General features: G+C 41.5%; 1 protein-coding gene across 1 annotated transcript; it reads left to right on the top strand.

Moving 5' to 3' along the window:
• Positions 1-18,215: 18,215 nt before the first annotated feature.
• On the top strand, positions 18,216-58,210 carry ADARB1 (adenosine deaminase RNA specific B1). The gene is made up of 10 exons (XM_057389819.1): positions 18,216-18,276; positions 25,608-25,682; positions 31,372-32,303; positions 39,962-40,076; positions 41,885-42,053; positions 42,562-42,710; positions 43,309-43,477; positions 51,030-51,211; positions 56,475-56,653; positions 57,360-58,210. The coding sequence occupies exons 2-10, from the start codon at positions 25,655-25,657 to the stop codon at positions 57,534-57,536; spliced, it is 2,100 nt and encodes a 699-aa protein (XP_057245802.1). The 5' UTR covers positions 18,216-18,276; positions 25,608-25,654; the 3' UTR covers positions 57,537-58,210.
• Positions 58,211-71,771: the final 13,561 nt, after the last annotated feature.

The following is a 71,771-nucleotide window of genomic DNA, read 5'->3' as shown; positions in this document are numbered from 1 at the left end:
TTTTTTTTTTTGTTTTGTTTTTAATTCTTAGAACTTTTTTTTTGGTGGTATGTTAACAAGAAAACCAACTGCATGTATTTTTTAGCATAAACAAGACTAGGGTCTCATTTGTTATTTTGTTTTTTATTCTGTCCAAGTGGTGGTAAGCTTACTGGAGCTGTTGGGATCCACAGGCATCCTGCTTGCTCTGTGAGTTCTCCATCACCAKTGAGAGTGAAGACGTTCTCGGAGCTGTTTTATGCTGGAGAGTSGCAGCAGGCCAACCTTTCTGGACGTGCAAGATGTTTAGAATAATTAGTGATGGAATACCCTTTTAAAATAATTGTTTGGGTTTATCTAGCACTCAATTGTAGTGATATGCACCTCTAAAAATAGGCAGGCCTCTGTGTAATGAGTCTCGTAGTATAAACAAGTCAAGTCTTGAATGACTGTTGTTACTTTTGGGATGTCCAAGATAGATGCCTTTGGGGGTTTTGCCAAATCTTCTWACGTTTTTTTTTCCTTCTGCAGTGGACTATGTTTCTTGGCCCTTACGCCGTGTAGTTGTGTGCACCGACCAGAGGCAAAGCACAGTAACCCTCGCTGTTCAGCTGCACAGAAAAGCTTCCCACTGCTCTTCTGGCAGCCCACGGTCGAGCAGTCCTGGTATTCCCATGAAATCCGTGCTCACATGGAGAGGGACAGCAATGGGCCCCTGTTCTGATGCACTCCCCTCTGTGAATTCAGTGCAGAGCTCTGTTTATCTGTGCTCTGATTCCACAGCTTTCTGTGACACAGGGACAGAGCAGCTCAGGAGTGATCCTGKTGGTGCTGCTCCTTCCTGAGATGCCTTCCCCAAGTTTCCTGGGGTGCATCTGCATGAGCACACCGTTCTTGCTTTCAGGAGTTAGGAAGAAGGATGGCAYGAGGAGTTTTCTCACGTTTTGCTGYGTGGTTTATCAGARTGTGACGGATGAGCCCAGCCTCTCRGGCTTGTTGAAGTTTGTTTTCAGCAGCCAGCATGCTGGCCGAGGCATCTCTGTGTTGCTGATGTTCAAGAGCACTGGCTCTTCAGCTTGAGAGAGACAAAACAGCCAACTTTTTCAGCAGGAGGAATGTTGGCTCTATGAGCATTTGTTTTCTGAGAAGRTACCAGAGAGTGCACTGCGCTCAGTTTTTGAAACAGGAGGTGTCTCATATCTTTGCTCACACTGTGCTCGCAGACCTCAGCTCACTTTGATACTGCCCCTGTTACCCACATTTGTCTGCTCAGTTGGAAGTTTAGTGCCCTTTTGTGGGCTGTATGTGTTTTGGAAATGGAAATGCAGTTCCATAAGCCCTCAGTGGCAGGCCTCTGGCTTGCTATGAGCACAAAGGTCTTTTGGAATACTTTTATTATAGCTAAATGGAACTTTCTTCTCTTTTAAAAGCCATCMGTGTTTTGGTTTAAGTGAGTAAAACCTAAATGGCTGGGCTTATTAGCTCAGAGGCAGTATGGGACAGAGACCAGGTCAAGCTCTGCTACTCCCTGGCAAACTCATGCCTACGCTTGCCAAAAACCCCAGACTGCTGCCTCTGGTTGTTCCCAGTCGCCTGGTCAGAGATCCTGTGTGGGAACAAAAGGTTCCTGCTAAACAGGGTGATGGCAAACACTGCAGTGAGAGAGCCGTGGGACAGACCATGAGTGTAACGTGCCCTGTCAGCAACTCAGCATCAGTGTTGTTGAAGTGTCTCCTGTGGCTTGAGGAGCTTTTGGGGATGGCACTGCTGATTGTACCTCAAGTGGGGAATGTTTCAGGGCTGGGTTGAGTGTGTTGGTGCTTTGAGGTGCCAGGATGGTTTCGGGTGAGGCTGAAATGGGTTGTTTCCGAGTGCTTGCAGTGATTGTCTTGTTAGGCTGATGCTGCTTGTGTTTGAAATTGTGGAGATGCAGTACTCAGAGGGTCTTTTCTTGGATGCCTGAGGAGTAGGTCTGATGAAGAGAGACCAGAGCTCTCAGTGCTGTTTCTGCGACTTCTGAAACCAGTAGATACTTGGCAGCTTTGAAACTCGGGCCATCCAGCTGGTGCAGCGTGGATTTCAGCTTATATTTAAGTACCAAAGATTGAAACTGTGGGTTTTGGCTGTRTTTATCAGTGGAAGCTATTATTTATGTTTCTTGGTTTTAAAGGAAATACCCTTATGATAGAAATGCTGCCTGACAAAAAAAAAAAAAAAAGAGCTGGTGAAATGATTATGTAAGCAAGTGAAATGACGCTTTAAAGCAAGTTTCTTTCCTGTTTGGAGACAGTGTGGCTGTTTTTTTTTTKCTCTTTCCTGCTGTTCAACATTTWAAAATCCTTTTAATGAATGTTTTTTTTTATGGTAGATACGAGAATAGTTGTTTTTGCAATTTAAGTCCTTGAAGAGGCCATCAGCAGTCTCTGGGAGCTAGCAGGAGCTATTTGGGACTGTAGCTGACCAAAGCAGCAGCACATGTGTGCATTTAAGTCATAATTAAGGTTAAAAAACCCAAAGAAACCCATATAACTGCTATTACTGTGAGAGCCGAGCTCAGAGGATGCTCAGGACAGTCGTTCTCTCAAGAATGCCTGGCTGCAAAGGGATTTGGGATCTTTTTCTGTTCTCTGCCTCCGGGTCAGCTGCAGTGTGTGTCCGTCCCCGAGTCCCCGAGCCAAGGGAATCCATCACCTCCACAAAAGCTGCCGGGGTTACCTTGAGCCTGTGTTCCCGGCGGGAATGCAGGGCTGACTCAGTGCTGGCTGCCCAGGGCTGTGACTCAGTGCTGTCCCCTTGCATATGTAGGGCCAGCCYGCTGCCAGCACAGCCAGGGAATAGGAAATAACCTCATTCCAGAGCTGTCCTCTGTGAGTATCGCCTGGTTAGAGGGGTTTGGGAATATCGGGCTGTTTCCTTAATTGTGTGTGTTGGTGGAAGTTGGTTGTTACTGAGCTTTTTTTTCTGTGTGATACTGAGCATCTGTGRAAGTGCCAGGGAGCTCTGAGGCCAGAAGCTTCTTCTCCTGTGTACAGTGTTATGGTCTTACATCTTTGTGGATTGTCTTCTTTTTTTACATTTTATTTGAATTTTTTATTTTTTAATTATCTTTTAAAATTCACGATCTTGGATGGGAAGTGTGCTTTGTTTCTCCTGTAGAGAAATGTCTTCCCTGTTGCTCCAGGGTTGGGTCTCTTTGTGTTTCTGTCTCCTGAAATGAGGAGAGTTGTCTGTGCTTTTGAATCAGGATTGCTTCATAAAAAATGTCTTTTTTTGGAACTCTGGCAATCTTCCTCTGCTTCTAAGCTTGATTTCCCACTGCATGGCATCACACTGTTAGTGCTCCTGAATGAAATTGGTCAACACCTTGAAAAGTCTGTCAGATTTGACAGGAGGATGGGTATGTCACAGGTTAGTGCTGAGAAGTTKCATGAACACAGAAATCTGTGACAGGGAATTCTCACATGAGTGCTTTGCTGAAAGAAGAGCTGTTGTCAKAGTGCAAATATTATTGGACATCAGAGAATCTCTGTGCTAGTAAGGCAAACAGGAAATCAAGTTTCATGATTAGCTTCAGTAGGAGGTAGGTCCTTATTTTCTTGAGTATCCCTTGTTTTGCTTTGTGAAAGTGGAGAGGAGTGATCTAGTGAGCACTCTTGCATCCTCATGGATGATAGAGGAAAACAAAAGGTTTGGGTACAGTCCCTCACCCTGCCCTAGGGGGAGATGAGTGAAGATTTGAAATTTTCCTGTTAAAGCTCTTGCATTTGTTTAGGATAATGTCCTTTTATAGGTGCAAGAAAGCACCGGGGCCAGGATTTTTCCATGCAGTGTGCTTTTGGCAGAGATGCAAAAGGAGGGGCTGCTCAGTGGATTGCAGAGGAGCTTTTTGATTTAGTTTGTTTTAAAGAGATTTTAACAGAATGGAGTTCTTGGACCTAGGTAAGATGGTGAGTTTCCTGAGTATCCTCATTTGGAGAAAACATGTGAGGAATATACCATATTTTGAATTTAAAGTACAAATCTTCCTCATTTGGGGGTGAGCTTGGTGCTGCATAGCAGAAGGTAGTCTCTGATTACTTTGCTGCCTGGTTCTTTTGTTAATATGATACTTTCAARTAGCATAAACAATTTTGTAATGGGCCTTGGGTAAAATTATGTGTGAGGACTATACCGATGTCAATTTATCTTTGTTCCAAGCTCAGTTTACCAATGGCTCCTCCTTTCTGCTATTAATTTTGTTGTATCAACTCTGGAAAGAGATGAACTGTTTAAAATTTGATCATAAAGAGAACAAGCAGGTATGTAAAACACTAGTTTCTTTCATTTGTCACCTGTAATGTGAAAATGAAGTTTTTACCATGGGAATTGTGAGGCAGGCTCAACTAGGAGTATATTTTTTGCATTTAGTATGTGTAGGTTTTGAGATTTGCAGAGATAATTAGTACCTGCCTCTGCCATTCTGAAGGGCTTCTGCTGAAGTTGTTCAATGTGTCTAAAATGAGGTTGGTTTTTTTATTTAGGCTGATTTACTCAGCTCTTCAACTTTATTAGCAAATGAGCCTTTAAGTTTAAGCTTTCACTGCCTTTTTCCTTGTTGGGTTTGTGCTCTAAGATTTGTGCATGGTCTGCTGGAAAACTATTAGAGGGGAAAAATACCTTTGACTTCTTTCTTTAGATACAGATTTTAAAAAACTTTGTTTACAAAGGCCATTCTGTATCAAAATGAGCTTTAATTTTTCACCTCAAATACTGAGCACGGATACTGAGCACTTAATAAAACAACCCTAAAACTGTTTAAATGTCTCCCAGTAAGAGCATAGTCGGATCTTTAATTAAAAGGCATGATTAGGTCTAAGTTTTCATTAATAAAATTTGCAGATTAGGTAGAAAATAAGTGTGGCCAACTCTAGCAAAAGACTCCAGTTAGGGATAATATAAACACCAAAGTCCAGACCATAGATCAGGAAATTTATACAGCAGAAATTACTAGGAACTTGGGAGAGTACAGAAGGAAAATACCTATGTAGGCTTGGTCTGAGGGAAGAATAAAGCCCTCTAGATGGTGGAGTCTTGTGGTCCACAGGATAGGAAGAAAAAAATGCATTCTGATCAAAACCAGACTAAGATAACGCATTTCAGTGCTGCTTTTGGCCTTAGACTTGCCATGTTTTTCACAGCTAAAGATAAAATATCAGTGCTGGCATATTTAAATCTCTGAAAAATGAGAAGAATTAATATAAGCYGATGGCTGAACTGTGCTTTGTTTGGGAGAAACTTGTAATAAAGCTGGCTCTGTGGGGGAACCAGGGTTATATCCCTTCTCCACTGCCCAGGTTTTAAAGCTTGCTCTTAACAGGCATGAATAGCTCACACTGGGAGATCAAAGGAAGAGAAGATAATTTCTCTTTTGTTGGATGCTTACTCACTTTTATAACCCTGATARCCTTTGATAAAGTTTACACCTGGAAAGCACTTTGTAACAACTGTGTTTGCCACAGTGTGGAAATTACCAAGGGGTGGGAAGTAGGAGCTGTCTTCTTCGGGGTATCTTCTGAGTCTGGAAGACAAATAGCATTTTTCTCCCTTAAATTTTGGTAGTTTTAGTAGCTAAAACTTGTCAGCTGGCTGAACAGCCCCTTTTGGATGCTGATTCTGTGCAGGTTTGCACCTCCTTGGACTTGTTGCCTGTGGAGTCTGCAGAGTCTGGGTGTTGGTTCACAGATGTGGAGCCACAGGCAACTGCACAGTCATATTCTCTGTTAAACCAGAGTCATCTTTTCCAGCTAAACTAGAGCATATTCCTGGGTTTTTTTACCTGTAAACTTTTCAGAGCAGCTGTGTAGCATAATGCTTGTATTTTCTCAGCCSTGGTGGCTTTGATGTCTTCTCTGGATCTCTTGGTTAGAAGCACTCTTAGAGCCAGCGAAGCCAGCGAGCAGATAGGCTTTCTTGGGATTTAATGTGTATTATACAGACTTTCTTGTAGTGATATTTTTACAGATGCTTTTTATCTCCTGCTGCTCACCAGTGCCAAGTGGTGTTCTGAAGTTCAATGTCATGTGATACTGTGTTTTGATARCAAAGAGGAGCTGGAAATTAATGCTTAACTCAAACCAGTGATCTTGGCAGTTGTGGGTTGGGTGTGTACACTAGCATTTTAATTGGGGAGTTGGGAACATGCTTCTGAGTGTTCAAAAAATATGTAGATGTGGCAAATAAGGACATGGTTTGGTGATGGACCTGGTTAGACTCGATGGTCTTAGAGGTTTTTTTCCAAACTTAAGATTCCATGATTCGTGACAATCTCTTGCACGTCTCCGCCTCTGTTCTTGAGCTGGGATGGAGGTGGGAGAGTGTGCACGGGCTCCCTTTGGAGGAGGATGAGTGCAGAGATGTGCTTTAAGAGCATGTCCACTGCCTCTAAGTTTGTGATTGGATTGTGCTTCTGTCGCTAATGAGTGTTCAGACTCTGATTAATCAGAAGCTAAATTGGGACCCTTYGCTGAGTTAGCAGCTCTCAAGAATGTGAGACAGAAAAGCACAGCTGATGCAGGCAAAAACAGGGAGGTCTGGTAGGGAGTGTGGGCCTGTGCTTTTGGCAAAGTACAGGCAAAGGGGTGAAGTCTCCCAGAAAAAGCTTTTGTGAAAGTGGAGAAAAATCCTGTCTTCACTCCATAATCTACCGTACATACTCAAACTGGTGGGAACTCAAGCCCAGTAACCCAACCCCCTCCCCATTTCACAAGGACTGTCATGTCCTTCCATCAAATCTGCAAAATCTGTTTTTTCTCGTGTCTTTGAAACTCTTGCTAAAATCTGTTATGTTAAACACAACTGCTGTTTTCCACGAGAATGATAATGAGTTAGTAAAGCTTCCCAGTGAGTGGAAAGGGTGCATTAGTCTAAAAGCCTTTGGGTAGTTTGTCCCTGTTTGATGCTTTTATGTCAAAGTTGATTTCCACAGACCTCACTGCTGACGAAAGTGGATAATGAGGGATAGTGAGTACTACTGTAGCTCTGTCGTTTTTTTTCCCCTGTTGCAGCCTAGTTTATCTTCTCTTATCCCCTGAAAGCTATTCTTAGTAAGTGGTTGTTTTTCTTGAATTATGTGAGTGAATAATCACTATTTCATTCACTGTCCTTACATATGCTTAAATATAGTATTAACCTAATCTTCTTATATGCTTTTCCTTCTGCTTCTCCTGAGTTCCTAAAGGAATCAGGTTCACTATTAATAAGATCTGTGAATGAACTTGCCTGGAAATGAAATAGTTCTTTTGGGCTTTGGCTTGTGTTTATTGCCAAGATGGTAATTTATTTATATTTTTGGATGGCAGCATCGTTCTTTGTGCATGTAACTTCTGTGCTGTCAAGGGAACTTTTTCTGCGTACAAATTCATTAGATACAGTCTGTGAGGTGGTTTGGTTTTTTTTTTTTTTTTTTTTTTTTTTCCCCCTGCTTGGAAGAGAAAACGACTGGTTGGTGGCAAACTTTCGGTTTTCCATTTTAGGAAGGGGAGGAAGAGAGGGAGGGAGCTCTCCGTGGTACCGAGCGGGGCCGGGACCGCCCGGCTGCGGGTGCTCGCTGCCGGAGGCTCGTCCTGTCCTGCCGGTCCTGGCACATCCCAGTTATATAAGATGGTATATAAATTGTATTTTGTAGATTTWTAAACATTAATATATATAATAGATAGATATAATACAAGTTCAGTAAATACAGCTTAAATAAATACAGCTACTGTTCCTGTAACCATAGCTTTTGTTCAGCTTGTCCTTCCCTCACTGTGTATCAGATCATGATGGGTGGCTGGCTTTTTTTGCAGTCCAGATAATACCCAGCACTACCAGACAGTATTCCTAACCCCACTGCTTATTTTCCATCTCCTTTGGCCTCCTTGTGCACTTTTTGTCAGACAGAACCATGCTCTTCATGTGGGCTTCAGTCAGGTTTCAGTCAGCAACTCAGCTGAAGGTGAGCCATGACATTTCTGAGGCCAGTTTGCCCAAACTGGGTATGATCATCCACAGCTTCTCTCAGCATCTGTGATGCCCTTGCTGGCTTTCAGCAGAAGCCTTTTTTGAGTTCAGAGTTTATAGAATATCCATAGTTGGAAGTGACCCACAAGGAYTATTGAGTCCAACTTCTGGCCCTGCACAGGCTAACCCCAAGAAGAGTTGTGGCTTGTTCTCCTTTCAGTATGGATTTTCCTAAATTCCTTGTTCAGTAAATTTGCTTTCTTTTAAAGTTTGGTTTCCAGAGTTAAGCGAGGTTCCCTGATAGCTGTGAGAACATTTTCTAGGTAACTGCTGTTGATGGCTTTCAGTGAATATGGAAGGGACTAGAAGTACCACATTTGATTACTGTAATAAAAGCTCTGTTGAGGAATATGGCTATTGACTGTTGCTGYCTTGCCAGAGTATCACCTGATCTGTAGGACAGCTTGGCTGAAGCTGGCTGTTTTGAATGCTAAAGGAAAAAAAAGCCAATATTTTGAAGGTCATAGCTTTYAGAGTGCAGTGATAGAAAGTAGGGAAAGGAATTTTTCTCCTGGTAACTTTCAGTATWGCAGAGCCCCTCAGCATTACTTACRGCTTCGGTTTGGATATTTGTGCTTCTCSCTGGGTCACAGACCTTCCTTGCTGTCTTCTAGTGTTTTCTTGCCTAGGTTTGGTATGTTGCTGTAGTCCAAATTGGACATAAATTTTAAAAATAGAAAATAATACAAAAGTGGTATGAATTGCATTAATGAGTATTTTTGTATCCAGGAGTACTTMAAATGCATACAAACATGTCTTGCTCTAGCAGTTGTCCTGGAAGCGTTGCTAGTACTACTTTAATGTGTGCACAGTGGGGTACTTTTGAATAAATGACTTTTAGATCTATTTTAGGAGGCTGCTGGTGTTTTTATTGGAGGATTTAATCTAGAGCTAACTCTTGGTTTCTTGTATCCTGCATGTTCACAGTGCACAGGTTATCTTTGAAAGAAGATCCAACTCCCTGTATTTCTGAATCAGTAGCTGCTTATTTACTTCCCAGAAAATGCATGCAGTATGTGCATATATAAAAAATACATGCATATGTATAATACCTTGTGTTCAGTACTTTGTCCAGAATAAAAACTTCAGTCTAAAAATAACACAGTAAAAGGTCATGAAAGTAGGTTCATAATCCAAATTCCACTCAACATGGTTGTGGGTTTTTTTGCATATGAACTGTTATGCTCTTTGCTTCTGTGGCTGAGATCTCCTAAGTAGTCTTGATGGCATTTAATGGCTCTTTCTCTCTGTGGTTTTGTTGTACTGAACCTAAAGCAAATGTTATATCTCGAATTATTTGCTCCTCTGGGCCAGTGTGCCAGGGGAATAGGGATTTTCCACCCTCTTGCTGGAGCAGGTGCACCACATTCTGTGCAGAAGCAGTGCTTGTCTCTTTGGTAATCTGCTGCGGGTTTTAAAATCTTGGGGACTTCATCCTTGGGCCTTATGCACGTGCTGCTCTAGGTGTGGGGAGCAGCAGAGACAAAGGTAGGATGTGGTGCTGGTCAGGTATGTGTGTGCCCTGTGGGATGGGGAGGGTGTCAGCAGGCATCTTGGGCGGCTCCACTTTTGCCTAGSGTAGAAATACAGCAGAGCAAGGGAAACACAACTCTCTGGTCTCCAGCAAAATCAAAGACAAGTGTCCCATGTCCCAGGTGAAGGTTGGTGTCTGTTGGATTTTTCACCCTTCCGCTGCAGCTTGTGGCTGGTTGGCAGTGGGTGCTGCCTGGCTGCCACCTTTCTGTGGTGCATTTGGAGGGCTGGCAGCTCTGCCCTCCTCATGGGGCCACCCAGATAGGCTTTTAGGAAGGCTGTAGAAGAATAGATGTGCTTGGGGCTAATCCAGTGTGCTTGCTCTGCCAACATTTGCAGAGTGTATCAATTCTGCCTGAAAAGCATACACTATCTCTTGCCTTTGGTTCTGTACAATGCTTCCTTCTGGAACTGATAATTGTTTCCCTTTTTCCCTTTCCCCCTTGTATTTGCACAGTGTAACACTGATTTGTTCTTTGAGACTGAGCAGCTCTTTAGGGTATATCTCTAAGCTCCCTGAGCCATGTGTTGCCATTGTCCTTCCCTGTTTTCCCTCTGCTTCAATGTGGTGCTGATTTGCAAGAGGTACCAAAGTTGGGTGGGGTTCTATATGCACAGGCTGCCCAGTGAAGCTGTGGCTGCCCCATCCCTGGAAGTGTTCAAGGCCAAGGCTGGACAGGGCTTGGAGCAACCTGGGATAGTGGAAAGTGTCCCTGCCCATGGCAGAGGGGTAGAATAAAATGAGCTTTAAGGTCCCTTCCAACCCAAACCAGTCTGGGATTCTATGACTGAGAACTTTCATCACTTACTCTTTAATTCTTCCCCTCTAAGTAGTTTCAGATTTGTCTTGCTGGGAGATTYTTTGGGGCCACTTTGTGTAAATAACTTAGTAGATAAAATAGGTGTAAGTATTTCAGCTCTCATTTGTCTTGTTTTCTTTKGCTATCAGGAAGAACTTGAATACTCAACAAATAATGTTACATTATCTAAAAAGCTATTTATCATTTTTTTATCTGAACTCAAAAAGGCTAATGAAAATTAATATATGAATTACCTCCCAACATCTCAGCCTTTGCAGGGGAATACATCAAAACTATCTGATGTAGTCAGTGAACTGATATACTCACAAGTCTTGAATCGGTGTCTTGATATACTCACAAGTTTTGGTCCAGTTGCCCTCTGATGTGGCTTTTGCCCAGGGGGGTCTTTATTGCTCTCTACAACTCCCTAACAGTAGATTGGAACCAGGTAGGGACTGGTCTCTTCTCTCAGACAACAAGTGWCAAGACCAGAGGAAATGGCCTCAAGTTGTGCCAGAGTGTGTTTAGATGGAATAGTAGGAAAAATTTATTCACTGGAATGGTGGTCAAGCACTGGCACRGGCTGCCCAYGGCRGTGGTGGAGTCAGCATCCCTGGAATGTGTGTAAAAAGGCATGTAGATGTGTCACCTGGGGACGTGATTCAGCTGTGATCACGGAGAGCCTGTCTTAGCAGTTGACTTGATGACCTTAGAGGTATTTTCCAACCTTAGTGATTCTGTGATTCCATGTGCAAGGTAATGCAAGCCACGTGTCCTGACCTGTGTCTGGTCAGGCCAGCATCTTCCCTCTCTCTTGCTCTCCTCTTGTCCTATTCAAAGTCTTCTGGGTGTTTTCCTAGCCTGTTCTGTCAAACTCTGGGTTGTATTGTGGTTTCTTGAATACGAAGGTGGTAAGTCCCATTTCTGCACAATGTGGCTGAAAAATGTCTAATATTCTGTGATGGCAAACACTCTGCCCACACACCCAAGTGGTGATGGCACTCAGATTTTACACCATGTGTGGYTGGTGGTGTGTTTCGTTGTTGGTGTGGTTTTTTGTTTCTTCTTTTTTTTTAAACATACAGTAACTGGATATTGAATAACATGAGGAACTGCTCTGGAAGGGAACAGTTTGAGTCAGTCTTTTGTTAGAGATCCCTGACAGCCAGTTGCATGCCAGGTCCTTAGGAATGCTTCCAGAACTCAGAAGACTGGTGGGAAGTCAAGGTGCATCAACTGTTAGATTGAAGTTCTTCAAATSTGCTCATATTTTAGTAGGAGAAAAGCACAAATGTGACTGTAAAAGTGAAATGTAACACTTTCATATTCTTAGAAGTCCAGCAGCTTGTTCTTCCTAAAACATTGCAGTGATGARACACAGATGCCAAAATTCTGGAAGTCTCCACCATGGAAATGCAGACTGTCAGTGACACTTAAGTCACAAACACCGGGTACTTCTAGTTTAGCTTGCTACTGCCATGCTCCCTCTCTGGGACAGCCTTAGAGTGGGCCTCTGTGGGGAAGAAAACTCAGTTTAAGTTGCAGGCGCTGTTTTTTTGGCCCCCTGCTGCACTGGGACACTTGATGTGACACCTTTTTCCTTGGCTGATGTGGTGGGGTGAGTGCCACCGTGTGCCCAGAGTCCTTGCTGTGGTCCAGTCCAATCCCTGTGTCACTCCCCTGCGGTCTACAGCTCTGCCCAGAGCACAAAATTAATATCCATAAATAGAGAAGCAGCAAGAAAACAACTGACCTGGAAACATGTTTTGCAGCTAACCCAGTCCTTTGTTAGGGAAACAGCATGATTCAGGTTTCTTTTAACTTCCCTGTGCATGGAGTTCCTTGTAACGTGCAAGTTAAAACTAAAGGATTAAAGAGCTCTGAAACTCTCACACATTACATGCATAACATATTTAAAAAAATAATATTAAGCCTGGTAAAAAGACTGTCAGTAGGTGTCCTGGCTTTGGGTGCCCATGTGCAATCCATGATTTTTGTTCCCCCAGTGTTGTCTGTGCTTTTTGGCATTTTGTGCAGAGCACATGCAGTTTGTGCTGTGTCTCCCATGGGGGAAGCTGCTGGTGAGCTGCAGGCTGATGAAGAATGGTTGGCTTGGGATTCATGTCAAAGGATAAGCCCAAAATTCCCCCTCTGCCATCATGAGACTTCACTTGGAATAGTGTTTCCAGGTTTGGGGTTCTCAGCACAGGAAAGACATGGGCCTGTTAGAGTGGGTCCAGAGGAAGCCATGAAGATACACCAAGGGCTGGAGCCCCTCTGCTCTAAAGTCAGGCTGGGAGAGTTCACCTTGAGAAGAGAAGGCTCCCAGGAGACCTTCGAGCCACTTCCAGTGGTTGAAGGGCTCCAAGAGAGCTGGAGAGCAACTTCAGGCAAGGGCCTGGAGTCAGGGACAAGGGGGAATGGCTTCCCACTGACAGAGAGCAKCATTAGATGGGATATTGGGAAGAAATTCTTGGCTCTGAGGGTGCTAAGGCCCTGGCACAGGTTGCCCAGAGCAGCTGTGGCTGCCCCATCCCTGGAAATGTCCAAGGCCAYGTTGGACAGGGCTTGGAGCAACCTGGGATAGTGGAAGGTGTCCCTGTCCTGGAAGGTGTCCCCTATAGATGCAGCAGTTGGAACAAGATGGTCTTTAAAGTCCCTTCCAACACAAACCTCTCTGAGACTGTATGAAATGTGCACAAACACTGCCTGTGTTAAGCCCCGTTTCCAGCCTGTACATTTTACCTTGGTGAACTGTTTTTACTGAAGTTAGAGCACCCTGTTCTATGTTTTTATCTTCATCCTGGGGTGGTAAACGATAAACTTCAATCAAGCTGCCTCTTGTCAACAAGATTAAAGAAGTTTGTTGTCTGGGCTGCATAAAATGTTTTTTTTCTTGCAGTGATTTGTGTGTGGATATGTCCTTATGATCCTATGATCTTCTTGGATCTTGTCAGGTGCAGAGAGGTAACACTTGGCCTCTCTCAGTGTTCTGCTTTTAAATCCAGGAATAAATCCCTTTGGTTCTTGAGGTTGTAGACATGGTCTGGRAATTCCCAGTGAGGGGTGTATCATTGCAGGCATGGCTTAGCATGCGCCCTTCATCCCACCCTTCCTAATTCCCAGTCTGTCTCCCAGCTTTGTCAGTGATCTCTTGTTATGCTGGGAGACTGGAGGCAGTGGCACAGTCATCCCAGCCTGTCTTGAAGAGCAGGGATCTGGGAATAAAGTGCCTTGTTCTGGCACTCCTGGAGCAATAAACTTAAGGACTGTACAGAGTGACTTTCCATGGTAACAGGCAGAGATGAYACTCATACGTCCTTAATGCAGAACATAATCTCATGGTGTTGAGCACTGTTAAACTGACTGATAATTATTTGGCATCTTTTATTAAACATTGATTTCCRAGGCATTTTTCTGAAGACTAATGCTAAGTACAAAATGTCACATACATCTAATCTTTGCCCTAGGGTGGGAGTAAGACTGAAAATAATCAAGTCTGCCTTGTGAAGGCTGGGAAATATTGCTGTTCAAAGGAAGAAAGATTTGCATTCCTCTAGTATGTGCTGCACATACGTAGAACAGGCTTGAAAGAAGTTTTACAGGTATTTTTTTAGAATGTGTTAAGCTGAAAACCCTGGTTGATCACTTGTAGACAAGAGCTTTCAGCAGTTTTATCAGTTGGTGCAGGAACGTGTGCTGCAAACTGGGGCATCTTCCAGTGCCAGAATTGGTCAGTGTGGTGGGATGGATGAGTTGTCCTGTCTCTGCTGCTCCTGTAGCCTACATTCCTGTCCATGGTTTGTCTGTACTAAAAAAATWTTTTTTTTCTTTTTACCTGTTGTCTAGAAAGTGCTAATACCAAACAGAAATTACAACTGATTTCTTAAATTCCATTGCCTTTTAAAAGCTGCTGCTTAGTCTGGRGGTTGTACTCTTGTACTATTTTGGCTAGACTAATGTTTAAAGCAGCTAAATGAGTAATGTAAATGTTTAAGCACTAGCAATAGTGAAATAATCAACAACAAGATTAAAGCCTAAGTTCCCTTGAAGACATTTATGCTAATTTTGTTCATGTAAATAATTATTTTGGCTTCAATCACATTCTCTTYTAAGGTAACTGCTCTTATACATCGGATAATCCTGTAAAAAGAGGAGTGGCATTAAAACCTTTGATTTTGAAAGAACGTTGTTTCAGTATCAAAATTTTGTATTGAAGCTTTGTGCTGCCAAATGTACCAGTACACTAGTGAATATAATTTTTCAAACATAGGAGATGTCAGAATGAAAAGGTAGAAGTGAAGAGTTTCTGGCTGATACCATGTGAAAATGTGGAACTATTGTTGGTGMGAGAATGTTTGAAAAATTATTTACTCTGTGTTTCTTCCTGAACAGTTTTTGAATAATTGAGTGTTCTAGAATAAATGATGAACATACTCTTATTTGATACCTGCAGTAAAAGCTTGGATATTACTTGATGGAGTAGCATTCTTTTTTTTTTTTTACTCATGAATTCCTGTTGCTTAATAGMTGCTGAATTTTCATAGCTTTTGAAGTGTCAGTGAACTTTGTTTCAGTGTTTTGTGTGTAGAAAGTACCTGTTTGTAAGTTCAAAAAGAGTTTGATATCAAGGAAGGGAGAAGCGTTTGACATCTTGTATCATGTATAAGTGGCATTATCTGCTTTTTCCAATTGCAACATATATGTCCTTTTTTCCTAAACCTTTTTTTTTCGTTGTGTTACTCAGTTGCTAGTCTTTCTTAATTTACTTTAGAATTTTAAATGAGCAGTTCAAAAGGGCTGTAGGGAATGTGAGTTGGATGTAATTAATTCTGATAAACTGAAGTAAGTATGTCATAGATGTCAAATTGTTTCTTCATATTTAGATGGAAAATGTTTTCAGAGGAAAACCTTGTTCTGTAGTTGTGCTGTTGAACGGAGTTTATAGTTTATGGCAGAGACTCATGACTTCATGTATGAAAAAACATGTCCCATCACAGAATACTCTGACTTGGAAGGGACCACAAGGATCATCGASTCCACCTCCTGGGCCTGTGCAGGACACCCTAAGAATCCCAGCATGTGCCTGAGAGCATTGTCAAAACRCTTCTTAAACTCATGTCTTTTATTGGAGGCTCACACTGTTGTTTTCTGGGGTCAGGAGCAAAGTCTTGCTTGAAGGCATGTCTTTCTCACACTCCCTGAGTGACTTTTACATGGGCATGTAGTGATAGGACAAGAGGGAATGGTTTTAAACTAACAGAAGAGAGATTTAGATTAGATGTTAGGGAGAAATTCTGCCCCGTGAGGGTGGTGAGGCCCTGGCACAGACTGCCCAGAGCAGCTGTGGCTGCCCCATCCCTGGATGTGTCCAAGGCTGGGTTGGATGGGGCTTGGAGCAACCTGGAATAGTGGAAGGTGTCCCTGCCCATGGCAGGGGGGTGGATTGACATGAACTGTCACGTCTTTTCCAACCCAAACTGTTCAACATTGGATTTAACATACTTATGGTTTTTCTTATGCACTGGCAGTTGAGATGCCTTGGCAGATTACTTTTATTTTTCAACACCAGAGAAGTAAAATAAATAGGAAAGTAAATATGTAAAGATTGGAAGTGGTGGTTTTTTATCCTGGCCATAGGACTGGTGCTGGCATTGGTGCTGGGTGATGAGTGCCTCTAGGTTGTTGCTTTGTGTTTTGGTGGTTTTTGCAGATTTGCATCTTGAGGTGGTACTTCAGTATCTGTTTGGATTCTCCTTGCCTTGAAACATTTTCAGCTGATCTTTAAAAAGGTAATATTTGAAGGTATTCCTAAATGGCCAACATTTTGTGTCCTTCAGATGGTTTTCAAATATCCTTTGCTGCCCTGGCAGAAATCATCGGCATGTGTCTGAACTTTTTAGGGTAAATTAACTCACTGGTAAGGGACAAAGAATTGATTTACTGAATTTTCTGGAAGGYAGCAATATGGAGATGCTGTGGTGAAGTGCTGAGCCCATAGAGGAGCCTCTTCWGACAGGCTCTCCCTGCAGAAGGTATTGGGGAAGCATGTAATGACTTGAACRAGCCCCAAAATATCCATCTGCCACTGGGCAGAGCCAGGTAGGACATGCTGGAGATCAGAGCTTTGTTACTGGCTTTTATAACGCAGTGGTATTTTCCTTTCTTTTCTATTTAGAGTTTTTACTGGTTTAAAGTGTTACAAGTCTCAGTTTTTCCTCCACCGGTCTTTACTGCTCACAGTGTAATAACAAAAAAAAAAAGATTACTAAAATAAGTTTTTTTTGCCTAGTTCTTAACCCTGACTAATTCTTTCTATGTAAAACTCACTGTGGCTGTCAATATATAAGGATTTTTGGTACTCAGTGRTAAAGTCTCAATTCTCATGGTTTGTTTTTAGTTTGTTAGGGAATTATCAACTGGAGTAATGTTGTGTATAAGGAATATAATCTAAAAACTAAACTACTCAAGGATATAATAATATAAAAAGTTAAACTATTAGCAGTGCAGTGTGTTTTCTGATGATTAATTGCAACTGTAAGCAATGCTCATGTCGAAAGAGAATAATCAAAACCTTGTTTTTAAAACATGGTTTTGGTGGTTGTTGCCACAATTACGGGATTTTTACATCACACCTAATTTATAGCTTGTCTTCCGAAAGTTTGGAAATTTTTGTTGTGGATATGGGAACCCTAGGTTGGGACTTTGACTCTGAACTGAGTTTTCTGGGCATCTTTCCTGCTTTATGCTAAGACCAGTGTAGTATTGGCATTTTTTGATTTTTATTGGAAAATGCCACAATAAAGTGTTGGGAAATTTAAATATCTCAAAAAAAAAGAAAAAAAAAGCTGGAATTTTATTGATGCAATAAGCTAGTATATGGGCTTCAAATATTGTGTCAGATCCCTTCTTGACCAAAGCAGTTTAAGACCTGAGATGTGCATCCATCGGTTTGTGTTGTGTAGCTGTGCTCTGTGTAACTKGAATTCAGTGTAGGTTTCTGCAGGGAACCAGCACCCTCTCGTGGGCTGTGTGATTGTGGTTTTGGAACTGTTTTGGAATAGTCTTACCTTCAGGCTGAWAAGGACCCATCAATATTGTTTTAAAACTCAGAGCTTTTCTGTTAAATTCAAGCTGTCTGTTCATGATCTAACAGCTGTGCCTATTCATGGAAATAAAATTTCTCACAGCATCCCTGTTATCCTGAATCCTCCCTTGAATCAGAATCACAAAATAGTATATGGGTTGGGAGAGACCTTAGAGATGGGTTGTGTGTGTCTTACCCTACACCTGCCCAGTTTTCCACCTCACTGGTAGTTGAGGGATTTTCCTGTTTTGCAGGAGAATGCAGAATAATGCCAGTGGGATCAAGAAACTGGTGTTTGGAAATGCAGTTGTTGTTYGAGCTGCTGCTTATATGGATTAAAATCAATCCCTAAAACTAAAAGCTGAAGATCTCAATTTTAAAAAAAATCTTAAAAGATGAGAACTCTGGATTTGCTTTCAGGATAATTTGGCTGTGATAACACAGATGTTTATTTTAGTTTTAAATCAGCATTTACCATGTTTTTGCTGATCCTCTCTCCTAGAAGGTGCAGAAAATGYGAATTGGGTTCTACTACATAGCTGCTTGTACCTCAGGTATTTTTCTTCTGGCCCCCAGTATTAGGCACCTTGAGTYTTGATTTATATATTTTTTTCTTTTCTTTTCCAACCAGGAATTTCAGTTGGGTTACAAAGGACTTGTCTCTGGGACTGCGTATATGCAGTATGGACTTTTTATTTTTAGAGAATCATGAATTTGTCCCTTTTAAGGTCAGGAGTTGCCATTTGTAATGCGCTTAAATTTTTAAAGAACCAAACAATTAACTGCATTTCCTCTTCTTTCAGGTTGCAGAATCAGCATGTGTCTCCAGTAGTTAAAAAGGTAAGCAAATGATATTTGCAAACATGCAGCAGGATTCTGTGTTTTCTGATTGATGCATTTGGCTCATAACTTGGAGGAGAGACTTCATCTTAATGTTTTTGAACACTTATTKAGCACTTTATTGTTGTATCTATAACTTTTATTTACGTTTGACTCCAAATCCCCTCACAATTATTGATTCAGCACAGTTTGAGAATAGAGGGGATWTTGTTTAGAAGTATCTAAAGGGTATCAAGTTGATACTACAAAACTTAGTTGCCATTCTGGGTGCAAATTTGTATCCAATACATGTTAATATAGTAAATAGAGCTGGCATGTTGGATTTGAGAGTTTGCAGAGTGTTTGAGGAAAGTTTAATAACAGATCTTCATGTGAAAGAGGAAATAAGGTCAATTTCTAAGGCTGTTTCCTAATCCCAACCATCACCCTACTGTATGACTGTTTTTTTTTTAATCTTTTTCTGAAATAGCTTCAAGATACTTAAGTCTCTTTTAACCTCCTTTAAAACWATTTAGATTTTTCTTCCAATTAGCTATTATTTTCTTTAGCACTGGATAGCYGCATCAGTTATCTTTTAAATGATGTTGAAAATATTACTTACTGGGAGGTCTAGGCTGCTCTCTGAATGGTTACTACTTTTGCCTTGGAAGCACATCATAAAAATACTTCTCACAGTCACAGGTATTTGAGGAGTCCTTCAGAAATAAGATCCRTTAAAAATTAGATGTTCAGTCCTAACAGTAAGCCAGTAAAGAGGTTACAGACAAAGAAATMAACCTGCAAATATCAGAAGTTGTTTCTAATTTGGAGCAGAGCTCTAGACTTCCTTGGTTGAGGGAGCAATAGATGCAACCTCAGTTATTTGTGTAACAGCAGATGGTGCTGTTGGAATGCCTTTAATCACCCGAGGAATAAATTCCAAGCTGAGGAGTAAAGTCCAGTCTGKGGTATATATCAGAACTTTTGAGTTCCCAGTGTGCAGCAGCAGCTCTGAATCTGGAATTTGCTTTGCAGAGCAGCTGCCCAGGCTGTACTTTAGCCCCTGCTAATTCTAGCAGTTGCTGCTAATTTATATTAATTCTTCATGAAGTACACAAAACTAAAAGGAAAACTGGCCYGTAACATTGTCCTTGTGCTTGAAAAATACACAACTTGCTTGTGGGAGCAAAGAAAAAAAATCTTTAAAAGTGTTTACAACATGTGACTATTTCTTCAAAGAATATATAAAGTAAGCTGATGATGGGGGCCAAATCTATAAGTAAATGAGATTTGCAAGGATGGTTTTGRTGCATGGAGATTTTAATGGGATATATATTAAAAATTTATCATATGGCATGTGATATATATAAATATATATATAAACTTAYTTTATATAAATRCATATTATRTATATAAATACATAAATATACYTTATATATATGTAAAATAGAGGCAGAGGCCTCGAGCCTCCTGCCCACAGGGAACCTGATGGGAAGGGAGTAGATACCACAGCTGCAGGGTCTTCAAATTGGGCTCACAAATCCTTCATGACAAAACTYCATCTATCACAAGCCATAAATCCATGGGAAAATGACTTTGTTCAACTGGACTAGGTGACAAAGGGGAGAATTGAGGAGGTGTTGAAGTTCTCTGTCAGTTTTGCTGTGGTGCTTCTAACTCACCTGGGTTAGTTTCCCTCTGAGATTTAGGTGGACCGTGCTTGAGTTGTGTAGTGTCTCTGCATTCCTGGTTCAGTGACACAGGTGAAACGAGAGTATTGGAGATGGGTATCCTTGCTCTGTCACACACAGCTTATTGTGGATTGAAATGTGAAATTTGGCCTGAAACTGTTAATTAGTGTACAGAACATTGCATCAAATTAGGCACAGCATGAATTTGGGGAGGTGCTCTTAGATGGGACTCATTTCCTCCTGAGTTTCTTGGTGGTGAACATGTGACTGTGRCATGACTGTGGCACTGATGGCTTGTTCCTCCATGGTAAGTTCTTTCTAAACTGTGTCAGCTGAGCTCAAATGATCCTTTTGCTCTTTCTTCATCCTCAGAGAAGTAGTGTCTAATAACATGGATGCTGAAGTAGAACTTCAGCTCCTCTGAAGTGGCAAAGTTTGAGGCTTTTAGTGCTTAGGCTTCAGACAAAAATAATTTCAGTCAATGAGTTCACTCAGTCTCTTCTTTCTGTCAGAGATATAAAAGCTGTTACCTGGGATCTGAGGAATGAGTGCCAGCAGCTGGAACTCCTTGTGAGCACATCAGCTGAGTCCCAGTAGTGAGCTTGAGCATGCTGGCTTTGGTTAGTGAAGTAACAACCAAAAATAGTTATCTAAAATAGTACACTATCTAAAATAGTACTCTAATTTAAGATGCCAGTGGCAATGTTTTTCAGAAAATGCCAGCCTGAGTAGTTGTCAAAATATGATGGTGCAYGTACATCATATTCCAGAGTTCATCCAGATTTAATCATGTGCTGTATTCCTGATGTACCAAGAAATAAATGTCTGAAAGCAGCTGGAGGTGACTGGTCAGAGAAATGTCATCAYTCTAGTAACACACTGAAGAAACCTGTGGAACTTGCCCCCTGCAGGTATTCCCTGCTGGAACGTGCTTTTATGTCCTGTGAGGTTTAATCTGAGGGCRGGATTAAAGGATAGCTGCAGCCCTCAGCCCATGCTGATGATCTGTACGATATAGAGGATCAACATATGTTTGTTGGTCACTCAGATGGGGAAACAGGATGTTACCACATTATCCCATAATGTCACATGTTACTTTTTAGTTTATGAAAAGGCTGGAAAATACTGCAGGTAATATTGACAGTGGCAGGCCTCTTGATCAGACCTGGCATAGAAACTCTTGTTTGGAAAATCTGTGACTGAAGTATGTTGGAGGTTGGCATGTTTATGTATTCCTGCTATTTCCAAATACAATCTGTGCCTTTTGAGGCTGTGTATGAAATGTGAACATGGGAAACAGTTGTAAAGGTTGCTGAAAGCATGTTGTTTCATGCACTAGGCTATATAAATATTTCCTTGCTTATGTCTCTCCTTGTTTCTGAGCCACAAGGCTGAAGAGTTGCCCTCCTTTATTAATAACAAAATCAAACTAATTGTGCCTTTGCACACCTAGAAGTGAGGATGTGTTTGATTTAGTCCTTCTAAGAGGACTGTCCTTCCTTGCCCCTTSTGCGTGACAAAGGGTTAATTGTTCCATGTGCCTCTGGCAGTGGGTAGGGGCGAGCTGCATCCTTCACTCATCTTCATTCACTGGACTGTGCATCGGTGCACTCCAGGCTTCCAGGGGCTGGGAAGACACAGCACAGGGATAACCTTCATTTGGGAATAGGTTGCTGCCATACTGGGAGGGGGTGAGGAGGTGGCACAGGCGCTAAGGGGGTGCATGGCATCACCTCAAGCCATGGCTCTGGGCATGGGGTCCCTCTGCAGCACGGCCCGACTGCGCTGGAAACGCAGGAGGACAAAGCGATCCCAGAGGAAAGGTACTGCTTTAATTGCTGCATTTCATTGCTGAAACGGAGGAGCTGGCAGAGGGGTGGGGGGGGTGTTGTAAATGTAGTTTTCAGGTGAGGYTTGAACCTCTTTTCTAAGTGCTACTTCAGTGTTTGCACTTTGGATTGATATGAAATCCAGTTTGTCAGAAATATTTTGAGCAAGATCCATTTCCCARCATTTTATTTCACTTGGCTTTCAAAGTTTGGAAGAAGAGGACTTTTTAACAAATATGAAGCTTTGCTAAAACTACAGCTCTCTGACCTAAACTGTTTTCTAATAGTTCTGTGTCATCTCTCAGGTTAATGGGATTTTTGCATTTATGCCATTCTCTGAAYGTAAAGCACTGTTAGCTGCTAAATTTCCCTTTCAAGATAAATTTAGGTTTTCTCTCAGTAATGGGAATAAACCAAGATAACWCTTAAGCTCTTTCACAGTTCTTTTTTTGCATGCAGTGGATACCTAGGGTATTCAAACAGAAGAAATGCAGGTTATCTCTGTGTGTGCTATAGCAAGTACACATCCACTCATGTGGTGTGTACCTGCTATAGCTAACATTTACTTAAACATCATTTAAGTAGTCTGCTGTGGAAATAAAGGCAAATTCTGTTGTGTTGGCTGCTGCATTTTTAAGTATTTCTGATGTTCTTCCTGTCTTTGAAACTACTCTATAGGAATTAAAGACTTTAAAACCATTAGAGGATTAAAAGTGTACTTTTTTCCTGGCTCCACTTTAGATATTGTTTTCCTGTTTGATGTGCCTGGCTTTTAATGTRTCTAAGAAAGGAAAGGTTTTTGTAGTCAGAACATTGCAGGGTGTGCTGCTACGCAGGATCCTTTTGTTCACTGAGTGAAATGAGATAAGAGCTGGGTTGGAGATTTGTTTCCCTATGTAGTGAACAAAAAACTCCCCTCTGCTACACCAGCATAATGCAGTCAAACCCTCAATTTATTTTATCRTTATACCTGAGAGAAAACAGTCCCTGTAGCCATGGAACCAGCTTCTGCCACAGCCCTATTCCATACAGAACATACTGTAAATACACTGACCCAAATCACTTGGTATTTATGACAGTTATTCTTTATTGCTGTTTTTGAAAGTTCTGTTAATCTCTGAACAACAATTAAGTTTTTTCCTTTTACTCTTACTTTTTTTTTTTTCCCAAATGAAAGTTTTCCCAGTGCTTTCTKAGAATCTTACTGTGTCCCTTATCCCAGAACAGGATTTTAGGAACAAAACTTGAAGGTTTATCGTACCTTGGTGTCCAAGGCAGATGCAGAGCTTCGCCTTTTGTAAGGTGTCCTTGCTCAGATGCCATTGACTATTTCCCAGCCTCTTGTGGAGGCTTTGTGTCTGTAGGACCTGAGATGTTTCTGGATGTCAGTTGCTAAATGAGTTATTTACAGGTACTGAATGTGTTTATTAATGTGGCTTTGCTGCTCGAATAAAAGTTGGGAAGGTCAAAGAAGTCAGAAATGGTGTTCCTTCTTCAAAGTGAAATAACTGAATCAGTAACAATTTTGGAAGTAATCAAGCATGCCTTGGCAAGAGAGGAGGTTTCTTTTTTGTAGTGAGTAGCCCAGGCTCAGAGTCCATTTTGTGAAAAAATCTCCCTYTCTTTCTGAAAGCATACATATGTCCTATTTTGTATGGAGGGACTTTTAAAATTTTTTTTTATTATCTAATCCTCTGCCTTTGAAAGGCCGGTGGAAAAGAAGAATCCATAGATTACAGTGGGAGGAAGTTTGGAAGATAAATGTGTATACAGAGTGCTGAGTTCATTCTCTCTGCCCAGCTCAGTACTGTCTCTGACACATTATTCTAATCATAGAATATTAAGGGGTTGGAAWGGACCTTAAAGATCGTGCAGTCCCAGCTGTGGGCAGGGACACCTCCCACTARACCAGCTTGCTCAAGGCTTTATATGTTTTTTTTAGTCTGGTTTTGAGCAGTGCTGGGGTTGGGGCATCCACAACATTCATACTGTTTAAATATCTAATTCATTCTCTTCCACGTATTTTTGACTTGAAGTGGGTGGTGTTAGAAATTAGTTGTAATGGAAATGAGTTACTTGTATAAAATACACACAGTCTTGTAGTGSTGTGCTTAGAGTAGGAGAGGCTTAGCAAGCTGCCCTSGGAAGAGGTGGAATCACCATCCCTGAAAATGCTCAGGAAGCAACAGACGTGGCATTCCATGCTTTGGTTTAGTGGATATGTTGGTGTTCAGTCAAAGGTTGAACTTGAAGGTCTTGAAGCCAGTTCTGTGACTCTTAGGTTCTTTACCAGAGTGATCTGCTGCTACAGTCCTGGGGACTGGAAGGAGGTGCTGAATGCTGCTGACTTTACTCAAGTGTATTTTTTTTTAATAAAGAAAGGATTAGGAAAAAAGGTGATAATTCTTTATATACCAAGAGTAGTCTAACTCTTAAACACATATGGTTAAAGCTTAAAACAGAGAGCGTGTCATTTGACTGCATTGCTTAATACTGTAGGATTGCATCTCTTAGGTGCTTTAGGTCTCTTCTGTGAACTGTCTTCTTTGGCTGTTTACCCTTCTTGATAGTTTTAGAATCTCTTTAACACAGTTCCTGAAATTGTTTTTCAAAAAAAAAAAAATTACAGATACTTATACAAGCAGAGTTTCAGTTTCCCTCTGCTTTTAGCAGATGGGAGCTTACCTTTTCTGCCCCTCAGGCTTTGGGGATGAGGTGCTGATAACCCAGCTCCTCGGGAGGGTTTATCCATGGCACAGAAATGTGAGGCATCTCTACAGCCTYTGTCACTTCTAGCTTGCTCTGGGAGCTTTCACCTTGGTAAGAATTAAACCAGGAATTGTTCAAGTCTTTTGTCCTTGAGTAGAGGAGTAACCTGAGCCGGTGTGATGTGCTAATTAAAGTGATAATTATTTACAAGTCTTGTTGATTACAGTCAATTAATTTCCTCSTGTTACAGTGGAGTGTGCTGATGCTGTATAATGCAAACTGCCTCAGGGGTTAGGTGCAAGGGATTGCAGTGGATGGGGTGACATCAGTTGTGCATTCAGTCACTAGTGGGGTTCCACAGGSTTCCAGCCTTGGCACTTCATAAACAGCTTGGAGGCAGGACCCAAAGGAATACTGAATAAGTTTGTTGCCAGTACTAAATTGGGAGGAGCCCTGTAGGGAGACTTCAGCAAATCTGAGRGCTGAGCAATCACCAACTATAGGAAGTTTTAACAAGAGCAAGTGCCAGATTCTGTACCTGGGATGGGACAATCCTGGCTGTGTGTACAGACCAGGCAATGAGAGGCTGGAGAGCAGTGGAAAAGGACTTRTGGGGTTCCTGGTTGATGTCAAGCTGAGTAGGAGTCAGCAGTGCCCTGGCAGCCAGGAGGGACATCTGGGGTGCATCTGGCACAGCATTGCCAGCTGGGCAAGGRAAGGGATTGTCCTTCTTTGCTCTGGCCTCACCTCAAGTCCTAGAGACAGGTTTGGGCACTGTAATATAAAAAAGACATGGAGCTATTAGAGATTGTCCAGAGGAGGCTKCAAAGACCATGAAGGGTCTGGAGGGGAAGGAGGAAGAGCAGCTGAGGGCACTTGGCTTCTTCAGCCTGGAGGAGACCTGATCATGATCTTCATCATCCACTCKGGCCTCTGCCAAATTGGGGCTGCATCTTTCAGTCACTGATGATCATCTCAGTTTTAGGAGGCATCTTGGGTCAGGATTTACCCAAACAGCCCAATGCCAAGCCAGGGCCCAGGCTGCTGCTTTTAAAGGACTTTTAATGTTTTGCCTTCTAAGTTGATACCTTATAGCCTAAATATCCCCCTCCCTGTTTTCCAGACAGAAGCAGTCTCCGCCAGCCAAGAAACCAGCTAAGATATTTCACAATGGATGTAGACGATGAAGAAAACATGAGTAAGACATGTTTATTTACATAATAAYAAAATCTGCAATATCTTCCGAAGGTGATTTTTTTTCTCACAAACACAGGCGCATCTGCAAAGAAACTTCGGATGCAGAAATGAACATACTTTGAAATACAGTAAAGAAGAGTGAATTGGAGCTTTTGCGTTAAAAGTGTTTTAAATATGCTAATATAGTTATACCTTCTGCATTATACTTTACACCTTATATTTTTCTTGCAGCAGCTGACTAATCAAATAAAGTATTTCCCTGTTTTGAATCAGCAGTGAGGAAGGGAAAGATGATATCAGTACTGCCTGTGCCAAGGGTTAAGTACCAGTGGTGAGTGAGAGATGAGATGAAGGGGGTGGAGTTGAAGAGTATAAAATAAAGGAGGGAGAGCAGAAATGAAGAAAGGAAAAGGCAAAGGAGGAGCTGGAAAAGCTCTGTGCAGGTCTCACCTAGGCTGATTATTCTCTTTAAATGCTGATTCTCCCAGCCCTGAGCTACTGAATTATGAGTGACTTTAAAGCGCAAAAATGGTCAAATAAAATCGTCATCTTGATGCATAATTGATGCAGCCAAGTGTGTGAGACTACTAACTACAGGGTATAATAAAGATCTGATAACCTCTGAGAAAAGTGTTCTCATTAAACCATTCTAAACATTTTTATTGTTATTTGCCTTTCTGTTATCTGCCTTTTTTTTGTGACTCAGAATTGTTCTGTTGCCGCTGTGCTGTGCCTGACTGTAAATAGTTGTGTATTATGTAATAACAAATGTGCTTCTTTTTTCCYTAAGTGACAGCGCCTAAAGAATGCATCTGGCAAAGGTGACAAAGCCCAACAATGGCTTTGGAGCAGAAGAGTTGTAGTTCAGTCTGGAGGAGTTACAGAACAATTTCAGAGGGAGATAAAGAAATTAGATCATTGTGTTAAAGTAAACCAAACAAATCCAAACCAAACATCTTCCCCTCCCCCMAAAAAMCCCAAACCCAAAGTGAAAAATATAACCAAAAATAGAATGCATCTTTTTTCTGTAGTGAAACAGTGAACTCAACTGGAATACACTTGATATAATTTTCTGTTCCTTGGTATATAAGAAATTRCTTTAAATGATATTTTAGCTGTTTCTAAGAGTGGCCTCCCTAAGGAGGCCTTAACAAAATGAAGTGTAATTGGATAGTTCACATAAGATAATTTTTTTAATAAAACATTCCTTTTCTCAATAATGATTATAGCTGAGCATGAATAGAAGGTGCCTTCCTGAGCAGGAGAAATATAATCTCTTTATAGGGGCATTCTTTAATTCTGTGTCAATAAGCAAAACACTTAATGTTTGTCTGCTTCTGGGATTTTTTTGTGTTAGTTCATCAGTATGGGAAACCATTCAAGGAATTGTTATTTTGTCAGGAACCTGGCTCCATGGAACATTTTAGGGAATGCACTTGTATAACTTGATTGAGCCCAGTTCATATAAAGTGCAAGATGACCTTCCTTTGTGTGCCCACACAAACATCATGAATTTGAAATTTTAAATAATCTGATTTGGGAGGGAGAAATCAAAGTTTAAATTCTTAAGTACTTCACTTTGATTTGTTCAAAGATACATTTTTAAAAACTTTTTATCTCTCTTTTGTGTCTCTTAAAATTGTGATGGGGCGTATTAGAAGTTGCCTGTTACATTTTTTATGATTTTATGTAWCTGCATTTGGGGAAAGTTTCTTAAAGGAAAGGAAGGTGGGCTATGCATTCTTTGTAACCTGTGTCTGCATAACTAGAATTCCTGTGCAGAAGCCAGAATTAAGAATTTTTTTTTTGTTCAGATGAAATGTAAGACATTGATGATGCTGAATCAATGTCCCTGAGAAAACAGTGTTGCAGACTTCTTTATCCATTGGTCATAGAGAAGATGTTACAAGATATTTGGGGAAAGATATCATTATTTACAATGTTTTTATTTGTTTCCTGTTGCTTTGCATAGCTGGTGTGTTTGCAGCGCTCTGAGCACTGTGACACAAGCATGTGACTCTCCTGACCTTTCTCTTTGGTCTGTTTGCTCTTTTTTCTAAAAGGTGTTCAGGAGACAGTATGCGGTTTCTTCTGCTTGTTTTTTAAGGAAAAAATTACTTATTTAAAAATTTCCCAGCRCAGTAAATGAGAGCAGCAGTATAAGGGGTAGCTAGAACCATCTTTTGGTTCAGCTAGGAGCCATCTAAATTTAATTAATTGTACTCCAGATCAGACAGAGCAGGAGCAGTGTTGTTTGTCAACAAGCAGGTAATGGAAGATCCCCGATGGATAAAGTATCTTAATGGCAGACACTTTCTAATTRCAGGRAATAAACCCAAAAATAACCCAGCAWGCTCAGAATGAAGATTTAKYTCTTTGCTGGCATAAAAAGTTCSCCATGCCKCTTTCTTGCTTCAAGTGTTCTTGCATTTGTAAGCTCTCAGACAAGATCGGGTGTCTTTCTCCTGAAGTTGTTGGTGTCAGCTMTGATTTTTACTAAGGTGGCTTCCACAGACATCAATCAGATCTCTAGTYRAAGCTGCCAACTATTTTTATTGAMCAGAAAATACACYAATCTAATGAAAAATGTCCMATTTYGAAATCTTTTAAGRAAAAAGAAYCTCAATMATCAAGTGTTTATATRTGTKTTAATGCTGCTTTTAAGCCTTAAATACACAGCAGATGTCATGGGCCTCAAAGGGCTCTCTAAAGCATTAATTCCTGGAAAAGCTAAATTTAAAGGCTGGAAATACTAGAAATTTCTGTAAAATCATGCGCAGCATGGGGTGTTTAATATCAGATTTATCAAACTTAAAAAATAGGAAATAAACCCCAGTAGATGCATWAAGACTAGTAGGTGGAGGATCAAAGAAAGCAATGGGAGATGTTCTCATGCCATGTGTAATACACTGGTGAAGCACCTTGTCCAGGACGTTATGAATGCCATCTAAAAACCATTAGAAATTTTTTTAGGGGGGACAAAAAGCAGAAGTGGCTCCCTGCCATGACCTCTGGGATAGCCCAGAGCTATGAGGCTGCCCTGGGGAGGGTCACTGTCCTTGTGCTGGTGTGATATCCCCTCTGGGGTCTGCTGGTGGCCCTGTCACAGGTGAGGAACTGGGCAAGGTGGGGAAGAGCCAGGAGGGCCATTCCTAACTCCTCTGAAAGGGTGGCATGGCTGGAAAAGGCACCAGGGAGAGGCTGGGCTGGAGGAGTTACTCCATGTCTGARCACGGACAAGGTTAGAGCTGACTCCTCTGACTTGAACAGGTTATGTTTTGACTCATCTGTGAGATCTTCCCAATTGCCCAAGTAATTAAAGGGCCTCAGCTGAGGGCAGGACAGGCTGAGGAAAAGGACCAGAAGCACACCTTCACCCTCACTCTGAGAGGGTTACAGCCCAGTGACTGTGGGCTGAAATAAGCACAGGTCCTTTTAATTTCTATCACGTCCTTGGACTTGGATCAACTCCACAGTGTTACCTCCTTTCCCAGTTCCTTGGTTGGACTCAGGATCAGCTCCCCACATACTTTCTCACTAAGTTTCTTCCACCCTGCACGTCCTCCAAAGCTAGTAGCTCTCAGGCAAGGAGTAGTTTTCTTCCTTTTCTCTTAATGAGACAAGGTAAGCCTGCAAGTTTGTTTCATGCTCCTTACAAGTCCCCCCTCTCTGTCAGGGAATCGTTTCCCCTATCCAACGAAGGAGTTCCTCCAGCTGCCAAGCTTATATTCAAAAATTCTTCTTTTTAATGATCAGCTGGAGTCTGTTCAACTCATGTTTTCCTTCTGTGGTTTCCACGGGCAGTGGTAGTTGTTTTCRTATAAAAAAGAAATGAAACCAGAGAGCATTAATTAGTGTTAACTCAATGATTTATGTTTAGCCTAAAAGTCCTGGTAGTTGATAGCTAATTTCTGGTGCCACAGTAAGAGCAGTGTTCCAGAAATTATGTTTCAGATGAGATATAAGAAACTCACTGTAAGGGAAGATTTGAAAATTCCCCCATTGTCCATAGATTCCTCTACCATAAATATGTATTTTWATAAAGAATGTATGCATGAATACAGTTGTGGCACTATAGCCTTCATTCTCCAGGCAATATGTTTGTGGCTGAGTAAGAGGTATTTGATTAAATCTAGAAGATATCTAGCAATGAAATGCTTCAGAATTTCAACTCTTGACCAAATTTATTTGATTTAATTGTGTGATCAGTACTGTACAATTCTCTCCTGTGCTGCTGTGATTTAACAAAATATGTTCCTACTTTGGCTTTTTCTTTTGATCTTCTTTTTTTTTTCTTCCTTTTTTTCTCTTTGAGCACCGAAAGGAGTAACCTATCGAGCTTTTGCTGGAGGATGTTATAAATGAAAATTTAGTAACCATTCCATCAGCTTTGTAACCTGGGTGAAGTGATGTGTGTGCATGGTAGGGGGTTCTTAGGGAAGACTGAAAGCATGACTGGAATTTGTCAGTGTGAAAGAGAGCTTCCACCTTGGTTTGCTCTCATTTCAATGAGTATTTACCACCTAGGATCAGTGTAGAGGTAATACACATCAGTTGAAGTTTTGGAACAGGAGAGTTAAAAATACTTGACCTATGTAATTTGGCTTCTTATTCACAAATGCCAATAGAAAACACAAGTAGTTAATTTCCTTAGTTTCTTTATCAGGGTGAAAATGTGGTCTTTGAGCTTATAGCAAATTGAATTTCTTAAGTATAGTTCTGACATATCATTACCACAAGTTCTATTCTTGAAAACAAATCCTTAAATTAATATTACATTGTCTTCCCTGCCCTCCCATTATAATACCATCATTGTGAGTGTGCAGCTTTTGTCACACTTTATTCTGCATAGCCTTAGAGAGGATCTGTAGTGATTTTTGGGTTTATAACTCCATGATGGCAGTTTTCTTGACTTGGAGAAATTGTGTTTGTAAATTATGAATAAGAGGTTTTTTTTAATAGAAAGCTGTGCAGAAATACATAAAGTAGTTTTGTGGTCCTGCTGGCACAGTGGGCAACTGTAGTACCTGAGAAAATTGGGATAAGGTGAAACGAATGTTTAGGAAAGGCATAAAAAAGAACTGAATTTGAAAAATATGGAMTAGCTAAAGAAAAACAAAAGCATTCAAGCACTCTTCAGTCATAGTACCTACAAAAGAGCTGCCTAATTTATCATTGCTCTGAACAAAGGTTTTATTTATGTAGTTTTTCAGTCTGAACAACTAAAATCACTGAGAGAAAAAAGTAACTAAACTAATGACTAAACTAATAATAAAATAGAACAAAATATCTGGCTCAGAATTCTAGTCTTAAGCATCCATTTTTATTTTACTAATAGTAGATGTTTGTTGTGTGGGCTTATGTTGCGATAGCTTATATTGCTGATTTAAAGCATTTTTCAGGCAAAATATAGCTTTTAAGTAAAAGCTTTGTTCCAGCATAATTAAAATGAAAAAAAAATGTTGTAGTGAATTTGTGCTACTCAGTTGTAGTTTGAAGATTGTGTTATTTCTTGAATTATTGGAGGTTGTGTTACATTATYATCATCTCCAGTTGTATTGCAAAAACATTTAACCTGTGAGCACACATCACTTAACCAGTTACAAAGAGAGATAAAGGAATCTATAAATTTTGCATTTACAAGATCCTGCACCGAAGGCATTGTAAGTTACTCTTTCTGGGCACCGCAGGTTCGAGCAGCACCGACATTAAAGAAAACCGCAACGTGGACAACGTTCCCCCCAAGGACAGCGCCGGGCAGGGGCCCGGGGAGGGGACTCCACTCTCCAACGGCGGTGGCAGCAGCAGCAGGAAGAGACCTTTGGAGGAGGGCAACAATGGCCATTCCAAATTYCGCCCCAAGAAGAGGAAGAAAACGCCTGGCCCCGTTCTGCCAAAGAACGCCCTCATGCAGCTTAATGAGATCAAACCTGGTTTACAATACAAACTCCTCTCGCAGACGGGACCGGTCCACGCYCCCATGTTCGTGATGGCAGTGGAAGTCAACGGGCAGGTGTTTGAGGGGTCTGGCCCCACCAAAAAGAAAGCCAAGCTCCACGCTGCCGAGAAGGCGCTGCGCTCCTTTGTCCAGTTCCCAAACGCCTCGGAAGCCCACCTGGCCATGGGCAGGACTCTGTCAGTCAACACGGACTTCACATCTGACCAAGCAGACTTCCCTGACACCCTTTTCAACGGGTTTGAGACACCAGTCCCTTCCGACGCTTCCTTTTACCTGGGGTCCAACGGGGACGGCTCCTTTGGCTCCAGCGGGGACTACGGATTGCCATCGTCTGCCGTAGCCAGCGGCCTTTCTCAGTCACCTCTGCCCCCGCCCTCGCCCTACCCCACAGCCAGCGGCAAGAACCCCGTCATGATCCTCAACGAGCTGCGCCCGGGCCTCAAGTACGAGTTCCTCTCGGAGAGCGGGGAGAGCCACGCCAAAAACTTCGTCATGGCYGTGGCGGTGGACGGGCAGACTTTTGAAGGCTCGGGGAGGAATAAAAAGCTGGCAAAAGCTCGGGCTGCTCAGTCAGCCCTGGCATCCCTGTTTAACATGCAGCTGGACCAGACTCCATCTCGCCAGCCCATTCCCAGTGAGGGGCTCCAGTTACACTTGCCACAGGTGAGAAACCCTTTAGGTGTTGTGAAGGGCTTTGGGTAACATCCAAGAGCAGTCAGGTCATGGGTACTGAATCAATTTGAACAGCAGTTTGCTTCTGTAGATATGTGTGTGTGTATATATATATCTCTTATGTGTGTATGTGTATATAWRTTAGGTGATTTATCCAGTTATGGCTTATGACAGTTTGTATTYTCTTGCACAGAGATAAAACCTCATCTCTGATGTTTTCAGCCTTGATTGTGTTGCATAATAGAGCACCAGTGCCAGCTTGAATTATGGTTTGTGCTGGGGAAATATTGAATCACATCTTGCTCATCTCAGGCAGCAAGACTTAGATGAAGTTTGAGTGAGAATTACTGCTTTAAGTGAAATTATTTGATACAACAGTTTTAAGCAGAGRAGAAAATAATCCTCTCCTGCAAACACAAATTGTTAGCATGAACAGAGCTGAATGATGGAAGTCAAGGTCAGATTAAGTGAGGCTGATGAAATTGCCTCTGATTTCCAGGGTGTAAACACGCTCCATGTGCGTGTACTCAAGATGTGTGGTTTAATGGCTGCCATCTGAGGGGTTGTGCTCTAAGCAAATCAATTTATATGCATATGGAACTAACTTCAGCAAGTAAGTCTGGTTGAGAAATAATTTAAATCAAATAGTTAATGAACTAGGSAAAGTATCAAACATACCAGACATAGACCAGAAATTTAAAGTCACTATAATGGGGTAATTTCGAGACTTTTTTAATGCAGAAAAATTCTCCTCTCTTTTCTTGGTTTATGTTTCTTCCCAGTCAAACTACATTAAWAATTGTTTTGCTACTGTCTTCCTACTGCATCTTCTGGGTATTTTAAAATTATATTATATACCCATCTAAATTAAAATATTTACCTGTGAATTCTTTTTCAATTTTCTGTTTATTATGAGAATTTCAAGGCTTTGACCTTTTCTATCTCAAAACAATTGTTCTAGATTTCATTAAAATTCTAACATACTGTTCTGATTTGATAATGTGTGGTCAAAGAGTGTAAGTAGATGTGACTATTTTAAGTTTGTTGTTTTCACAAAATACATGGACAATATGCAGATTTGGAACTTCCTATATGCTTTCATTTTAATGTTGCACAATTACTGTGTTACTGATGAATGTTTCCTTCTTTTTMAAATCCAGGATCATGCTGTTTGGGGTACTTAAAATTTCCTCAGTAGGTTCAGTAATTTCAGAYTGCATCTTCTGCTTTTCAAAGTAGATTTGACCCCAGACACCAAAAAARGTTCACTGCCAGTAAATCATGTGTYATTAGTTCTTGCMTCAGTAAAATGGTGAAAACTGGAACTGGAAGAGGGAAGTGTGAAAAACCCAAGCTGAGCTGGGAAAGATCTTACATGGATACTGCCTCATTTAGACCCAATTTCAAGTAATTTTTTTATTCAGGGGCTTTTGATCAGCTTGTCATCAGGATGTCATCAAGCATTTCACTGTGTTGCTTTGCTTTGAATTATAATTAGCTGTTACTGGAATTACTTCAGGTCTTTTACATACTAGTGATTTTGGTCTGGTATGTATTTAATGATTTAAGCATTTGTGGTGTTTTCAGGTCCTGCTTTATTTTTTTTTTTAAGTCTGTGAGTTGTTTAATTTCTTTAGACAAGTGTTTACTGTGTAAAAGTATTAAATTCAGAGATAATCCTGAAGTGGATGAAACTACAAAAATTGGAGAATGCATAAATTATGTAAATAAGCACAGCATTTGATATAACCCATGGACCAAATAAAATGTTGATTGGGTTGCCAAAAATGAAAGCTACAAACATGCAAGGGGAGGAAAAATTCAAATACCAAATGCTTTGGGTAATAAAAGAAGTACAGTGTGATTGTGCAAGTGAAGATATTGGCATTGACTGCCTGGGTGGCAGATCCAAACCTGCCTGTAGCTCATTTATGGTGAGAAAAAATGGAGTTGAGAGGAGAGATGAGCCCTGTGATAGTGGTGGTTGTGAGTAAGGCTGAAATGTCTGCAACCCCACCAGAACCCCTGAGAGCTGCAGGTGCCCCAAAGAGAGTTAAATGCAGAAACACATGTGCAGAGTATCAGATGGTGCAGAACAGTTGCTGCAATCAAAAGTCAGGTTGTAAAACAGGTGTAAGAATAATCTTATGGTCTGTACAGGGGGTTATTAAAAGTGCTGGTTCTGTGGTTCAGTTCAAGCTTGTCTTCTTGCTTGCAGCTTGGCCTGTTGTCAGGGATGAAGGAAGGCTCCCTATGAGGGACATTTCTGTGCTGGGAAAGTGAGTTAAACTCAGGAAAACACTCAGCATGTGCCTCAGAGTGGGTAAAATGTCCTACTGAAAAACTCAGCAGTTGTGTATTTATCACCTTGGCAGTGGGTGTGTTGGGATTGAACAGGTTGTCACACTTGCATTAGAAAGACTTGCTTTCCAATACAAAGAAAATATTTTTATGGTTATCTCTGCTTTTTGGACTGATCAAAAAATCATAGAATCACAGAAGGGTTTGGGTTGGAAGGAATGTTAAATATCATCTTATTCCACCCCCCCCTGCCATGGGCACAGGCACCTTTCATTATCCCAGGTAGCTGCAAGCCCTGTCCAACCTAGCCTGGAACACTTCCAGGGATGGGGCAGCCACAGCTTCTCAATGCCATGGCTTCACCATCCTTAGAGTGAAAAATTTCTTCCCAATATCCCATCTAATGCTACCCTTTGTCAATGGGGACGTTCCCCTTTCTTCACTCCAGCCTGAAATTCCTCTTCAGCTCTCTTGGAGCTCCTTCAGGCACTGGAAGGGGCTCTAAGTTCTCCCTGGATCATTCTCCAGGTCAACACCTCAGTTCTCCCAGCCAGTCTCCCAAGCAGAGGGGCTCCAGCTCCTGGAACATCTTGATGGCTTTTCTGGAGGGGTCTCACACCTCTATCAAAGATGGCACGGTGCTGTCTCTAAAGAAGTTCTCAGGCCAGTACCAAATGCTTGGAGTAAAACTGAGAAAAGAATATGTTGGTAGCTGTAATTCACCAGTTTATGCTTCAAACCTTCAGCAGTCCAGGCTGCTGCCATCACTCAGGGCAACGTTTTCCATCAGATGGTGGGATCCTGCTGGTTGGAGGTATACCCTCTTCAGGTCACCAATGCTTCTGTTAGAAAGGTGATATGGAGGTTTTCCAAATGTTACTTCCTCAAACCATTTACTTAAAAAGATAACTGATTGAAATAGTAAACATTGAAGCTTTAATACAGTTAATAAGTTTAGAATGCTGATCTGTTGTGAGAGAAAATAAGTTGAACTACACAAATGAGCAGTTTAACTGCAAATGAGATCAGTGTGAAAAACATCAATAGAAAGAGTATTTTTAATCATTCACCTAATTCAATTTATCTGTTCTATTGTTGTGGACAGACATTGAAACAAAATGTTAAGGAGGAGAAATGGAGTGACAACCGGTACTGAACCTGCTACTTGTACTTGAAGTGCTTTTTTAGTTATGGTTCAACCTGGAGCAAGGGGAACTATAAAAATTATTCAAATATAGAAAAGATACACAAATTAATTATGAACATGATCAGAGATCTGGGAGAGATGCTTCTAGAGTGGTACTGAGCAGTTGTAGGCAGCTAATTGCAATGGACTGCTTAGTGTATGCAGGAATGCAAAAGGTTCAAACTTGGGAAAAAGATAATATTAAATATATTTATGGGAATATCATGGATTATATGTTGGAATAGTTGCTGTGGAATTGGAAGGAATGTACAAGATACAGCAGTATAAGCAGTGAAAGGCTCTACAACCAGGCAGAAGTTTCTTTACATCAATATAGGAAAACTTCTCTGTGTGTGCTGGTCACTGTTAGAAGGGAGGACCTTGATTTTACCTGCAGTAGGAAGACCATATAAACCCTAAACTGTAATGTAAAAAAAAAAAAAAAAAGCCCTAACACACCAAGGGAGAACATTTCTGCTTGAGAAGGATCCCTGGAGATCCAAGGAGAGCACAAAGGCCTGAGCCATTTTGGGTCAGTTCACGTGAGAGCTGTGAGTTATTGCTGCTGCCTTTCCCACTGTTCAGGGGATCACCAGCATTCATCTTGGATGGTCTCCATGACCTGCCAAGGTTTTCTTTCAGCTCCAGATTGACCTGAACTTCATCAGCTCCAGAATATGTTCAAGTTGCATGGTCAGGGTGGTTGTGCTACAACATCACTGCAAGATCTCTATTAACCAAAACCAGTCTGTGTAGAAAAGGAGTGGATTCACTRTGACTTCATCAGAGAAAGGAACAATGCACCCAAAATAACTTGGAGCTCACATGCCTTACTGAGCCAACTGTCAGCTATTTTAGGTCTTTCCTTTTTTGAATTACTCAACTTTGAATAATGATTTAATRCAGGAGCGGGGGAAGAGAAAGTGTGTGTCAGGTGTTAGAACATTCACAGGGAAGGTGAGACATGAGTTCAATTTCTGCTCCAATTAATATTTATTTATATGCAAGGCAGTAGAGTGAGAATGAGATGTGAAAGATCCCTATAGTAGAGTGAGAATGAGATGTGAAAGATCCTTATCCAGGCCAGTCAGTGGCTGGGCTTGTTGTGGAAACAGCTTCAAGTCCTTGGTTTTGAGATGGGGACAGGAAGGATGCAATTTCTGGCCAGTAAGTCTTTTTCTCAGTGCAGTCTTATTCCCTTTTCCTCCATGCTCTTATCTATGTCAATGATACATTGACTGGGAGGGAGAGGTAACTCTTCTAATTCCTTGGGTGAGTATTGTTGTAAAAGACCAAAATCTTAGTTACTACATCTGTAGGCATTTGCCAKTGTTTATTCCTCACTTCACAGCTGTTGTCAGACCATTTGTATATCAGATAGAAACAGCATATCTTTAATATATCTGCCTGTTTTCTGGCAGTGATTTTTTTCCCCTCCTCTCCAGTTCATCCTGGATTGTTTGCATCTCCAAGGGCCATTTTGTCTCGCTTGACTTCTGCTTAGTCCTTCTTAGGAGTCGTCCCCAGTGTCTGGCTCCAAGTTCATCCAAGTTYTTTTAGGTTTCCTTGCCAGCAGCTTAGTTCCAGACTCTGTGAGATGCAGCTCCATCCTGTTCTGTGCCAGCTTCCTTCTTCCTGGAGGGACGCTCTGTGTGCTCATTTGTATACCGACACCACCGTTTCCTCTGCTTTGCTTGTTATGTGAACAAAGGGTCCTTTTGGAAAATCTGATGGATGCAGCCTTCCTACCCAGCTGCTGTTCAGGGAGCCTTCTGTCAGTGGCGTTAGCAGGCAAGGGGCCCACAGATTTCTTCCCAGAAACACCTGGCAGTTTCAGTTCCCAGTGTTGGAGATGACTCCTCCAGGTACCAATCACCACTCCCCTTTTTTTTCTTTTTCTTTTTGATAAAATATGAATCAGGGAATTGTTTATTCCCTGAATACCAAGCATTTGTTAGCAGGTTTGAAGGTGCTATTAAACATAGATACCATAGCTTGGGTTGGAAGTGACCTGAAACATATATTCTCTTTGGGGATCAGGTCCATCCCTATTTGGAATAGTTAGTTTCTGTAGTATCTATATTCCATCACAATGTCATTTAGCATGATTTTACCATTGCCTGGTAGTTTGTCAGCTGGAGCAGTGTTCTGCTCACAATGTAGGGCAGAGGAGAAAATATATGGATTACAGAAATGAGAGCATAAAACTTGTAACTGGGAAGCAGTATCCATAATAATGTAGTGATGCTATGGATGAAACACTGGAATGAGGACTCTGTTCCTTGGCTACACAGAGATGGCTGCAGGGAGCTTGATCATTTAAGCCTTTTGTGTATTAATTTTCCATTTCTAAGGCCAGAGTGATTAAAAATCACTCATTACTTGCTTTTTCTTTTGTGTATTTACCTTAAAGTCCAGCTTCCTGCATTGAGTAAGTACTAGGACAATTAAATACAGTGCTGTGTGGTTGTGGTGCTGGCAGAGCATGGACCACAACCCATTTTTGGGTCCAGCAACAAAGGGTGTTTGAAAATCAGTGCCTCACCAGATGTGTTTATAGCCTCTGAGCCAAATTGTGTTCCTGAAAAATATATGGAGTTTCTGAGCTGCAGTCCATTCAAATGTATCAACAAAATTGGTGTTTGCAATGTCAAGAGTGTTCTGATTCCACAAATTGAGCGCTTGCAAAAAGAAGATGAGGTTGGTACAGATGGGATCTGACTTCTGGTCCCTTTTTCCTGTCAGGCTCTGGTGAGAGCTGCTGAGCTCTGGAATCATGACACCCGAGCCTCAGTTGTTGCTTCCTTGGCTGCTAAAGCTTTTCCAGAAGGAAGTTAATGTTGAGAGCACGTCCTYGTCATTTCTAGGTGGTTGGTTCTCGTGAGCATTGTTAAGGAAATGAGTGAATGGGGCTGGCAGTCTTCAAACATGTTTCTTCTTTTTTCTCTATTTTTTTCTTTCCCCTTTTCCACATTTTTCCTTTTTCCCTTGGACCTCTAAGACATCTGTATCATAGAATAGTTTGGGTTGGAAGGGATGTTAAAGCTCAGCCAGTCCCACACCCTCCCATGGGCAGGGACAGCTTCCACTATCCCAGATTACTCCAAGCCCCATCTGGCCTGGCCTGGAAGCTTCCAGGGATAGGGCAGCCACAGCTTCTCTTTTCCACTGCCTCACTCAACAGCTGTATGGCAGTGGTGGGTGTGACACAGAACCTGTGTCCTCGTGATATGTGAAGCTGCGGGCCAGGTGTGCACACCTAGAACATCTCAGATACTGCTGCTTGTCAGCACATGGTTGCCTTGSCTTCACTTTCAGGTTCAAATGCAAGAATTTGGTCTTGACTCCTCTTTTCTAGCAGTTACAGTTCCAGCTGCCTTGAATACAGCAGGTGAGATAAACTGCAGTGCTGAACTGGATTATCAGGAGCAGGAACTGGTATCAGGAATTGGATTATCTGTCAACAKGAGCAGGACTGGTATTTGAAGTATTTTCCTTGGCTGTTTTCCTTAATTCTAGAAGTTAGCCCCACTTACAGCCTGACCAACAAAGCTGTGAAAGTGACTATTCACATTTTCCTGAAAGTKATAGATGGAAGTCCTTCCTAATTTTGAGATAGCTGTTTGGGGTTGTACCCTGATATTTTCTATTCTTAATTTTGTATAGGTGGTGTAAAAATAAGACATAGGAAGCATTAAACCAGTGTTGAAAACAAAGTTGTCCTTGTTTATATAATAGATAAAGAATTAGATTGTTATAAAAGGTTTGTTTGAGGGGCATAGATTTTTACTTCAATCTTCTTGTCAGGTTCAATGTTGAGGATACTGAAATGATGTGTTTTGAGGTTTGAGCATGAGAGTATAGACTGACCTGTCTATCCAGTTTTTCTCCCAAGCCTCAAATGTTCATCAGGATCATGAGCATTAGGTACTTTGATGCTTGGCTTAGGGCTGTCTGATCTTATTTTGGTAGACATGGAGCAGTTATCCCTCTGCTTCCACTTGTAAGTGGTGCCTCAATGTTAATTTTTAAAATGAACAATAAAAACTTTCTTCATTTGCTTTTCCCCAGTGATTTTAAAATGTAAATCTTTATAACTTAATGTTCCTGTAATTTTAGTTTTTTTTTTTTTTCTAATGTGCATTTCTGTGTGGTCCTACAGGTTTTAGCTGATGCTGTTGCACGCTTGATTGTAGATAAATTCAGTGATTTGACAGAAAATTTCACATCTCCACATGCACGTCGGAAAGTCCTTGCTGGAATTGTCATGACAACAGGTAAATTAAAAAAATAGGTAGTATTTTGAATGCTTAAATATTAGAGCTCTGTTTGCATCTCGTAATCTAACTTTTTTCAGTCAACCTGTATTGAAATATATTTTTACTGTTTAATCTTGAAGGTGGACTAACTATGGTAATTGAATCTCAGCTACTTAGAGGAAAATTAGACCTGCAAATGCTTCTGTCTCCACAGAGTTCCTGTCCCCTGCTTGATTGGGACATCTGACTAGCTCATAAAAWGTAGCTTTTAAAATTAATAATGAAATTTTAGGAAAGTAAATGAATTCCCCCCATTGGCCATGCAGATGGTATTCCTGGTTTAGGCATGTTATGTAAGAATTACTCTTCTTTCCAAGTTTTTAAGATTTTGTACTTTGTTATTGTTGCTATATTTTATTCTTAGTGCTCTCTGTCAGTCATTTTAGTAAAAATATCTGAAGAAAGCAGCTTGCATTTTGGGAGATGGCAGTGGTGTACACATGTCAACAGTGGTGTTCTCTGGCAGCTGACACAAGACCTCTCCTTGTCCAAATCACCCAAACCACTGAAGTTCAGTCCTAAACTAATCTACGACCACGCTGCTGCTGAGTTTTCCTCACACTAAGGTTTATTTTGGTCTTCCATCCATGTGAACCCTTGGTGGAATGTTCATTTTGAGCATTTGCTGAGGCTGTCCCAGCTGCATCCCCTCCTGTCTCTTGCCCTGTCACTCACACAGGCCCTTGGCAGGTTTGGGAAGCTTTGATGTGCCTCAAGCACTTCTCAGCAACAGCCAGACCTCCATCTGGTAATAGCACWGTCTTAGCTCCAAATACATGAGGAACGTGCTGTAGTTTTCTTATTTTATTTTATTTTGTGATATTTAACAGGTTTTTATTCTATTTACAGCCCTGTGTGTGCAATTCCCAGCAGAGTCATGTGCCAAAGAATTAAGAATTAACTAACGTGTGAATACCTTTTGATTAACTGAAGAARTAGCTTTACACAGAATTAGAAAATATTTTTCCATGAATCCATGTCTGGGGAACTTCTGGAATTTGATGACCCATTGCATAGCCTTGTGTGCAGCTTATTGCTCCTCCTCCAGCCCAGCTGTGCTCAGGTTTATTTTCACTTGGGCTTTTTTTCCCTCTAAGTGTTTTGCTAAATGGCATTTTGACCTGTCTTTCTGAGTCCTTCATTCAGATGGGTTTTTTTGAGTGATAAAGGCAGTTCTCTGTATTGAAACACCCACCCGACATACTTTTAAAATTCTATTGCATGGGGTGGTTTAATACCAAGAACTATGCATTATACTGGTTCTTTACAGTGATTTAAGCATTTAAATTTCTTTTTCCCTAGTCTTACCTCTCCTGTTGTTGGCTCAAAACCCTTCCATAATGTATTGCTGCTTTAATAAACCAGTGCCTTTCAGATTTCTAAAGTGGTTGTGGATATCTGCATAGGTRGCCAGAAGGTACATTGCTGAAAATTGCTGGCTGCCTGAACCTCAGGAAAAAAAGCACTTTAGATCTTGGACTTTATTAACTCTTCTTGAAGCAGCACTTTTTATCTGCAGGTTTTCAGTTTTTGACTTCTCTTAACTCCCAACATGAAGAGAATGGTTGTCATAAGAACCACAGATTGTGCTGGTACCGGGAGGATATGGCTGACTGAAGCTTTTGTTTTAAATAAATTATCAGAAGAGAAAACATTTTTTTTTAAAGAATCAAAAAGCTGAAAAAAAGGCCTTGTTTGGGTTCTGCAAGAAGATCACAATGCATTATTGGTTAATTGCATTTCCTTGCTAAAATTTTGTTTTGCAGGTACAGATGTGAAAGATGCCCTGGTAATAAGTGTTTCTACAGGAACGAAATGTATCAATGGTGAATATATGAGTGATCGTGGTCTTGCATTAAATGATTGCCATGCAGAAATTATAGCTCGACGGTGCCTGCTGAAATTTCTGTACACACAACTTGAGCTTTACCTAAGGTAAGCTGGAGGGAAAAGGAAGATGAGCCRATCCCACAGAGCTGAAAAGGTGTCTGGAAAACATCTGTCTTCATTATTTCAATGTGAAGCACTTGTCCTGTTTTATTAGGATGTTGCATTTAGAACTCGGGCCCTTTGCCCTCAAGTTTGAGTTCAACAAAACATTTATTCAGTGAGGTGTCAGTCATGAGAAGGGAGGACAGGGAAATAAATGGCAATCATTTTGTGAACTGTGAACTGTAAACATATAAATCAGAATAATATAAAGTGGGCTRAAGGTTGCTGGTGTTTCATTTAAGTGCCTGAAAGCTATTGACATCTGGGGYTGCCATGGGTTCTTTGTTTCCTGTCTTAATGGTCCTTTAGCTTTGTTAATTGCCATGACTGTTAGGTATCATAGCATATTCAGCCATCCTGTGTCTGTTTTTAATGCCTGTTAAGTCTGCCCAGCTTATGGCTATTTCCATGTTAATGTCAGTTTTGATTCTRGCTTTCTTCTCTGTTTCAGCAATAAAGAAGATCAGCAAAAATCCATTTTTATCAGATCGGAGCAAGGCGGGTTTAAGCTGAAGGAGAATGTGCAGTTCCATCTCTATATCAGTACATCTCCTTGTGGTGATGCTCGGATTTTCTCACCCCATGAAGCAGCACAAGAGGGTATGACAGCAGTCCTCTTCCACCCAAGGGAGCTTAAATTATTCTTGGGGCATGTGCAAGCAGCATGGTTAAAATTGAGGTGTCTTCTTTCCTTTTAGCGTAGAGGTGTGTTAGACAAAGATCTCTTTCAAAAAAATCTGAGCTGTTCTTCCTCTGTGGTAGAAGTTCAGCATAGAGTGRTGAGCCCTGTGGTCTTGAAGAGGCTGATGCTAACTGAAATAAGCCAGTGAGTCAGCAAATATTCCTACAGAACTAACCATCCTCTTTCCCTGTTTCCATCTTTTAACAGCAGTTCTCTGCCTGCCCCTTCCACAGTTTGCCAATTAACATCATTTTAACTTTGTAACACACAGATGAAGAGCTTCCTGTTGCCTGCTGCTCCCTTTGATGAAAGTTTGGTTTAACTGCAAATGTGTTTTGGAARGCAGTATTTGTGAGAGGTGTCTGATGCTGTAGCTAATTTGCCAAGGCAGTAGGAGCTGTGATGCAAGCCAGCAATAATTGCAGGCCAATACCTCAAATCTTTCTTATTGTGATTCTAATGTGAAACCCTTTGAGAATGTTCCTCAGCTGATTCTCAGTGGTTTTTGTCCTTCAGACCAAGGGGACAGACATCCAAACCGCAAAGCCAGAGGACAGCTCCGGACAAAAATCGAGTCTGGGGAAGGGACCATCCCCGTGCGCTCCACCACCACTATTCAGACGTGGGATGGGGTATTGCAAGGAGAGAGGCTGCTCACCATGTCCTGCAGTGACAAGATAGCCAGGTGAGATGCTGAATGATTCCTTTCGTTGCTATTGATGTTGTTGCTGAAGAAGGGCATAGGACAAGGGGGAAGGGCCTTAAGCTGAAGGAGTGCAGGGTGAGGTGGGGTATTGGGAAGAAATGCTTCCCTGTGAAGGTGGTGAGGCCCTGGCACAGGGTGCCAGAGAATCTGTGGCTGCCCCATCCCTGGAAGTGTTCAAGGCCAAGGTTGCATGGGGCTTGGAGCAACCTGGGATAGTGGAATGTGTCCCTGCCCATGAATGGTAGAAAAAGATGAGCTTTAAGATCCCTTCCAACCCAAACCATCCTGTGATTCTCACAAGAAAGGAGGGGTACATGGTACCCACAATGAATGTGCAGGGAATTGGTGGGCTTCTCTCACTGCTTAGACATAGTGTGAGGGTGGCTGTAACCCTTGTGATAATGCTTTGAGTCTTCACCTGCAATTGCTGTCAGATCTTCTGCTGGCTTCAGAGGCRAGGTGGAGTCATTCTGTATCATTCCAGCCACATCAAGTCATGGCAGCTTTGTTCTGTATTTCTATCACTGGGGATTAGCGAAGTAATGTTTCAGAATTTTTTCCCCTAAAGTAGTATAGCATGAGCAAAACAGTACAATAAATAGATTATGTTACTTATGTTTGGATAACTTCCTCTGATGATATACACCCTTGCCCGGTTGTTGGAAGTATTCAGAGTCAGGTTGGATGGGGCTTGGAGCAACCTGGTCTAGTGGAARTGTCCCWGCCTGTGRCAGGGGGTTGGAACTSGGTGAGCTTTAAACTCCCTTCCAACCCAAACYATTCCATGATAWCAAAGATACCAACATTTTCCATGCACAGTTTAGTTTTTTATTATTTTCTATGGTGAGAAGTGTCTCTGTTAAATCCTAATTGATRGGCACTTCTAGTTTTTAACCCTAAAATTATTTTAATTATAGTTTAAATATTTTGCTGTGAATATATTGTTTCCAGAACAGTATTTTAATTTATATTTCATCCAATTCATTTTTTCTTCTCCTTTTTGACAAAGGCTGAAAGATTTTTATTGTTTGTTTTCAAAATCATAAATGGACAAAAAAGAAATTTAACAGTAGTATCCTTTAACAAGCATCAGAAGTGTGGGAGAGTTGCAACATCCTTCTTTTTAAATGAGTCTGGGTGTTTCCAGCCTTTGTGCTCTTGCAAAGTAGATGAGAAATGCCAAGCTTTTCACATAATGATATTTTAGCTTTTTTAATGATATGTATGTTATATATGTTTTAATTAAAAGGGCTCTCAAGTCACTATTAGCCTGATTCAAAGTCTGTTAAGGGTATGAAGTTGGAACTATTCTTATGAACTGCGTATGCCAAATGAAAAATGGAGGAGGAAGGTTATATAATGGTTTTGTTCCTTTAGTCTTGTCTCAAGTAATCAGGATCTCTACTGAAGGAAAATGTTCTATTTTAGTTTAAATCCCCCTAACATAAATGAATAGGGCCTTTCAGRAGCTAGGACAGGCAGCTGGGGAAAGGTAGTTCTACAAAAATGACATTTTGTCTTCTTTTGTAATATTTTCAGTAAAATTCATCAAATAAATTCCCCAGTTTCATGCCAGGGACTTGTCCCAACAACCTGACCTGGGATTCATGCTGCATTCTTTTATCACATTGTCATTGCAAATATTAAAAAAAAAAGCCAGTTGTTGAGCTAGAACACATTTGACTCTTTTGTTGATTTTGTGTGATGCAGAACAGAATCCATCTCTCGCTTCCGTAGCTAGCTGTCACCTCTCCTTGGGGCTAATGGGAATAATTTTGTTTGTGCCAGTGAAGGAAGCAAATAGAACCCCTTGACACAGAACAAAGACTGTATGACGGGTAAGGAGGCCCAAATTTTCATCTTCTTTTTTTTCCTTTTTTTTTTTTTTTTTTTTTTTTTTTTTTTTTACATTGCCCTGATGTGTTTTGTCCGTTTACATTTGAAAGAATGCCTTGCTCCATAGTGTTCAGCAGTCAGTTCCTCCAGTATGCCTCAGACTTGGGGAAAGCTCAGTGGAAATTCCCAAGGTTTGCAGTCACAGTCTGGGAAAGATGTGGATAAATTTGGGGTGTGGGATTGCACTTGTATCAAACCACTTCTATCAGAACTGCCTCATCTATGTGGATTATCTGTATGATCTAAGTTGCTGGATTATTTGAGTGTTTTGCTGCAGTGTGCTGCCCAGCACCTTTTTAGACCTGGTAGGAACATCCAAGAAAAGTYGTGAGAAATATGGGAGGGCCATGAGTGTAATGCCACTTGGGCTGGAAGCAGGAGTGTCCTGGTGTGTTAGAGCTTGGTGGCTCTGCAGTGTGCTGTTAGGGTGGTTTCTGACCAGAGTAACATTAGTACACATGCATTATTTGTAAATGTATCCTGACCTCGTGCCATGATGTTGATTTTTATCATTCTTCTTTTGATGTGTTTTTCTGCCCATATTTTTGGTTTTAAATAATTACTTACCTTCTTATTAAGCATTCCAGTTAATGGCTAATGTCCTGCTGAGAAGCACAAAATTCCTTTTCACACAGTTTCTCTGGTAGGTAAGCTCTAGGAATTCAGAAAACTTTTCTAGGTTGAGTTGTTAAAAGGGAAGTCATTGGTGCTCTTCTATGTAAAAGAGAAGATCTCTTTTTTGTAAAAGAACATCACACACCCATCCACTGGCCTTGTTTTGTTTTTATTTAGAGTGGGAAATCCAAATGGACATTGGTAAATYAGTCTTCCTCCTTTTTCCCCCAAGAGAGAGCATTTCTCCTCATGGGTTCTTAACCCAGTGACAGTGGCTGGTGTGARTTGCASTGGCCACAAGGAAACAAAGAGAAAYTGTGTTTGAAGYTGTGCCTCCTGCATGCCAGAAGGAAAATGCTTTCTGGGATAGTCCTGTATCTTCCACACAGTGACACCTTTTCTCTCTTGCTATAAGTTTCAAGTAAAAACTTGTGATAAACAAAGTGCCAGCGAAATAATTTTCCTTTCTTCGTAGTGATTGTGGTTTATAAATAATATTGATACGAGAAGCTCTTTGMATTGTAAACACTTGTCAGGTTTTGCCTTGTTTGGTTAGTTGCAGGAGACTCTTGTTTTCCTGACGTGAATTTTGACACCAGTTCCATTGTGGGTCACACAGTGACTTACCTGCTCCATTCTGCTGTCTGCATAAAAATAAGCRACTAAGTTTGATCTTAACATCAAACTTTATGACTTACAAGTCCCCCTAAATTCTGTATTTTCTGTGAAATAATGTGATTAACAAAACTTCTGTGCCCTTTGAGTTTGGGAAGTTCAGAGGAGAGTTTTTACCTGACACCTATATTTTCAACTGGTTTTATTTTTGGCAAGAACGTGCCACCAGCACACTGTGAAAGTGTTGCTGTGAGTTAAATTTTATGTATCTTCTCATGTGTCACATGCTGTGAAATCAGCTGCATTTCTTGAAGAAATCCATCGACCTTTTAGGAATCCCATAGCACATGGTTATCCAAAGCAGAAATAYGGCAACACAGCAAGGAGAGGACTCCTCTTGATTTGGTGTCAGTCTCTCATTTCATGAACCCTCTTTTTTTAGTGCAGCTTGAGAACAGCAGAAAGGCCAAGGAAGTGCATCCATGCTCCAGATTGTTATGCACGGGATCTAGAGTAGTGAATATAGAGTAATCAAACCAATGAGTATGATAAATTTATAAAATTCAGATTGCCCACTGAGGTGCTCATCTGTAAGATCTCAGGTGAGCACAGAACACAGAGAGTGTCCTGTGTGTAAATTGTCAGGAGTTGAACACAACTTGTGTGCATTCATCTGCGAAGGCCAGGGTTGGGGTCGAGCCTCTAAAGGTGTTGGGATATACTGATTTGAAGGAGCATTTCCCAACACTATCCTTGTACTTCAACAGTGAAGAAATCACCATTGTTGGACCCCAGTTCAAATCAAAGCACCTGTGTTTTAAGTGTTGGCAGTTTGAACCTAAATCCTGTGKCTATTTATACCAATCTAAGAGCTTGTACTTTAAATGAGAGTTTTACTTTAAGGTAAAGTTTTTGAAAGTTGTTGAAGAAAATTCTTGTAGTAACTTGAAACCAGAATGCTCAGAATATGTCAAATACTGTCATAAGACAGATWTTTTTGGCTTAGCTTAGAAAGGCATCTCAGGTGTTTCCAGTGAGAAGGTTTACACTGGAGGGAGTTTCCCTGCCTTCTTCCCTGGATGTTCTTTCCCACTTGCAACTCTCTGCTTTACGTCCCTTGCTTTAGGCATTTCAGTATCTGTTGATGTGATGCAGCATTCCTGTGTTCTGCTCATGCTCATTTTTAGCACCCAACCAGGTTTAGGTTTCTAAGCTAGATTTATATCACTTCAGTTACTTAATTCTTTGCCAATACTATTTTTAATGTGAAAAAATCCATCACTTAATTGTTCCACTGGAAAGCCAACACTGACTTGAAGTTTTCTGTAGTGGATTTTGCTTTTCTGGCTCTGCACCTAATGGTTTGCAGTGAAATACAGCATTTGGCCCCTTAATTTCAAAAGAAATTGTGCTTTCAGTAAAGGTTAGCACTAGATTGGCACTAGGGACAGTTGCTGGTGTGCATTCTGACAACCTGTGTTTGTAAACTGGAGGATGAGGCAGTTTTACCACTTCTGGAGGTGATGCTCATGGCCTTTGGAAAACTGATGTATGGTGGTTGTTTCTTCTCAGCTTATATCCATAAAGGTTGTTYCAATGTATGTGCTAATGGAACTGAGATACAACTGTTTGACAGAAGTACAGGAGARAAAAGGAGTGCAGTTCTTTCTTTCACTCTACTGTGATCTRCTGAACAKARYCATAAATCTWATAGGGAGAGGCTGAGGGAGCTGRGGGGCTCAGCCTGGAGAAAAGGAGGCTCAGGTGGACCKTCTTGCTCYCCASAACTCCCTGACATGAGGGTAGAGTCAGGTGAGGGTTGGTCTCTTCTCGCARGTGACAAGGGACAGGACCAGAGGAAATGGGCTCAAGCTGTGCCAGGGAGCTTCAGGTTGGATATYGGGAAAAWTTTGGCCAGACACTGGAASAGTCTGCCCAGGGAAATGGTGGAGTCACCATCCCTGRGAATGTCCAAAAGGTGTATGGATGTGGCACCTGGGAACAGTGGTGAACAGGGTGGTGCTGAACAGCTTTAGTGGCTGGATTTGGTGATCTTAGATGGYTTTTCCAGCCTTAGGRRTTCTGTGGTTCTTTTGGGTTTCATGGTAGTCTCTGCACTACAACCAATTTCTGATACATGAATACATTTCTGTAGWGAATTGTATGTTCTTTTATTATAACTATGAAATTGAAAGCTAGTTTTCTAAACCTRACCACCACCCAACCCTGCCTGATGAGTATGAAGAGCTGTGATTGTAGGAGTGGTTTGTGCAGCCCTTGGTCTCACCCAGGCCCATTGCTCTGAGCCCAGCATGAGCATGTGCTGCAGTGGCACAGGGGATTCATCACAGCCCAAAAAACAAGGCCAGTGCCCAGTAACAACAGCTCATACAGTTCTCCTTGCAGAGCCTTGTTTAGCTGTCCTCACTCCTCCTCCTCTTCTAATCAGATGGAGTTCACAAGACAAATGTCAGCTTTCATTTTCTGTGCCAGAAAAGGTCACCAAGTGTGGGAGGAAGCAGCAAAACATGAACTCTGGAAATACTGAAGTCAGAGTAAGGAAAAGGGTCTGGCAAAAGGTTTATTTAGGGAGTAAGGGCTTGCCAGAGGAGTGCTTTGGCCTATTTTAAAAYGTCTATCATCACTCAAGCACTGGTCATGTAATATAAAACGTGATGTGCCTTGTCTGCAAACCTGTTTGCAATCTCAGTCTTGCAAAACATCTTTCCAGATGTTTTTTCCACAGTATTACCTGTGTCTACAGTAGTCCGAAAGGCATATTGGTCCTGGGAAGCAACAATTTTCACTTGATATCTTTACTCTGACACTGGGTTGCTGATTGTATTTTCAATCTTATTAAAATATGCCTTTATTCCGTATAAAATACACCTAATTTATTGGCATAGTATTTTTACTCACTTATTAGGGCCAGCTTTTTTTTATGACAGGTGAGTAAATTAATGCCCATTGCCTCCATTTTCATGCTCAGTAAAGATATGAGAATAAATAGTTTCCTTGGGTTATAATCTTTGTTTCACTATTTTTGTAAAATTTTTWAAAAAATAAATGTTTTGCAAGTCCTGAAGCCAGCCTGTGTAGTTCAGTTGTTGCTATAGTGAAGCAGTTRTGGTGTGGAGTTTCTCAGTTCAGATGATGCTGATGTGTAGCCCTGCCATCCCAGCACAAGCTGCAAGAAACACTAACACTGTTTGCAACATCTGAATTCCCCATTTTCCTAGGAGAACCTTTCAGCCTGGAATAGGATGGGGTTTTTAATAAGAACAACCATTCTGTGGGACCACAGGAGCTTCTGTTGTGCTCCTCTGTCTGATCCAAACACCAAAGGAAACTTTCCTGCTGCTCATGTCTGAATGTTGCAGCTGGACTGCAGCTCCAGGTTGGAGAGGGCTTGGAGCAGCCTGGTCTAGTGGAAGGTGTCTGTGCCCATGGTAGGGGTTGGAACAAGATTGTGTTTAAGATCTCTTCCATCCCAAACCATTCTGGCATGCTAAGACTGAAATATGCTATTTTCATAGTGCCAAGATTTTTTGCAAGTATTCCTCAGACCAAGGCAGTGACAATACTCCATGGGAGATGTTGAGGTTTTCACAAGTACTTTGTGTGACTGTTACAGAGAGATTGAGAGCTAAAACTTTATCGRATGAACACAGCTACAAAAAAACCAAAAACCAAAAAAGCCCCAGGATTTTGCTCCTGGGCATTCTACATCCCTGCCACCAGACCTGATCCAGTGTAAATTGCAGTGCTGCAGACAGGGATTTATCTTTGGAATCTGTGAAGCAGCTGAAGGAAGCAAAGACCTTATGCATTCTTTACATGTGTTCAGTTTTCTCCCTGCCCAGGGATATTGCAGGCCAGTGCACATGTCAGTGGGATGTGGGCAGCTGGGCTAGGGTTTGAAGGACAGGCATTTCCTCGTGGTGGTGAGGTGTGGAGGTCTTGCAGACAATCCTTCTTGTGCCCTGGGAAGGATGCTGTTCCCCCTGCCAGGTGTCTTCTGGAAGCATCAGCGGCTGTTTCTGACAGAATCTCACAGTTTGGCTTTCTCCCATTGAATGATCCTGTCCATTTCTGCCATTAGAGTGCTGGAAAGTGCATCAGTAGACATGTTAGAGGGGTTACACGTTAGAGAGTCTGTTCCAGACCTGTTGTTTTAGATCATCTTACTCAGGATTATGCTGAGCATCCCCTGAGCTGATCTCTGAAATTCTGGCAGGTGAAGGTCAAAGYTTGTGCTACCATGGTCATATGCTGCTCAGRAGGAAGGGTTGAAAGTCTGGTCCATTGTGATTAACTGCTGTTATGTCTGGCAGATGTTACTTGTTCCATTAAAAAGAAAGTGTTTTTTTGTTTTTTTTTTGTTTTGTTTTTCCCTCCCTCTTAGGTGGAACGTATTGGGTATTCAAGGAGCCTTACTTAGCCTCTTTGTGGAGCCAATTTACTTCTCTAGCATCATCTTGGGGAGTTTATATCATGGGGATCATCTATCCAGAGCCGTATACCAGAGGATAGCAGAGATAGAAGATCTACCACCTCTTTATACACTCAACAGACCTTTACTTAGTGGCAAGTATCTAATGGAGAAGGCCGTGCCGGTAACTAAGTCTCTTACAGTAGCATTGTGATTTTGCAGTTCTCAAAACCTTGCAAACTGTGTGCTGTGAGTAAACTGCCTGCTGGTTACAACAGGGGAGTTGCAGTCGAAACATAATACAGACAGCCAGTCAGAAATACCATAGCAAGGAGCTGGAAAAGTTGAAAAGAACTGGGGGATGAACCTTTGGATGATGTTTCACACCATTCCTGTCCAGAGCATGCCCTAGGAAGATGTGAGGCAAGCTGAAGGCTTAGTGAAACCTCTTCCCACCTGTGAAATAGTGTGTTAGCACTCACTGTCACTTCTCTTGCATTGCAGATTTTTGTTGAGTGGTCCTTTCATTTATCAGTATGCCACGATAGACACTCYTGGTTCACAGTATCTAGATCAATAATCAATTCAAAATGGATGAAGATTACATCTCACCTGTCTTAAATTCTTAAATGGCTTGTTACAGGAATGCTCTGAAAGCCTTAAAACAGAAATCTCATCCTCCCTCACTCTGTGCATTGATTGCTTTGTTCTGTAGAGCTTTGCTTTTGGCATGTGTTTATTTTCCAGGGGAAAAAAAGCAGCTCATAATTTTAAGCATGTTTAAAGTTTGACATGAATTTTTAAAATAGATTTAGGGAGGAAGTGGGGAAAAGAGCATTGTGAACTAGGAGTATTTCTTTAGGTGAGAAAGGTATTTACTAAGGATTTCCAGAACTAGGATATATAAAAATGTTAAATAATGTATTTGTCCCATATTAGCAAGTGAGTAACAGTTGCAACAYTCAGTACCACATATCTAATAGCTTTATGGACATAGTAGCTGATGTGTGGACTGTTCTGCCTGATTTTGGGGAATTTTTATCAGTCCTTTAAGACAGTAGGTTTGGGGCAGGGTGAGAAGAGTTCTTGTTATCCTTTTCACAGCATATAACAGTACCTTGTCTTCTTGAAAATCATCTTTCTGTAATGGTGCTATCATCTATTTGCCATGAAACAGAACCATCTGTTTAAACAGTTGAGCCAGGACTTGCTGAGCCGCAGAGAGACTTCGGAAATGTTTTCAGCTGTTGAGTTTTCACAAAAATACACATCTCAAAAATGTACAAGAAAGGCTGTTTACAAGGTTGGGCACAGAACTACATGAATGTATTTTTTTTTACTGGTTTAATCTTGAAAGCTGATCTTCTGACCTCTGCTGTTAGATTCATCTGGGACATTCGTGTAGCTGCCTATCTGGTCTTGGATTCACGTATTTTTCAGTGTATTCTTACCTACAGCAAGCACTGCAGAAATACCTGTGCCCAGTTCTGTGCTCCTTTGTGTACCACACACACACCTCTGTGATTTATTTCTACCACAGGGACGAACAAGAACAGAAATACCTGTCTTTCCCCACTGTCCTGCCYGTTTAGCTGAGAAAGTACTGTAAAAACAGGTCTTCTTCCTCTCAGAGAGCAAATTTTATGTCTGCTGGGGAAATTAAGTGAAAATTATTTTAACTTTGAGATACTGTCATGTACTACTAAAAATTGTCTTTTCATCATCTTTCTTTTTTAAGAGTGGTTTTACTTAACACCTTTTGCCAGCAAGTTGAATCATAGAATCCTTAAGACCCCCAAGATCATCAAATCCAACCATTAACCAGCACTGCTCTGCTCACCACTGACACCTGTCCCCATATATTCAATTCCAGAGGGGAACATGCATACCAGAGCAGCTATTTTTCAGCTAAGGGATGCAGGAAATCTGTCTATTGATGGAAAACTCCCTCCCTGTGCTGACTCTTGGAAGCCTTTTGGTTGCAGGATTCAGCTTTTCAGGGTGCCTTCAGCAGCCCAGCACTAAGGGGCAGCTGAGCTCTTCCTGAGAGGTGGCCACCCCACGTGAAAAGCAGACAGTTTTGAATCCTGTAGATTTCTAGAATAACCTGAAAAGGGATAGATTTCTCAATCAGATAGAGTGAGGATGGTTGGCTAAATCAACCAATATCAAGTTGCCAGTCTCAGGGTGACCTGCACAGAGGTGGGCGTGCAGGAGTTCACCTGGGCTGAAACCCCAATCACGTGCTGAGATCTTTGTGTTTAAGAAATCCTTAACATGTCTTTCACTTGTTAGTTCCTGGTTGTGTTTTTTGAAATGGTTTGAACCTTTTGCCATACAYAGCCTCCTTGAGTCAGGAGAGCTGTTGAACACAGAGAAAGGCTTRTGCAAAGGAACTTCCTTTCTGCTAATTTAATTAGATGTTCCTCAATCCGTGTGATACAAGCCATAAGCAGTGGTCATGACACTCAGTTTTCTGTACCTCTGAGATATTCCTTCCTACATAAGTCCTAATTTTTGAAAGCTGAGATGTCTTAGTCTACTTTGTTGTTCCTTGGGCTGACACCCTTTCACATAAGGATCATTTTGCAGGTCCATTTTTGTGCCAGTGAGACCAGGACAGCACCTGATATTCAGGGTAAAGCAGCTGTACTGATTTATATGGTGGCATATATTTTGTTCAATTCCTTGATCCTTCACTAGCAATTCCTAACATCCACTTTGATTATGTTGGTGCTTGCCTTGATCTTTTGKTAGAACTGAGTACTAGAAAGGAAAATCTCATTCCTGAATGTTAATATCCAGCTCCAAGTCCAGCACTCCCCATACAGGATTGTTTTGGGTTTTTTTCCTGATGTGTGTTGCTTTATATTCATCTGTGAGGAATTTCATCTGCTTTTTCATTGCCCAGACACCCAGTGTGTGAATTTTTTTTCTGCTATTCTTTGCAATTGTGTCTTTTATTGACTTTTTAAAATCATTTGGTATCATCACCAATCTTACCTCAGTTCCCTCCCCACCCCAGCTCTGCCCCAAGCTGGAGGCTCTCCAGCTGTGTTGGCTCTTCCCAAGGAAACCATTTTTATTCATTTTTAATGAATTCTGTTTTTAAGGTAGACAGAAATAAATCCTTCAGCAGAACTTTTGTGATTTTTTTGGCTGTTCCCTTGGTACCTTATCCTCCTGTTCACATTGGTGTTTTTCAGATCTTTATCTCCTTTTTAATGAACCTTGTTTTAGCTCTGTCCTCAAAGAACTGTCAAGCTTTATTATTTATATAGGCACTGGCGCAAAGAGCTGTGACCTTTGCTTTTGCTTATTATATCACTTTATAATAATATTCAACAATAAGTTCTGAGCAATGTTCTCTAAATAGCTTTAGTTATATTAGTTTTCAAAGGAGAGTAAAATATTTGATTTTCTATCCTAACTTTCTTTTCTATTTCTAGTCTCAGCATATTGTGCTATATTTATGTCTAGATTTTAAGGGGTAAGGTAGTGACCCACCTAAAGTTTTATCAGATGCTTTGATTTTGAGATGACTTTTTTCCCTGTGCATGCTACCTGTGATGCACCATCAGGGACTCCTTTGCAATCTCCCCAGGGTTTCTGCATACAATTAAGAAGCTGAATGGGTTGTTAGTATTTAAATCTATTTGAAATTCTAAATCTGGGTTGTTTTTGGTGGTTTTWAAAAAAWWTAATTAATTCATCAAAATAAACCAAAGAAYGGAATTGTATATTTGCAATGGAAATGTAGTGCATACTGAATTTTCAGCTTTCTCATCTTTATTTGATTTGATTTGCTTGTGGGACTGGTTGTGATGCCACAAATGTTTTTGGAGTATTTGATGACCTTTGTTTGATCCTTGTACTTATTTGATAGTGGATGGAATGAAAACAAGGGTAATAATATAGATGTCATTAAATTAAAGAAAGAAAATATGAAAAAAAATTATCATGTGGCAGCAATTTCTTAGCCCTCTTGCCTCAGCACTTCAGATAAAAGCACCTTTTGTTCCAATTCTCAATGTTTTCAGCTTATTTTTTAAGAAAATGGGGAATAGTAGGTTATTTTCTATTATTACTCAATTATTTCTTATCAGTCATAGTGACAAGGTTGATCCCAACCAAGGGTAAAAATACAACAGCTTCAGYGTTTGCTTTTCAACCACTGATATTTGTTTATTAAATGAAGAATTGATGATAGGAAGCAAACTGAATWTTGCTGAGTCATTCAGACCTTGTAGGTCTTGCACACTCTCAGTGCTGGGCCCAGAGTTTCCATGAGACTGAGCCAGGTGAGCCAGTCCTGCTGCCAGGTGCCCAGCTTTATTAGATTGTGTTCCAGATATCAGCCAGAAATGCATCCTGCTGTGTTGCTTATGTTCGATTTCCACAAATTCTCTAGATTTTGTGAAGTGTAGGACCTGGCCTAATGGTGGAGTAGAATTGAAATAGGCTCTCAGTGAGAGCTGCCTTAAAGTCAAAGTGGGATTTTTGTTTACTGGAAAGAGCAAATTGCCCTGGTGCTTTGCTCTCTCTGGCTGCAGTGACAGAGACATCTTAAACAGAGTTTTGCCACCTTTGTAATGTCTGAGGAGTGGCACATTCATGGCAGCAGCTGCTGTGACCTTCGTTATGTACAATCCATCTTTGAGCACTGGGCTGCCATGGGAGATAGATTCTGCCCTGGGCAGGCAGGCAGCCTTGATTTGCACTTGGTTGGATATTGGTGGCTTTGCATTTCCATCCCTGGAGACAGAGCCATAGTTGGAAGGTGTCTCATGATTTAACACCTGAGCACACTGATTCGAATCCTGTTTGCAGTCCTGCAGTACCCCATCTCTGAGCTCAGTGTGCAACATTGGGCAGATAAAATGGGGAGGCAGATGGAACACAATGGATTTATGCTGGAAGACCCAAATGTCTGCCACTTCTGACTTTGTGGAGGGTGCTGAGGATGGGGCKTGCTTTCATAGAATCAAAGGATGGTTTGTGTTGGAAGTGTAAAGCCCATCTCATCCCACCCCSTGCCATGGGCAGGGACACCYTCYACTAGACCAGGTTGCTCCAAGCCCYGTCCARCCTGTCCATGAAYRCTCCAGGGATCRCARTTTCACATCCWTTTGGAAGTGARATGARCCCCATGTCCTGCCACAGAGCTGTCCGTGATCCCCTCTGCCGAGGAGACTGCTTTCTCCAGCAGTGCATACTTTGCCTGCTGGAAGGACAGAAGTAAAGGATACTTTAGATGGAATGAGAGTGAAATGTCCATGGTGTCACCRTGAATTGGTGAGAAATCGGCAGAATGCCTCAAAATAAAAGATCTGCTTGTAAGGCTGTTTACTCCCCCACAAAAACCAAAAGTCAAGAGTTTGTATTTATTATCATCATTAAACATCACTTTTCTTTCAGGTATCAGCAATGCAGAAGCCCGTCAGCCAGGGAAAGCCCCGAACTTCAGCGTGAACTGGACAGTAGGAGACTCTGGTCTGGAAATCATTAATGCTACAACTGGCAAGGACGAGATGGGCCGTGCGTCACGCCTGTGTAAGCACGCCTTCTACAGCCGCTGGATGCGCATCCACGCCAAGGTACAGCTCAGCCTGCTGCTTCTTCATGCCTAGGGAAACACCTGCATGTGCTTTCTGTTCCCACAAACCACTTTCTCGGCCTGTTTAAGCTGAGCTTGATGTTAGAACCACAGAATCTTGAACGCTGGAAAAGRCCCTTAAGATCAAGTCCATGCACCAATGCAGCACCACCAGCATGTTCACATTAAACATGTGCTCAGGCACCACACCCACACATTTTTGGAAGGTTTCCAGGGATAGTGACCCTATTGCTTCACTGGGCAGTCTGTTCCAATACTTTACAACCTTTKCAGTGAAATTTTTTTTCCTAGTATCTAAACTTCCCCTASTGCAACTTGAGGCCAGTTAGSTGCTGCTCCATGCASTAATAGAAAAGAATAATGTGTTTGTTAATTTGCTCTTTAATGTGATGATGTCTGGTCCAAAACACATATTCCTTGGTTTATAGCTGAGTAAGCAAAGGATACTATCTCCTTTGAGCTTGCCTTTGCATTTTAATTTATTTGGAAAGATAWTCCCATTTTCACTACAGAGGTTTCACTCTTTCCTCTCAGAAAGAAAAGCTACCAGGAAGTATGTCTGTGGCTTTTTGGCCTCAASATTTTGTTTGATAGATCCTTGTCTTGTTCTAATATTAAAATAACTCAGTCACTCTCAAACTGTTTGGCTTAACAGGGTCTCCTTCTCTTGTCTCTCATCCCTACAGCTTTCCTCCAGCTTACGCTCAAAGATCCTCAAGCCCAACCTGTACCATGACACCAAGCAAGGAGCCACTGAGTATCAAACTGCCAAAGAGTGTTTGTTTAAAGCATTCCTGAAGGCAGGACTTGGAGCCTGGGTGGAGAAGCCCATAGAACAAGATCAGTTTTCTCTCACAGTCTGATTCACAAACTGCACATCACTTTGGAAAGGGAGTTGTTCTGGAAATTCCTGGTGTCCAGCATTGCTTTCTGGCATCTCCACAGCCRTCAAAACATCCTTCTGCTCTTTGGAGTTGGGTTTCTTTGGGTTTTTTTTTTTTTTTTGAAACTTCACAGTAACTGTTTCTGTTTTGCCTAAGTATTGAAACTCGATGATCTGACACATAATTGTATATTTTGTTATAGGAAAGTAATTTCTGGTGTATTTCTAGAAATACTTTTGCTTTAGAAAACTTACAGTAAGGCTGTCCTTACTGTATACGATGACTCATTTTCTCTGGGTTAAAATAATTTCTTTTTTTAATTCACTGTCATCAAGTGCATGAAGAAATTAAAAATTTCTCTAGGTTTTACACCACACTTTTAGGAAGTAGCTTAATTTTTTAAAAAGAAAATAGGTGACAAAGCTGATTCTACTCCTCTGTTAACTTGTTTTTCAACTGCAGATATTTTTAGCACATAGACCACAGAGCCAGAATGGAATCTGGACAGCTATTTTTTTCCCAATTCCCTGCTCTTTAAAACCAGCTGCTGAAAATTTCATGTCTTTGATGTATGTATTTATTAGTCTGTGACCCAGTTTTTAACATGCAGCTTTTTATTCTGTTTTTAAAAATACATTTACCTCCCATTTACACCCATTGTGAAGTCTTCATTTTTTTACCATTGTAAACTGGATACAGCAAAATAATTATTTGTAAGTTAAGAAGTTTAGTCTATAACATGCAGAAGCCTGTTTAGAAGTAGATGATTTGTACTTCCCAGGAACTCATCCGAATACAATCTTAACTGTAACAGCAATGTGACAGCTTTAAAAAATCTGCTCATTCAAGGGCACCAAGCCTGAGTTGCCAAAACCAGTCACTTGTTGGGTATTAGTTGCTCTTCTCTCAAAGCTTTTGTAACAGAGAAACCAGCTGTTRAAATTTATTTCATGTGAGTTCTATCTGCTTTCACCCAAGTTGTTGTGTCTGAGATTCCATTGCCTYTGGGCTTTACGTGTGTGATGGGCTTCATGAAGCTAATTAGGTAAGTTGCTCTCAAATGTGCGTCCATCTGTTTTGACTATTCCTTTAAAAAGTGTTTTTCCTGAAGGTGCAGACACTTCTTCTTTATGTAAAAATGTAAGATGGAAACGAGGTATTGAGGTGTGTTTGATTAACTGCTGTGTGGAAGGAGCACCTCAGCCCCAGCACCTCTGGGGTCAGCAAGTCCTTGGGGTATTGGAGACTTTGGTGTAAACCCACTTCTGGCCAATCATGAATGCCACAGCATTTCTGCTCTACCAGGAACCCGTTCTCAGCTTCAAAACCTGACCAGACCTGAAAATCACTTGTGTGTTACTTGAAGTGCCTGGGTTCATGTCTTGGGAGGAAGACACTGAGGTTCAAACAGTACAGTTGGGTGGTACTGTGGGTAATAGCAAGCATTGCYCTGGGAAGGCAAGACAGTCTGTGACCCAGGGGTCCTCTCAGAAAATTGATGCTTCCAGGCATTACTGCCTTTTCCAGATGTCAGGGGAAGAAACTGCAACAGATGGGCTGGGTTAATTCATCTTCGTAGTGGCTTCGGTCACCCTGTCAGCTTTTCATTAAAGCTGAGAGCTCTCCTGTGGCCTCTGCAGGCCCRACAAGGCTCTTGGAACCAAGATTCAACTGAGGTGTAGACTGACCTCTTCCAAAACRAAAATGAATTCAGTTGTATGTGGTCAGATTTTGTCTTGGTCGCATTGCAGGAATTCTGTTTGGGACTGTAGTTGAGTGTGTGAACATGTTTCTGCAGGTTTGAGGAAAAGCTGGTCATGCCACATGTCTTTTCTTGAAGTCGTTACTTCTTTTAGGTGAATTACACATTTTTAAGGCACTCATTCAAAAGTTGGTGTTTCTCTGAATTTTTTTGAGGATCAGGAAAGTAGTAGCTCAAATTATTTTTTTTTATGAAGTCAAAAATATGAACAAAATATTTTAAGTGTTATTATAGACATAGTTTTTTAGCTGTTGAAATTCACTACTAACATTAAACTGTAAAGGAAGTRTATTCCATGCCAAAACCTATTGATGAAGGAGACGTGTCAGGTTATTTTTGAGGAATGAGTTCTCTTGTTTGTTATTCTGGGGTTTTAAAGAAGTTTTCCAGGGTTGTGTGCAATCTGTATCTGTCTTCTGGGAGTCAGTAAAATACCACTTAGCTTCCTTCAATCCCTTGCTCCTTTTTGTGCAGTTCACACATGGAAGGARGTAGGGAGAGTTCCCTGGAAATTACCATCACTGAGCAAGGAGGGGTATTGATGTCTATAATCTCAAGTGACTCCAATAGATAAGACAACTCAGCCTCTGGCAGCTGCCAAATTTTGTAGGAGACCAGCATTTGGAGGCTGAGGGCTCTGGAAAACCTGAGCTGGATGGCTGGGAGCTGGCATGCACAGAGAAATTGTACTGATGCTCTGGGAGCTGCTTCCATTCATTACTTCTTTTTTTCCCCTTATATTTGATTGAATATTTATGTAATTATTTTGATTGAATATTTATATAATTATAATTGAGTGTTTGTCTCAGGATCTTCACAGGAGTAACAACTTTAATGTTGATGAATACTTGAATTTAAGGTGTTTTTTTCTCCAGATGGCAGTCTGGCTGTAGTAAAGTTTTGTAGGTTAGGTAAATAGATAATTTTAAATATAGATGTTTTAAATATATATATATATATATATATATATATGTTCTGCAGGATCGATTTAAGAAAATCTGGGCCCAAAGGTTAACGCTTGAAATCTTGCTTATGGCTGTACTCAGGACCTGGTAATAACTGTAGATTATTTCTTACTGATTGTGTGAGTATATTGTGTAAGAGCTTGTTGGCAGYGGGGTTGTTCAGCTGGCTCTCCCCCTGGAACAGCTGGTGATGGGAACAGTGACTGCTGTTCTAGGGACGTGCAGCAGTGAGGTTTCTGCACAGCTGGCAATTCTCATCTTCTGGTCTTAGAGAAATCTCTTCATGGYTGGTTACTGCATAGGAAGCTCAGGAGTAGAAGGTTTTTGTGTGCTGTTCTTCTAAATCTAAAAGAACTTRCAGCTGAAAGGCTCAGTATCCCAGAGCTGGTGTTACATTTCATCAGTGCAGTTCTGGAGACAGGCTGTGAGAGTTCACCAGGGGCTGTTCACCAGGAGAAGAGAAGGCTCTGAGCAGCTCTTAGAGCCCTTTCCAGTGCCTGAAGGGGCTCTAAGAGAGCTGGATGAGGGCCTGCAGTGACAGGACRAGAGGCATGGCTACAAACGAGCAGAGGCTAGATATTTATTGGATATTGGGAAGAAATGAAATTCTCTGTGAGGGTGCTGAGACCCTGGCACAAGSTGCCCCGAGTAGCTGTGGCTGCCCCATTTCTGGAGTGCCTCAAGGCCAGGCTGGATGGGGCTTGGAGTAGTCTGGGATAGTGGAAGGTGTCCCTTGCCATGGCAGGGGGTGGAACTGGATGAGCTTTAAGGTCCTTTCCAACCCAAATCATTCCTTGATTTTGCAATGTCCAAGAATGCATCTAGCCAAGGGAAAGCCCAGAAACTGCTGTGCTCTCGGTGCAAATGTGCGTGAGTTGAAGCTGTTGGCTCAGAGTGTTTGGGAGCACGAGGCAGAGCCTCAAGTGCTGCCTTTGGGAAACCAAACTGTGGTTTTAGAAACATAATCAGTCAGGAATTGAGAATCTGTTCTAAGATTTGCTTAGTCATGGTCACCACATAATTAAAATTTTGGGCTTTAAAATACATTTAATTATTTCCATTACTTCAAAATAGTTTATTATTTCCATTCCTTAAATTAATGTTTGGAACCCTCATGCTTGCAGAGAAGCTGCACTTTGAATTCTTTGCAATTTCATCATCATTAACTGTCCACTGTGAAAATTATCCCAAAGTTTACCGAAAAGGAAGGAGAGTTGCAATTCAGGTATACAGTCAGAACAAAAATGTCTCATGTCATTTAAAACCTAAAATCCCACAGAAATAGAATGTGTGTAATATAACTATTCTGTCTCAGAATCACTGCATGGTTTTTACTGTTTTTTTAAAATCCATTTATTTATTTTCTAATACCAAGTGTTTTCAGTTGTGCTTAAATGTTTCCACCTTCACTTTGTGTGCTCCTGTTGGGAGAGGAGGTAATGTTTATCCTCAGGTTAGAGCTGGCAGAGGCACAGAGATTTTGATAGAGGACATTTTGGAAAGGATGCTGACATTCTTGCCACAGGGCTGGAAGTGGGAAGTTTCTTGGGCTGGAAGTGGGAAGTTTCTTGGGCTGGAAGTGGGAAGTTTCCTGTCCTGCTGGTGGCTCAGTGGGATGGATGTGCTACAGCTCCTGCTGAGTCAGCATCTGATAGAGGCAGGAAGAGGAGTGAGAAATGGAAATTGCTTCTTTCTCTGGTTTCTAATGTAGAAATGATGACATGGGATGGGGATTTTGCTGGAGAAGCCCTTTGGCAGCAGGCACAGGGGAGCATGGACCAAAGGAATTACCCACCTGGCAGCAGTTGCTCCCAGCCACTGCTTCTCCCAGAAACATCACAGCTCAGTTCAGATGGTACCAGCTGTGTGTACACCTGAGGCTTTTGAGGTTCATTTGGCTTGCTGCACTTCCTTTATGCAAACAACTGGTTCTGGAGTATTTGCAGCAATTTCGGGTTGATTCTCTGGGCAGGCAGGCTGGGTGTTCAGAGCTGCAGGATGGGGGGTTCATCCCTCGGCCGGTGTTCAGCCCTAAGACACACCTGTGGGGATCAAACTCTGGCAGTTTTCCCTCAGTGCATCCACTGGCCTCATGTGCCTGCGCAGAGATGGTGCTGCCTATAAAACTGCTTCCAGAGTTTGTCAAGCTGGGAATTAAGCAAACCAAGGAGGGGCTTCAGGAACTAAGCTGGGGCTGGAATCATGGACCTGGCAGGCTGTGGGATGCAGGGAGGGCATGAGTTCCTTGTTGGATCATGTCRATGTACCGTGTTTTTCAGAACCTTCCTAGCCAAAGGCCTGTCTTGTTACCCATTAATAAATGGGCAGTTAATTGAATCAACATCATTTGTGTTTGCAGGAATRAGTTTTGTTGGTAGTTGTGTTTTCTTCAGTCATTCCAAGAAAGAGGAATTGAGAGCCATGTTTGCAGCCGGCCTCGGCAGATGGAACAGTTTAAGGAATATCTGTTCTCTGGAGGGAAAGATCCACAGTCGGTGTCACCACCGTGTTTTTATGTTTTGAGTATCTTCATCACTATCATACCAAAATAATTTTTGTTGCAGTTTGGCTGAGACATATTCAACAAGTGTAAGATCCAATGTGTGTGTGTGTGAATATGTATTTATACATACGTATGTATATATTGCTGTATATTATTTGCATTAAGCAGTTATTCTTCCCCAGTCTTCCGTGTGATAGTGCAACTACATCAGCTTTACCTACCTGGTGTAAAGATATTAAAGAACATTCTCAGATACTGCCCTTGACACTTTCTCCATTCATAACCCCAAATTTGAAGAGGAGACCTGATTATACCTCTGGTTTGTCGCTTTCCTTCCAGCACTCTTGTCTGTCTCCYGGTGTCACCGCTGAAGCACAACCCCTTTGTTGATTATTCTAAGCAATGACTGTTTTGCATACTACCTTGCTTTGTTTAAGTAATGTTTGTACAGAGATTTCAAAATATAAAGAGCTATATCATTGCTAAGTTTCATATTATTTTTTYCATATCAGTGTTGCTAGTGACAGCAAATCAATAAGTGAAACATCACAAAATACTGTGCCTGTCCTTAAGATGGTGATTTTGGTTACATCCTGAAGAGCTGGTTGGAGCATGGGAAAGGGGCAGGGCAAGTGCCAAATCCATGACTCCAGCAAGTCTGTGGAGTGTCGGTATGGGAAGGGCTGTGCCACCTCTGGTGCGTTTCAAAACTGGCATTTTGCACTCAAATTCAATGCAGGTATGGCCCTAACTTCTGCCAACCTGTAGGTGATCACCAGGGTTTTCACCCCAGCACATGTCTGCTCTTGGGTATGGATCCTGCCTGTGCTGGTGGCCCTGAGCTGCTGCTGTGGGAGCTGGGTGAKCCCTGTGGGTGCCAGCACTGCCAGAGCCCAAGGAGGGGACACAGCTCCCTGGTGCTGGGACAGCAGGAGCCCAAACATCTGATGGTCACCTTTAATGAGCACCTGTCCCAACAAAGCAGGAGGGTCAGGTCCAAACGTGCTGCTCTTGCATCCTGCTCAAGGGATGGCTCTGGAGAATCCTGGTCTCAGCTGATCAGTCAGAAATGCCAGCTCAGATCCAGGGCTGCAGCACTGGCTGAGGAAGGGCAGGGAGCCACTCACACATGGGATCTCGTCCCTGGAAGTAYGTGCACCAACTGACCCTGCACAGAAGAAACCCATCTTAAAAAGGAGTCAGATCCACAACATTCTCCTGCTTGTTGTGGGATTGACATCCATAATAGTCTTCAGGCTGGTATTTGTTGTACCCATCATCTGGTTTATCAGATCAATTCCTGATTGGGAGCAGGAATAAACAGGGAGTTACCTGCATGAGTGATGCACATGTTTTGGAAAAATCCCTTGTGAGCTCTGATGATCCTTGTGGGTCCCTTCCAACTTGGAATATTCTGTGCCCTTTCCTAGGAACAACAGGGAAAGCAAAGATCAGGAATGTACAAAAAGATTGTGTGAAAGTGGATTCTGGCTTGATGGGTTTAGGTTGGACTCAATGACTTCAGAGGTTTTTTTCCAACCAAACTGATTCTGTGGTACTGTCACCAAGCGTGTGGTCCCCAGCACAGCCACGGTTTGGAGGATGCTGGGAAAGGGGCACCACATCAAGAGGCACCAGAYCCAGGAGCAGCTCCTGACAAAGGCATGTTTCCCCCCAGCCTGGTGACACTGGGTTTTGTCCRGCCAGGTGACAATGCCACCAGGATTAACTGCACCACATTCAGCGGTAGGTGCTTGGAGGAGGGCAGTCATCTGAGCCAAAGGAGGGTGGTGGTGGCTGGGGCAGGAAGGGCAGGTGCAGAAGCTCTTCCCCTGCAGGTGAAGCTGTGTTTACTCAGTTTACTTTGCTTGGAAATCTGTGACTTATAGCAAATCCCTCTGCACCATATGGAAGGGTTTGGGAGAGCGGAGCAGTGCATTTATTGGAAGCACTAGCATGTGGGTACATGGTAAGTTTTAATTTTTTTTTTTTTAATTTTTTTTTACTCTCTCATCTCTAGCACAGCCTCATGAAAAATTTGGGCTCTGAATTTCAGTWTCAGGGTTTTGTAAATGGCCAGAATCACTGCAGTTTGCCCTTGCCATAGTGGTAACACATAGAGGTGTGACCTGCTGGAGTTGCTGCTGATTCGTCTCTTCCCACGGAGATCAGCCCAGACATGACTGCTTAAGCTGCTGAAAATGTCAGTTCTATCCCTCCCAGAGCCTGCACTGAAGTGGRGTCTGTAAACCAGTAAATTTGCATGTCAGGCAAAATCCAGTATTTATGAAGACGTGACCATCTGCCTGATGGCCCAGCTAATGCCCACACTGAGCTGTTCAAATGAAGATAGCACTCTGTAACAACAATAAACAGGCAACTATTTTAGATGCCACACAGGAATGGTTCATGCTTTTGCAAAACAAATCAAAATATTCCCAAGCAAGAGAGGCATCATCCCAAGCTTGGCAAGTGCTCCAGCATTTAAAGCAGACAGTTTGGCAGCATTACTGCCACAGCTACTGGGACTTCTGCCATGGGGGAAACAGCCTTTGAGGTTCAAAAAAAAAACTCCAAACCAGTAAGGTGGGTGCTTACTGGATCTGACCCCAGAAGGGATCCAAGGGATGCCAATAAGAGGTAAATAATTTGAGGGAGGCTGTGCTTACAGGAATAAAATTACAGTGATGACCCACCATGCTCTTGGAGACAGCAAGACAGCACAGGGTAAGGTCTGTTGCTGCACAGGCACCTCTCAATGCACTGAGACCTCTCCTCACATGGCCCCACACCACTGAGCATTCCTAGAGCCCAGCAGGGCTGTACTCTCTTCAGGAAAAAATGGATATTCATCTCCCTCTCTTCAATGGCTTATGTGTGTGGCTGGAAATACTCAAATCTCTCATGATCTGCACAGCGGGGGACCTCAAGATGTGGCTGTGCASTCTGCCAGGGTGCTGGCAGCCTTTTAAGGTAAATGTGCTTTTTCCACACCTCATCAAATGCTGCATTGGAAATCATGGGAATCTTGGGGCAGGGGTCACTTCTGGATGTTTGTATCACACAACAAAAGATGAAGCATCCAAAAARGGTGGGTTTCAGCAGCAAGCCTGTGAGAGAATAGCAGTGGGCTTCTGCTGCCCGGGGAGATAGGGAGCTTGGGCTGCTCAGTCAGAACCGTGGCAGGACAATGTTGTTCGTACTACAAACACACCCTGGTGAAAGGGAACAATTTGATTTTTATTTATGCCACAACCTATTTTCTGACACGAGTTAAAARTTACTACGGGGCTGTGCAGAAAGCAGAAAAGGGAGGGCAGCCCTGTCCCGGGGAGCCCTCGCCGGGCAGGGCAAGGAAAGCTTCCACCATCGGGCTGCCAGCGGCAAAATCGGGTTTTGGGACGAGTGTCGGCAATAAAAGCAGCGAACTGCTCCACAACCCGCGGCGGTTTTGGTTTCTCGGTGAGGGGCAGTGCCTGCAGCCAAAGCCGTCTCTTTCCTGTCCCGTTTCAGCGAGCAGCCCGTCATCGCTGTGAGCTGCTCTCCTACGCCATGGAGCCCGGGAGAGATGGATGGGATGGGATGGGATCCATGGGATGGGATCCATGGGATGGGATGGGATGGGATGTGCCGGGCTGGGCCAGGTTGGGCTGTGCTGCCTGCACTGGGCCCCACGGGCCTCACCCACACAGTGTGTGTGCCTCGAGCAGCGCCCCCCGTCAGTCCTGTGGTGCTCCTCTGTCCGTTTTCCCACTTCTCTCTTTCTCTCTTTTCCGTCCCCTCTTCGGCAGGGACATTTAGCAGTTAGATTAACAGTTCTCAGATGTAATGTTGCCGCGTTTGTGCTTTATTTTTTGTTCGAGAAATCTATCATAAAGAATCCTTCCCGACTGCTCTTACAGCGGGAGATGAGGCCTGATGAAGAGATCACAATCAGCCTCTGTTCCTTCATCATCTAAACAAAGCCACCCACTCCCCCCTTGCTAGCAGGTGCCAAGTGAGAAATAGAAGGCTTTGATGCTGTGCAAGTGCTGCTCAGCAACAGTAAAACATTTTCTCTTGTCACCCTTCCTTTGGTCCCTAATCTGTAAAGCAGCACTGTGCCAGCTACTGTGAAAAAGAATAAACTGTCCCAGCCAAACCCAGTGCAGCTTCCTCCTCCAAGCATTGTTCCAGTGCTGATGCTCTTGGTGAGGAACCTGTCCTGCCAGTTTGGATCTACATCCAGAATTRCAGCATTTTAAGAGCAGAATCCAAMGTTTGTCYGTGTTAGATTTCATTTGGYTGGTGATTTYCCAAGTGCAYRAATCCATCAAGGTCTCTCTGTAAGGTCTCTCTGCCCCCGGGGGAATTACTGATTCCTTCTAATCTATTTTCATTGGCAAATCGGTCCTAAAATTGAGCCTAGGGAGCATCACTAGGGTCTGACTGCCAGCTGGATGTTACCTGAATTTCCTGGAGCTGTCTTGAGGCTGTTGTATGATAGCCCCAGTTAACAGCTGGGAAGCTGAAGTTGCCTATAAAGGTAAGAACCCAGAAGTTTCCTTTAATTACCTGTGGAATAATACAGTGGTATTTATTTGATTGCTCTTGCCAGTTTATGAGGAAAAAAATATTTTTCCTCCATGGATAAAGGTGAATCCCGTTGGGCACAAACAGACTACCCCGCCCCTGTGGAAGATATCTGGAATGGTTGATAGGTCTTCCAGCCATCCTTTCCCAGGATAGCTACTATTGACAGGTAGAATTGCATTTAAAAATCCGATTTTTACAGTTTGTTAGCAGGAAGGAAGGATTCTCTTCTGYCTGTAGCTGAATGTGATTTACATCCAAACCAAAGTTATGGACTTCAGCTAGTGATGGGAGCATAATCATGAAAGGAATTTCTGATTTTACATATATGGGGTTTCTTGTAAGACTGCACATGATATTTTTTGTAGGATTATGGCTTCGGTTTAAAACAAAACCTACAAATATTTATTTTCTGTTGTCTGTCTGTAACACAAACGTGTTACTCGGGGATCTGATTCTCTTAGTATATAGATCTGCATAGGTTTTAGATTCTGAAACAACAGAACAAACCCTTTCAATGGTAATTTCCCTACAATTTAAACTCTTTCTTTTGGTAAAAACTTGGAGATGGTATTTCTTTTTTTTCTCTTCTTTTCCCCTTCCACCTCTCCACAGTTTAGCTTTTTAGTAACTTTCAAAGCGAGTGATGTTTATTTCGGTAATTCACTTTCACTAACATAAAAGGGAGGCAGAATGTTAAAGTGCCTCATGTTTGCCTCTCATTTCAAGTTACAGGCTTTTGCCTCCACCGTGTGGCAGTTCTTCAGAACTGACTTGAAGTGCTTTTGTCGTCGAACAACAAAGGGTAAAGATGAGTTTGCTAATTAGGTTAATTCAGCAGTAATTCAGACTTCTAAATATTGTTCAATTGAGGGAGTTCTTAAACTTCATTTGAAATCTTACCAGTGTTCACTCATCTCCCTTTTGAGATGGGTAAATTTACCAAATGATATTTCAGCAATATATACCATAATATAATTGTTTTTGGGGCATAAACGTAATTACCTTTTTCTGATAATCTGTGTACATGTGTAAAAATACAACACTTGCATCAGTTTCCTTTAACTGGACTGTGGGTTACAGATGGGTCTGCAAAAATGTGCTGCTTAGCTCGATTTAGGAACATTGGGTTCCTAACCTGCTTAGCTGCTAAGTGAGGGAAAACAAAATCAGCTGGCCCACAAACAGCTTGCATTTTGGAGCTGCTTTATTGACTTTCAAACTGAGGTGAGAAGGCTCAGGAATAAACATTTTAAATGTTTTCCATTTTTCCACAAGCAAAACACGTGTTGAAATCAGAAGCATGGCTGGGAAAGTGCAAGTTCTGGTGTCCTGTTTGTCCATAGATATCTTGGTTCCTCAAGTTTGTCAGCGTTGTAAATAGGCTTCCAGTTTCAATAAAGAATTTATTTCTGGTGTGTTGAAATGCTGTTAAAGTCACCCCAAAATCCTGATCTCTGCAGATGAATTGTGGGTTTAGTTCACAGTTCTTTGCCAGAAGAAGATGCTCTCTTCTGCTTGTAATCAGCAGGAAAATGAGGAATTGTTTTGGTTTCAGTTGGTTTATTGTTTATTTTGGTTTCAATTGTTTGAAATTAAACATGATTTCAATTGTTTATTGCATCAGGTTTTGGTATAGTTTACTGCAGAAATCTGTTTACGAACATATCATTCATTGTAAGGATGAACTGATTTTTCAGTATGAAAAACTGAGAACTTTTCAATATTTTTTCTTTTCCATCTTTCATGTATCTCAACCACCTAATTTTTGGGTGCTGGTAAGTTAAATGGTGGATGTTCTTTTGCCAGAACTCCTGTTTCCTCCTGGAAACTAAACATATAGCTGGCTTGAAAGAATTAGTTACAAAGCTGTCTGTAATGACAAAAAAGAGCACTTTTAAAAAAAGAATTTTTAAAGCTGTTTAGATGTTTTAATGCATTGATAACATATATTATTAATTCAACTTGAGTCAGTTTTATCTCCTGCACAAAAATGCTCATCAATCCAGGCTGTAACAGAAGTCAGCTCTTGCAAGAGCATCTTTCTAAAAATTAATTTTGTTCATGGACAAGAGCATAATGAAGAATTTAGAATGTGCTTTTAATTATGTTGTTATGGAGACTGCAAGCCTAATAGACACATGGTGATTAACTGCAATATGGGTGTTTTCGTGGAGTGGGTGACAATTATCACCGTCCCTTCAGCTGTGGATGGTCAAATTTAGACATTGCTGGGCACCTTCCTCTCTGAGCCTTGAAATGTTTGGGGTTTTTCCCAAATCTGAGTAGAGTTTCCACTGGGAAAGGTCCTGAAAGGTAGAGAATGATAAATTATCTCCATAAGGATCATAGAGTCCAACTCCTATCACTATACTATGGCACTGATACCTATTATAACTTACTACTAGTTGTACTGCAGTGTTGGCAGCTGATATTCTGACCCCTAGGACATGAAAATGAGTTTATTTGAGTGAATTAAAGCTGTAGTAGCATATCAAATTATGTAATCAAGGCCAGGTCAAGTACAGTTGATCCAAAATGAAGAGTAAAATTTGTAAGGCATCAGGAATAATTTGAAAAAGTGATTGGGAAACTTTTCTGGTGTACAAATATCACTGAATTACTGTAAAATGCAACAACTATTGGAAGCTCATGTTCTGCCATCTGAGATGTGTTTGAAAAGTTTATGTCCTGGTTTATAGGACAAAATGCCTGCTGAGCAAGGCAGGGATCTTCCAGGAATTGAAAAGAAGACTCATCCCTCCTAATTATTATAACTCCAAAAATTACGGTGCTTCCAGGCAAAAAATATAGGAAAAGGAGTAACTGTTCTTTACTAGGATATATATATTTATAACAGAAGTTTTCCACCTGCCAAGCATGCTGTCTTTTCAGATGAAGAAATTCACTGAGAGACCTACCCCACAACAATTTAAAATCCTGACTTAAGTTTAGGTTTGGCATGTGACAATGGGGCATTTATCTCTGAGCCTTGAGACCTTGCATGGAAAAAGTGAGGCTGCATAAACTTGTTATTTGCTTTCAGCACTGCATAGGAAAGAGTTAAAAATGGCTTAAGAGCATTTTCTCAGTGTTCTTCYTGTGYCCTTTTTTGGGTGCAATTAAATGAYCAAMGYTGTCCCSTCTGTTTCTGCAAGAATTGCCACCTCTGCCCTGAGGTGGAAGCTCATGGAATATGATTGACAGAGAAGTGCTGTAAATGCCTGTGTGACAGAAATGCACCCAGCCTGGTTTGGGTTGGCATTCTGAACCAGGTGTTTATTTGCTGGACACAAGGAACACTACCATGAAAGTTTACCAGTAGAAAACTGTTATTCTTAAAAAAATTAGGCAAACCCAGATCCCAAAACCTAATTTTTGTATATNGGTTTCTTGTAAGACTGCACATGATATTTTTTGTAGGATTATGGCTTCGGTTTAAAACAAAACCTACAAATATTTATTTTCTGTTGTCTGTCTGTAACACAAACGTGTTACTCGGGGATCTGATTCTCTTAGTATATAGATCTGCATAGGTTTTAGATTCTGAAACAACAGAACAAACCCTTTCAATGGTAATTTCCCTACAATTTAAACTCTTTCTTTTGGTAAAAACTTGGAGATGGTATTTCTTTTTTTTCTCTTCTTTTCCCCTTCCACCTCTCCACAGTTTAGCTTTTTAGTAACTTTCAAAGCGAGTGATGTTTATTTCGGTAATTCACTTTCACTAACATAAAAGGGAGGCAGAATGTTAAAGTGCCTCATGTTTGCCTCTCATTTCAAGTTACAGGCTTTTGCCTCCACCGTGTGGCAGTTCTTCAGAACTGACTTGAAGTGCTTTTCTCGTCGAACAACAAAGGGCAAAGTTGAGTTTACTAATTAGGTTAATTCAGCAGTAATTCTGACTTCTAAATATTGTTCCATTGAGGGAGTTCTTAAACTTCATTTAAAATCTTCCCAGTGTTCACTCATCTCCCTTTTGAGATGGGTAAATTTACCAAATGATATTTCAGCAGGATACCATAATAAAATTTTTTTGGGGGTATAAACGTAATTACCTTTTTCTGATAATCTGTGTACATGTGTAAAAATACAACACTTGCATCAGTTTCCTTTAACTGGACTGTGGGTTACAGATGGGTCTGCAAAAATGTGCTGCTTAGCTCGATTTAGGAACATTGGGTTCCTAACCTGCTTAGCTGCTAAGTGAGGGAAAACAAAATCAGCTGGCCCACAAACAGCTTGCATTTTGGAGCTGCTTTATTGACTTTCAAACTGAGGTGAGAAGGCTCAGGAATAAACATTTTAAATGTTTTCCATTTTTCCACAAGCAAAACACGTGTTGAAATCAGAAGCATGGCTGGGAAAGTGCAAGTTCTGGTGTCCTGTTTGTCCATAGATATCTTGGTTCC

The sequence above is a fragment of the Malurus melanocephalus genome, unplaced genomic scaffold (assembly GCF_030028575.1).
Source record: "Malurus melanocephalus ecotype Western Australia unplaced genomic scaffold, MMel_1.1 scaffold_20, whole genome shotgun sequence".
Taxonomy (NCBI): domain Eukaryota; kingdom Metazoa; phylum Chordata; class Aves; order Passeriformes; family Maluridae; genus Malurus; species Malurus melanocephalus.
This window is presented reverse-complemented; position numbering and strand designations above follow the sequence as displayed.